Source organism: Coffea arabica, chromosome 4e (genome assembly GCF_036785885.1).
Source record: "Coffea arabica cultivar ET-39 chromosome 4e, Coffea Arabica ET-39 HiFi, whole genome shotgun sequence".
Taxonomy (NCBI): domain Eukaryota; kingdom Viridiplantae; phylum Streptophyta; class Magnoliopsida; order Gentianales; family Rubiaceae; genus Coffea; species Coffea arabica.
Window position 1 is genome coordinate 47987807 of NC_092317.1, and position 72089 is coordinate 48059895.

The window sequence follows — 72089 nt, forward strand, 5'->3', positions numbered from 1 at the left end:
ACCCCTCCTCCCCCTCCCACCATAATTATTGCCTCATTGTCATCACCTGTGTTTTGAAATTTGGACCGAACCAATCGGTTCAACCGGTTGAACTAAGAACTGGGTAGGCATCTGGTCCAAGTTGTTCTAAAAACCCGTCAAACAAAAATTCGATAATTGAGTTTGACTGAAAATCAGAAGAATAATTTCGAGTCAAGTTTTTTCTATCTTTTCTTTTTTGACCTTTTTTGATTCTTTCTTTTAATTACTCTCAAATCTCTTCACATAACCTATCATAAATCTCTCTTAGACAACTCCAATGGGAGATCTAAGTTCAAAAGGGATAAAATATATTTAAAAAAAAAGAAAGTAAAAAATTTACCCAGAAACATTTTATCAATTTTATGATTTGACCCCTAAGTACTAGAAAACTATTATTACACCTAGAAATATTTTAGAACTTATAGATACAGCCCTAAATTCTTGTAGTAATTTTCAAATAAGCCCTCCAATTTGGTTCTAAACTTGTTGAATACGCATAAAATTGTAAATTGCATAAATTGCTACTTAATTATACTACTTTATTTGTATTTTCTTGTATAGTATCTTAAAAATATCAAACATAACATACATTGAACCTAACCTTTTTAATATTACTATGTTTTTAAAAGTTTTATATAATATGTTAATTTTTAAAATTAAATATATTTATGACATCATGACAGGGAGAAGGTTTAGTTTGGTGGTCGCATGAAAAGTCAACTGTATTAGGATCGATTGTCTCAATATTTAATTAAAGTGATGACGTGAACCAATCGGTCTGTGGATAGGGTCACAGACCGGGACGCGGGGCTGGAGCGATTGTCAGAACAACCACTCCGGAAGGTGTAACACTATTTGTACATGGTGTAACATCATCTGTACAAGGTGTAACAATAGAACAACAGCGAGTAAAATAAAACAACATTTTTGTGGGTCCCACACGGCGTGAAAATTGAGTTATAAAACGTGATCTGAGCCGCACAAATTTTTGAGGTCTCATCCAGCCGTGAACTGCTTGGGACGGTGGCCCCTCGTCCCACAGACCGAGAGTACACAAAAATCACCAAAAAAAAAGGAAAAAAAAAAATTCTAACCATATTAATTCCAGTTCACGTTGTTTAGGAATCCCTTTTCCTTAAGGTTTCCCCTGCTTTGTACTTGTGCAATTGAAATAAACACCCCTTAATTTCCCATTGTTGTTGATTCTCTTCTACGGTCCAACTTCTTGTGCTCATGTTTTTTTCCTATCCTCTTTCTCTCCTAATTATGCTCAAAGCAGACTACTGTATTCAGTCAATTAATTAATTATTTTTTGGTTGTGTTGTACTCCAAAAATAAATTCGCAGAATAATCACAGGCCAGTGGGAGTATCATATTTATGCAGATGAATTTCTAGATGTTATGTGGAGGTATTTCTCGCTCGTGTTTCTCTTTTTTGTTTTTTTTTTTCTCTGCTCAAATAATCCCAAGAGGAGGGCAAATAATAACCGCAGCTGAAACTGTTGGACATTTGTTCTTATTTAAGATATTGAAGTTATTTCTTTTTCATAAATTGGGGGTTGGGGGTGGCTTATGTTACGTTTTTATGCCTGTTACCCCATAAAAATTGAATCTTGATTGGTTTTCAATGTTTGGATCCCAATTCGGAAGTTGTTAATGTGTGCTTGTGTTTGTGTTGGAATTTTTTTCCCCGATCTCATTGCGTTTTGCAGTTGAGGGTGGTTTATGTTTGTCAAACATGCCTATGAACTGATAAAAATCACATCTTTGGTTATTCTTCTTTTTAATTCCTGAATTACTTTTGGTAATATATATTTTGGAGGTAAAACAGTGTCTTTAGAAGTTCATAATGTCAACATGTGAGTATAGCAGAACTAAATGGTTCGTTTTGATAGTTAACTGGTGATGGTCCGGTGGTATTGCAATTAGATTATGCTTTCAACATAGAAAAATCCCATCTTTTCGTAATTTCTTTTTCTGGGTTGAGTGTGGAATGAGTGTTACTCTCAGGGTAGCTAATGAGTATTTAAAAATCTGATGGTGGATCCCCCACCCCCACCCCCCGGGCGGAAAGCCTCCCTCTACTTTCGGGTAATTTAACTGGCTCTGCAAATTCACATCCTTTGGCCTTTTTGGAAGTAAATTCGATGAACATACTTGATCATCGTGTGTTTTGGAGGTTCATTATGTCAGTAAGTTATATTATTCTTACTTTACAACTCTTTTGGTTTGGTTCTTGTTGTATTAGCAACTGCAATGGGGTGCTCTGGACAGAAAGCTTTTCTACCTTTACTGGTGCTGGCAGGGACCGGAGCAGCTGCTATTGGAGTGGCAATTATGTCTTCTTCGGGCATGTTGGAGAAAACAATAGCCTTCTTAAAAAACCATTATCAGCAAGATGTTCTCAAGGTACTTATATTGTACTCTTTGATACTTTAAAATTTTTGAGCAATTTCTGTTCCTTTTTTTCACTTGTATGGATTACTGTGTTTTCATACTCATTGCTAATTTTTTTTAAACGAAAATGTTTTCCGTACATAAAGCTATTGCTACAGTGTCACGTTTGGGTGGAAGTGTATTCCACCCCCCAGTAGGCATAGAGTTAATGGTGAGTTTGTTTGGTTGCTCTTGACACACAATTTTATCTTCTGATCATGTCTTAATTAGGTTGCTTATGGTGATGCACAAGAGGATAGAATCAGTCAACTGTCAGATGATCTTCTTTCTGAGATCCTTTCACGGTTGGACTTGATCGAAGCCATTAGGACTAGGATTTTAGCAAGAAGGTGGAACAATATTTGCCAAGTAAGGTCAAGGCTACTCCTTGATTGCCGCAAGATTTGTGGAGAGAGTCAGCGTATTCATACTGGCAGCCGTCGCCACAAGTATAGGTTCTTGAAAGCAGTAGATCAAACTTTACAGCTTTATTCTGGTCAAAAGATAGTTCATATTCATTTGATATGTTGTTTGGGAAATGAAGTTGCCCCTAGCTATAATTGATGGATGCAAACTATAGCCACTTTAGGCGTAGAATCACTCCTGCTCAAGTTTTGTACTCCTATTTGTCATGATGAAAATGGTCCCTATAGCTCTGTGGACCTTTATCCTTTGCCTCTTCAGCTGCTGTTTGAAGCAACTTCATTGAAAATATTGCATTTATTAAACTGTGTCCTTCAACCAAGTTTCAAAGGCAAATTTAATTCCCTCCAGTATCTAAATTTGATAAATGTTCCTTTAGACAATGGAGAATTGCCTCACATTCTGGCTTCCTGTGTGAACCTTCGGCAGTTGTCATTGTGCAATTGTAAACTTCCTCCAAAGTTACGCATCTCTGGTCAGTGTCTTAAATTGCAGAGACTGCACGTTGAATTGTGTATTGGGGTGAAAGAGATAGATATCCATGCTGTCAACCTGTCTTTTTTTTACCTATATAGCGATAAAATGGTGGAATTGTCGCTTCATTATGTTCCCAAACTGAAAGAGTTGTTAGTCAGTGGTAATGGCATTGGCGTAGTGACTTATTTGTTTGGTCAAGTTGTAAAGGACTGTCCAGCGTTAGACCTTTTTATGCTCCAGACTAAAACTAATGAGGTTCGTATGGACACCATCTATAATAGTTCTTCTTTGCTACATATTTGCATGTTTAAATGCTGACACTTCTTCCCTTTGTTTGATTCAGCTTGGACACATGCCTGCCACGATGAATATGTTCAGAAACCTGAGGATGTTATATTTGTTGATGATATTTGAGTTTGAAGCAGATCTACAAAGTGTTGCCACTATTCTGGACGCATGCCCACTTCTAGAGAAACTGTATCTCCTGGTGAGTTCTAGCCTTTTGACAACCCTGTAGTGGGAACTGCATCTCCCTTTGTTAGGGTTTGGTACTTCACTATATACTGCTTGTATAAAATTTTGAATCTGTAGAAGGAAAAGCACTGGTTGAAATTTGCAAAATTGAAGCGTGGTAGTTTCCTTGTGCTCAAAGAAAATATTATGAGTGTCGTGCTTCAGTTTTGGGATTTGCTTCTCTCTGTCTTGTGTACTTAGTAAGTAGACTTCAGAAACTAATGATAGGATTTTGTAACAACATTTCAAAAGGGTTACTGAACTTGATTCCACACTTTTTCATGATGAATTGTACCAACTTAGCACTCTGCATTGTGAAATGAGGCACTAGTTGTCGAGTAAAACTTCCTTGAGATATCTGTTTATCACTATTAAGTGCATTCCCAATGTTAGGTAAATGATGTCAGTGTAAATATGTAGCCTTCAATTAGTATTTAGTGTTGTCGAAAACTAATCATTCCTGTCTCAATTGGTTTGCAGTTAGACTGTTACTGTTCTGTTAACCTAGAGAACCGATTTTTTCCCCCTTTCTTGCCAACTCTTTCTTTGCTGAAGTTGTTCTTGTTGGGGTTGGAAACTTGGCTTTGTTCCTACCTTTTCTGCTAAGTGTAATCTGTCTTAGGTCAAATCTTTTTTTTGGATGTGCATGTTTTAGTAGTTGGAAACTAATTATGGTTCTCAGGCTTCAAAACATACCACACAGCCTGAACAAAGATTGGGACCTTTAATGTACTCTATGCTGGGGGATGGCAACCTAAGGATGTCTACTTAAAAGAGCATGCACATGCGTGCACATCCTTTGGTATTATGTATGCTAAACATAATGCTTGTTTGTAGTTGCTGTTTATTTATTATCTTAGTGCATTCTCTTTATAAACACCGATGACTAGTGTTGAGATAATTTACTATCTTGCAAGCAAGCTATGCATTTGAGCTGACATAAATGCAGAGAATTTATAAGAGCAACATCAGTTTTATAGGTTTTCAACGTTGACTTGGAGATTTAACTGACAACTGAAAGTGGTTGTCTTACCCATCTACCTTCTGTTTTCCACGCCCCCATCTGTTGGCAGGATGAGGTTCTTACTTGTACATGTCTCAGGTCTCAGCTTGTTCAAAATTGAAGTGATCATGAACTATTCTTGGAATTCTTTTCAAGGTTTTGTTTGAAACATTTATGTGCTGGAAAGTTGCTTAGCTTTACATGGAAACAATGTCTGTTTGATGCAGTGAATCTCTGAATGTCTGCTAGAACTAGGTAGATTGTGTTTGCAGAGTATTTGCTATGAAGCAAATCTTTTTGCTGCAGCAAATTAAATATGTGCACAACATTTTTGTTAGTTTGACACATAAATTGATGGGGTTATTTTCTTATGGCTCCAGGCTAGATGGCCTGGTGTTAGTGAACATTTAGGAGGGGCATGGCCTGCAAGGCATTATAGTCACTTGAAAGAACTGGAATACACAGGGTTTCATGGAACCGGTTGTGAGATTGAATTTGTTGTTTATTTGCTACAAAGTGCTCCGGCTTTGGATCGAGTGTTTATTGGCTCGGCGTACAGTACTTATTCTGCAGAATACAAATGGACACGGTACACAGATTATGTGATGGATGATGCGGAGCGCCAGCTGATCTATAAACAACTAGTGGAGCATGCCCTTTCTAGCAAAGTGCAGGTGATTTTTCGCAACTAGCGTGCACGGAACAATGTTAGAAGTATACCTCCTGGTGTATCACTATGCAACATAAAAAGGTCAAATCTCTTTCACTCAGGAGAGCTGCCTACCGAGTTATTTCTCCCCTACTGCTGTACTCTTGTTCCGGCTTTCCCTGGTGTTGGTGAAGGTGATTGATTATCTATGCCCATGTTTGTAATTTACATGTGGCCAGCTAAGTGCTTTACTAAGGAGTCTCAATCCTTTGTAGCATAAGTTATTTTGTGATAGCAGTAGAGGATTCAGTAGAACTGAACTTCATAATGACTTTGAAGAGTTCATCAACCTTGATATGATCTAATAAGTACATGTTTACGGTGCGATAATTACAAAAAGAAAAAAAAGAAGGGGGGGGGGGGGTGTGTTCATGGTGCTGACATCTTGCTGCTTATTACATTTTAGTTACTAAAGATTTGAAGTCCATACCTTTTGCAAATTGGATCTTGCATGGATTAAGTTCCATTTAAAAGTCTTCTTCTTCTTCTTCTGTTTCAATCCAACTTTTCCTCTTATCTTTGTCATTTTAACTGGTTTAACTTGTCTTTATTCGTTTTCATCTACGGCTTTAACTCGTAAGGAAAAGAGAGAAGAGGGCAAAATAAAATAGCAAAACAACCTAATATTGTGTTTGAGTTTGATTCGTTTATTATACAATTGAATCTTTTTTCGAACGCAAATGAGTCGAACATGAATTCGTTCGTGAACTATTTGATTAGGTTCATAATTACATATATAATCATATAAAAAAATAAGTAAATATAGATATAAATACGCTTGATATTATTAAATATATGCATATATACCTTCTATTTCCTTAAAAACAATTAATTATACATGAAATTAGTATTATTATCTCAAAAAAATAATCAAAGAATACAATTAAATGTATTGCGGTGAATGAAATTTCTTTAATTTACAATAATAATTCTCTAAAACAAAGTGAATAAATATGTATCCTGAAATGGGATTCTGTACGACAGCATGACTAAGTAATTAAGTGTACCTCCTTGCATATAATATTTATTTTATGCTCAAATTTTGTTTCTGTACATAAAGTTAATGTTTTGAGTACATCATATATTAAAATTTACACTAATTAATTGCTAAACGAAATATAGCAAAACGAACCTAATTGCTCTGATACTTACGCAATGCCACCTCTTCCAATTTCTCGAGAATGTATTCTGATAGACTCTTAAAAAAAAAGAAGAAGATTGTGGCCAACAAGTACGTTAAAATAACGCTTCGTGGTCTCATAAGTCATATTCTTACCTCATGATTTTGTTTTGGGGTTCAATTAAATTAACATGATTTGCATTTGAATTAAATGTGCATCAATATTTGGAGCATTTCACTAATTAATTGTTTTTGGGGTTCTCATGTAATTGCTTGCCTTTCTCATCTTTCGGCTGCATGATTAGACCATCCATTGTATATCTTTCTTAGGATTTTTCTCAGCCTTGCGCTTACCCCTCTCTTCTTGAAAATTGCTAAAGCTTTCCTCCGAAACTGCCAATTGAATCATAAATAGATCTATATATGTTTTCATGTTATAGCAAACTGATTTGCTCCTTTTTAACTTTTTTAAGTTTGGAATAGTCTTCTGTTTCTTAGATCATTCCGTCTAGCTTTTGTTCCAAAATATTTAGGCCAATGGTTTTGGCAATCTATTAAATCATTCAAATAGTACACAAAATCTTTCTGTAAAATGACTATGTTACTTGTTGATTAGGTCATAGCACTGAAAATGCATCAAAGTTTTATGCTATAATTGACACTTAAAACAAAAAATTTGGTCTTACGTAAATCATAAGAATCGAAGAATAAAATTTTTTAAGTCACTGGTATTCCGATCTTTCTGTACTACTCACAAGGTAGTACAACCAAATAGGAATCATATATTCCGGATAGCACCTGCGGACAAAATGGTGTATCAAACTGTCTTAATGATCTCAGCAATCTACTATTTTGATTGCTTAATAAAACTGCAAAAATATAACCTCAAAGATTTTGCAGCATATGTAAACAGTACATTAAGAAGTGAAACTTTGCAGTGTCCAATTAGCACCGCTTTTACCGCGTGTGGTCCACATTGACAAGTACTTTGTCAATGTGGACATCAGCAGGAGGCGCGGCTGCCCATTTTTTAGCCAAGGCAGTGAGACTCTTGAAGAGCTTATCAGCACTTTCAAGAGTCTCACTGCTCTTTTTAGCGAAAACAACAGCCCCATAGATGGTAGCCGCAGCAGCCACGCCAACTGCCACCGCCCCGAATATGACCCAGGGCAAGATGGCTTGGCTGCTTTCGCTTTCCTTCTTGGATGCTTGGCCTGAAACACCTGTTCTACCTTGACCTGCTTCCAAGACCCCATTGAATGTTTGGCTTGAACCGTTCATTCTGGTCTCACTTGTTTCTGTAGCATTGACAATTGCTGCAGTCACATCACCTTCAGGTACCACAGGCAGCGGCACAGGCACAGACACAGGCGCATCACCTTTGATCACTGCTTCAACCTTTACATAAAATGGAAAATGAATGATGTCAGTGACATGTATCTTAGAACCAGAAAGTTAGAACTAGAAAGTTGCATGGTTACCTCCGCCATCAGATGATCAGCTTTCTTTTTTGCAGCAGCAGCAGTACTAGAAACTAATAAAAAGAAAGAAAACCTGCAACCAATACACAACACCCATCAACAACTAGAGAAAAGGAAGAACATAATACTAAAGCAAATATAATTTCACAGCTGCTATGCTTTGCTTCATATAACATAAGCAAATATAATAACATATCCAAGGAAGATTCGTCTACAGAAAAGGGCACTAAAATACTGATCCCTGTCCTCATATCTTTCTCTGCTATGCCCTGCTTCGCATTTGCAAAGAGGCAAATCACATGGACAGAATCAACAATGCAGTAAAATTGCTTCCGAAAACATCATTGATAAGTGCATTTCCTACATTATAACAAATAGGAAAGAAACAATCTAATAGCCTCAGTGTAACTTCGACTTGAACAAAATAGATCCACAATGATGAGAACATCAATGATTCTAGGAATACTTCTATCTGCAGTAATTCCCTATGCAGTTGCAGGAAATTTTTCCCACTGCAGGACACCAGGGTCTCCCCGAGTCACAAACCACCTAGAAGGGAATAATGTCATGCAACCAAATTTCGTGCTCAATACTGATATATCCTCTCTTGACAGCAACCAGCAAAATATCAACAAGTATGTCATAAAAAATGAACAATATTTCTACTTGCCAAACCATCACAAAGCCACTAATATTGATCAGAGCACCGAGAAATGCACCTGTATCAACCACTTGTTAAATTTGCTCCATAAACAGTCTTCTACATCTAAAATTTGCTTCTTAATAAGTAATCAAACAACTCAAGCAAACATCACACACTTTGGCTCTATATTTTTACCATCATTATGCAGCAAAAACAATATTACTTGTTCGAAGAGAGGGAAAAACATGGCAGGAAAACCATCAATTTTCACAATTAAAAAATATATATGTAAAATTCCACTTATAGAAATGATTCAAATCACCATAGAACACAAAACAAAAACACCAAATTCATGAAAACTAACATAAATTGAAAATTGACAACACAAATGGCATTCATCAATTTCCATAAATGGGTACACATTTCCCTTCCCCACCACCCTGATCCCTACAAGTCCCCTCATTTCAGATCCCTCTAAAGAAACCCGATCACCATAACCGCTGCTTACACTAACTCATACTACAAGCTGGCAACACATCTGTATTGAACAATAAACTGAAGCTACAAGCTACCCTTTTGTGCAGAAGATTATGCATCTATAGAAAATTCAGCATGCTATATCTCACGCTAAATTCAACTGTCACAAATTTTCCATGTTTGTAGTCAGTTTGACAATATTTCCATTGATAATCATGAACTAGTCCCTAGAGGTCAGATTCCACAGAAATAAACAATTCAAATGCCAAGTTCAAGCTAATGGACCTTACAAAACATCAAAATTGACACCTTTAATCCTGCACAGCTAGCACTTGTTAGCAAATCGCAGAAACACGTCTTCATAAAAACTACAAATGAGTGCCAACCAAAATGTTTTGTGAAGACTAGACTAATAATAGAATTCAAGTTAACAGAAAGAAAGATGTAAACAAAGTATCCTAATGTCTAATTTCTGGGCTATTTTTGTACAAGTACTAAAGTAATCAAGGAGCATCCTTAAGTTTACCAGAAAATATTGAATTTCAATTTTTCGAATTATTAGATCAAACATATGAGAAGAATCAAAGTATTCATATGAACAAACATTCAATACAAAACAGAGCCACTGTCAATCTATGATACGAAAACCAACTGGCTATGAAAATATACCTCATAGTCCATAAGACCACACTTAAGTGCAGCACAACTGCAACAGTGGCAACTAAAGACTTCGGAAACTTAGAATATAGGCTGATGATCTAATAGCATAACCTAAATAAACAGAGTCACACTCAAACGTTGTCCATAAATACTAGACAACCCAAGGCTAATAATAGGAGAGCCAATGTGTTTTGAATTCATAAAGGAAAATATATATATAAGCAAATATGTACAAACCAAAAAAAAACAAGGTAAAAGGCTAATAATATATAGGACCAAACTTTAAAATATAATCCAACAAATCGACGAAAATTTGAGTTAAAATCTTAAAACAGTAGCATGAACAGTTAATCATTTTGAATATGTTTTGAGTCTTAAAATTATATTTTTCCAAATTCAAGCAATCAGTCAAATTCCATCTATAAAGAACAAATGGTACCTTAATTCTTATGTAACTGATATTACTACTCCAAATTATGAGTGCTAGTAATCACCGGTTCATATTTGTATTCTAAGATTTATTAGGAATGGAGATCACTGATTTAATTTTCAATTTTTTTTCATAAAAAATTTGTAAAAGCAAAGACATAGGTACACACCTAATCAACAAAAAATAACCACAGGAGTCTGAATTTGATAGCTCATGCACAACTACTTAATACATTGCTCAAACAAGCATAGAGACATGTGGTAGTAATCTATCATGAGTTTACCTATATGAACATAAGAGACTACTAATTCTGAAATTTAAAGTAAATTTGTGCCAAATTCCATTAATACAATGACAATATGATAAATTGCCTACTAAATACAAAAATAATAGAGTAGTATCAATTCTATTGACAATTTCTAACTTTAAGAAACAACTGATAGAACCGTAGTATCGCATTCAAATATTTGTACAATATATAGCAAGAAATAGAACTTTGGAACAATTTTGTACTAAACCTAATTTCATACACATGATCCAAGACCTAATTTCAACCATGGTTTTTCTACTAAACCTCAGCTCTTGTACTTGCATCGAAGACCTAATTTCACCGCATCAATTTTGTTGAAAATAAATCAAACTTCATCAACTTATTAGGAAAACAAACAAACAAGATCATCGAACTGAAAAATCCGAAAACAAAATCATGAATTATGAGGAAATAAGAAATTCCTACTTTACAAATTTACAGTGAGATACAATGTAAAGAAAAACAGTTCAAAATTCCAGAAAAAAAACAGCAAAACAAGTAAAAAAGGATTGATAAAAAAATGAGCTTAAAAACCTGAAGAATCTCGATCCTTATCCAGATTTTGGAAAATTCTCAGAGCAAACAAAATTCCCAAGTGTCCACTGCAATGGTTTCAGTTCGAAGTCAAAGCTAAATTGGTCAAAGGAAAATTGAAAAACTCTCAGAGCTTGATACGGAGGGAAAATTGGAAAATGCTAAGAGGAAAAAGAGAGAGATTGAAAAAGGTTGATACGGCCATTGATACGGACGGAGAGGAAAAGATAAAACCCAAAATGAGACATTGAAAGACGGTAGAAGAAATGCTTCCTATACGCTTTCAATTTTAACACCAGATGCGTTATTTCTATTTTTTGGTTTCTCCGGATTCTTTAATTTCTATTTCGCTATTCTATTGTTGGATATATATTTCTTTTTTGATTTACCAAAGAAAATAAATAATAAATATATCTGACTTGAACGGGTGCTAGTCACAAAAGGTTGCTAAATAACCTAGTTTTATCCCCTCTTATGTGACATGCTTAGTAGTGTCAATAAAAAGTTTTATATTTATGACCCTTGTAATATTACAAGTCACAAACCACCTAGAAGAAAATAAACTCATGCAACCAAATTTCATGCTCATAAAAAAAAAAACTCAAAACACAATACTGATATATCCTCTCTTGACAGTTAGGGGTGTGCAAAATCAAAAAATTCCGATTTAACGACCGAATTCGAAAATTTTGAAATTGGTAATTTGGAATTTGGCGCTGAAATCGGAATTTTCGATTTCGAATTATGCGAATTTGGTTCGAATTCGGTAATGGAGTTTTTGAAATCGGATATTTTCGATTTCGAAATTCGTTTTATAACATATATATATTAATATTTATATATTTATATATATAATAATAATAATTTTTATTTCAATTTCATTTTTTAATATGTATATTAATATATATTTATATATATAATAGTATTTTTATAATATATTTATATATAATATATGCAATATAAAATTTATATTATATAACAATACATCTAACAAAAAAGAAAAAAAGGGCAAAAAGGTTTCCATTTACCGAATTCCCAATTGAATTCGAAATCGATATCGAAATTGGAAGTGGTGAATTCGAAATCGAAATTGATCGGTAATTCCTATGCCAAAATTTCGAAAAATTCTGAATTCAAACTTTCGAATTACTGAATTTGAATTCGATGCACACCCCTATGACAGCAACCAGCAAAATAACAAGAAGTACGTCATAAAAAATGAACAATATATTTCTACTTGCCAAACCATCACAAAGCCACTAATATTGATCACAGCACTGAGAAATGCACCTATATCAATCATTAGTTAAATTTGCTGCATAAACAGTCTTCTACATCTAAAATTTGCTTCTTTACAGGTAGTCAAAAAATTCAAGCAAACATCACACACTTTGGCTCTATATTAACGACAAAGGAATTATGTTCGCATGGTTTCGAAAGTTATATATAACCCTTTATAGTTTGGACTAGAATGTCAAAACGACGAATTTTATATTTTATAACGGAATCAACTAAAATATCAAAAGTTCTCCGGTTCTTTTTCATACTTATATGCATGCGTAATCAAAGCCTTAAACGGAAAATAATTTTTTTTTCTTTATTTGAATCCCTATGTATATACCTAACGGATGACGACAGTCAACTGAGGAAGATTTATAATACCTTTGTAGTCAACTTCTTTTCGTGCTGTCCGGAACAGGAATTATAGCAATATTGGCTAATCTTATTATTTGCTTCTACCACAACCTGCTCAAATGCACCAATAATCCTATATATGATCAGCAAAGTTGATATGGAAGGGAATGAATTTCTGAAACTTTATACATTCCGTTCAATCTTTTGATATATTACCTTGTTTGTGCATTTCATTTTTTGGATGCCATCACTAGTAATCATATCTCCATTTTTTGTGATAAATTTGTGCTCTTCCTGCATTTCAATGGGTTTTCAGGGTATTATTAGACAATCCCGACTGTTCCACAAGGAATTAAGTAAGATTTGGAGTCTCTCCTTAAATAAAAGAAAAAATAAAATAAAATAAAGAATTAAGTAACGTGTGATAACAAGAATGTACCTGAAGCTTTTTCAAGACATTGGGGTATATTTGCCTATAAAATACACAGCCCACATAATCCATTAAATCGTTTCTTGGTTTTGCCTCATTCCATCCAGCCATCCTTACGCTTTTCCAACTCCTCCTTGAAAATCGCTATGGCTTTCTTCCGACACTATTGGAGCCAAGGGGGGCAGAGGGGGGCCATAGCCCCCCTCAGTTTTGAAAATTTTAATTCATAATATGTAAATATATGTGTAAAATAAAATTGACCCCCTCTAAATTTTTACAATTTTAGTTTATATTACGAGAGTTGATATATATATATATATATATATATGAATTAGTCATCGAGTTGATATATTTCTTGCAACAATTGATTATTAATTGCAAGAGTTACATAGCAGGTTTAATGATCATACCATGGAATTGCTTATTTTGAGCACTGCTTTAGATCCTAAAAATGGATTTATGCTGTTCAAGATTGATTATATTTGTAAACTTGCAGAGAAGTTCTATCCGAATGATTTTATGGAGCAAGAATTAGTACGTCTAAGAATAGAACTTCAACATTTTGAGCACGACATTCCAAATCATCCTGAATTGCATGAATTATCTGGTATTCATGAGTTATGTCAAGGTTTGGTGAAGATAAGAAAATCAGTGATATATCCTCTTATTGACAGATTGACTAGACTTGTTCTTACTCTTCCTATATCAATTGCAACTACAGAGCGGGCGTTTTCAATTATGAAAATAATCAAGACAAAACTCCGAAACAAGATGGAAGATAATTTTTTGAATGATTGTCTAACTGTGTATATAGAAAAGGAAGTTGCTGAAAAATTTAGCAGTGATTCAATCATAGATGAATTTAGTTCTATGAAAGTGCGTAGAACTCAATTTACTTCTAAGAAAAGATGTTGAAATTTCAAAGTATGTTATCATAACTTTTATCTTTTTTCAATTGAAAATATTTACATTTATATTACATGGTTATATATATATATATATATATATTTATTGCACAAGTGACATATTGGAGAGCATCTTCTCATAATGTGCAAATTGGATGGTTTGTGATGTTATAAGATATTTAATCAAAAGTTATTTTTTTGATAGTTTTTGTTATGACTGTAACGCATATTTATGAATAGACATACCTTTATAATTAAATTTAATATTTGATATTTTTAGATGTCATATATTTAAATAGAAGAAAATTATTTTGAACATAATATATTAAGATAATTTTATTAGGAAAAAATTTTGGACCCCCCAAAAAAAAATCCTGGCTCCGTTGCAACGCAAATGGCATCAAGAATTTACAATGATTAAACTGCAAATTGGACTAAACTGGGAAGACGAAAAAGAATTTAAATACTTAATTGTCAAGAATTAACAATATCCTCTCTTATGTGTAATACATAAAGCTGTTAGTGGTATTAGCCATCGGCCGTTCTAATGGGGGCGGGGAGGGAGTGCTGCCCCCCCCCCCCCCCCCAAGATTTCAAAAATCCATTGGTGGCCCTTAAAATTATAGTAATTTTCATTTATACCTAGTAGAAATTAGATTTTATTGCCCCAAATTTTTTAAATCCTTCAACATTTCCTTAAAATGTTTCATCTCAATATTAGAATTTGCCCCACAAATTTTCAAAAATATACAAGAGTATTTTCTTAAAAGAACAGCCTTCCTAATATTGCGTCTAAAACCTTATTCTTAACTTCTAGTTCCGCTAGTGGTTTTAACCCTCTTAAAAGAGCAGCATATACTGCATATTGGATTAACAATCATTGTTAGCACTATAAGAGCAAACATGAAAACTACACAAGCTGACCCTGGAAAATTGATTGGCTGAATTCTTAATCCTTTTACCATTTCCTGAGGTAGCTTATCAAGGGTTTCCAAATGGACACCTCACCTGGCCGAAAGCCCACAAAATATTTACCGATGTTCTCAAAGATGACCTGAAGGCGGAAAATGAAAGACAAAACACCAGAGGTCTAGACATTATATTCAATGTTGTATATGCGTGAATTCTTGGCAATCTTTGTATTTAACTTGCAACATTTTTAGCTTCATTATATGCTACAAGTCTGCCCTTTTGTGCCCATAATTGTAGGGCCGCGACTATACGAGTCTGAACCATTGCAGCAATCCTGAAATATTCGGTACAAGTTTTGTGAGTTATCTAAGTGTTTTTGTTTAAATTATGAAAATTCATAAGCCATGCGATTTCCTTCTGGTTAATAATACTACTAGTTTGACTGTAAAAAGTCAGAAGAATGCTCAAACCAATGAAAAAGGTAAAGTAACTGGACCATGCTTTATATAATGTTCGAGAGGAATTGATGATTTCCTTTTTTGAATTACCTCTATGGTTCTGCCTGTCATTGGGGTTTGGTTAGAGAATAGAGGGAATTTTATGGCATAAGGGGCACTTGAAGGCAAGGCCACCATTTATATGAATTAAGAGGACAAAGTACTGGTGGTTAATTCTTGGTTTTACTGCTGGAATGGAGGAAGAAAATAATTAAATAATTCAATACCTTAAGGTTATTCTGTTCCTAAGTTTTCAATACAAATAAAAGATTGGTCATGTCTTTTGTTTTCGTGGGGATGGTTTGTTAGTAACAAGACGAAGAAGAAGACTGCTGATTTGGTCCAGTTTTCGGAATTGTTGCAAATTGCAAATTAGCCCTTGAAGTCTGGGTCAATTAGAATAGGGTAGCTAAAGTATATAAAAAACTTGTATTGTGGTTCAAAAATTTTGGAGTTGGACTAATTTCAAATTAAATAGCCTTCCTGCTTAAATTGAAAATAAGTTATTTTAAGAATGACCCTATAATTATAATTTAATCAAACCTAATGTTTCTTCAAATAAAGCCAATCTTATTATAACAGAACCATTTTGACCTAAATAAATCCAGGGACTCTATTAATTAGAGGTGGCAATATGGATAAATGGTTCATAATTGGTTTTGACTTAATGGATGGTGGATGAAATTTATCCAATCCATTTAGATCCATTTAATAAATGGATCTAAATGGATGGATCTAAATGGATTAAATAAAAACCAATTATCCATTTATAATCCATTTATATATTTTGGTTATTTTTTTTGTATTACCATTTCTTGTAATATGAAGATACTTTTTTGTGTACTTGAAAATTTTAGTTGTATATGAATGAGAAAAAGGACAAAATACTTAGATTTTATATGTGTGTGTATGTATTCTTTATTACTCGTCAGATATTATATTTTTCATTCCATAAAGTAAGTATACATCAATATAATTCAGAATTGTTCAGTCTTTACTCTTCTCCAGCCACAGATTATAATCTTTTTAACATTTCTATAGACGCTTTTATCTCCAAATGATCCAAAATAAAATGTCTATGATAGACGTGAAGTTAATAACCAGAACAACCTTAATTTTCTTTCCTGAGTGCCTGATATATCAATTAAGCAATGCAATTTATTACTACTACTAAACTGGTCCAAGTCCAAGAAGAGGAGAAGGACAAGGTCTTTAATCTGATAATTACAAGTGTAAAAGTAGAAAAAGAGAAAAATTAATAATAATAATGATCCACCGCACGAAAGGATAAACAATGAAGATAAACCAAAGAGAAACTAATAAAGGTGGCTAAGATTACTGGTAGTGCAAAATATTTACTGGGACTTTCTTTTTTTTTTTTTTAATTGTTATTATTAGGTAAATACACATACATGTGTGGGTGCAGACTGTGCAGTTAATATATGGTTAAATTAGTTGGTCCCGTTTTGTTTGTGTGCGGGGCTAAGTCTGGTGACTCTCTCACTTTATGACTCGCTGCTCAATAACGTGAAGAAATATATGGTTTTAGTTATTTCCTTTTCATTTCTTTATTTGGTTTTTAAGTAAATGGATATATATGGTTTTTATGGATAATCCATATAAATCCATTTAATTTAATGGTTTTACTTTGATCAACCATTTAAAACCAATACTATAAATGGATAATCCAAATCCATTTAATTATGGATTATATGGATGGATAAATGGATTTCAATCCAAATTGCCACCTCTACTATTAATAACCCAAAAATTTTAAATCCAAATACAAAAAAATAAACAAGGCATCCTGCATTAATGGGCTTATACATTAAATTGTGGGTTAAGGTTGATTATTAATAAAGGTTGATTTAGGCCAAAAGAGAATTAGGCTTTAGTTAAACTAGTATCACTTTTTGTTAGGATAAAATCAATAATTGACCGGATAATTGGTTTAATGGATATTTTGTTGGACTTATTAAACTTTCCCCAACAAATATAATGAACATATCTTATAAAACTTAAAAACAAGAGTGTAGTATTTTCTATACATGCCTCACTTTTGATCATGGAATCTTAGGGTTGAACTCGTTGCACACATTAATTCTTAAGGAAGTTTTGAAAACCCAAATTTAATTATAATAATTTAAGTTTTGACAAATAGACCCAATAACAATACTAAAGATTCAAGATTTTCTTTTAAGTTCTATTTGAACAAAAAGAAATATATTTTTATGGTTGGACACAGCTCTAGGTCCAAACATATATTTAAATTGACTTTAAATAATGCTGGCCATTTCTACAATAAATAAATAAATGAGTAAATTAAATAAATAAATGAATAAATAAATAAATAGCACTTATTTATGGATACCAAATTATGGCCTCTTCTAAAAAGGGAGAACCTTCTAAATTAGGAATCTTTCTACAAAGGAAAACTTTCTGTTTTAGGAAACTTATTAAATACTTTTTATAAAAGGTTCAGACATGCTTCCTTGGGTTATTTAATATAGGAATAAGCACCTTAAGAGTTGGACTTACTAAGTAATCAAGGTATACATATGTCACTGGTTATAGGTTTGAAAGGAGTTCGAGGACATGTTAAGAATCCTTTCAATTAAGTAGTTTGAGCTAGGTGGTACTTACTTTTCTGAGATTTCAAAAGTTCTAAGTGAAATTTTTATTGATAATCCTATTTTGATGTGTCAATTTGAAATTTACTTGATTAAATAATTTATTTGAATATTTATGCAAGTTCTATTTTTGGTATATAAAGATGGCCATGTGAATTATTTGAAGCATTTTGGAATGTTATTATATACAAAATAAGTGGCATCTTTTGTGGAATAAAAAAACTATACATTTGACGTGTGAAATGAATTTATGTCAAGTAAAGTTCAAAATAGTCATGGAACAGACGATAGGGGCTATAGTCCTATCTAATGATCATGGTAGTCTGGTATAGAATCCGGCCAATTGACAAAGCCATGGGAGTTCGGTATAGAGCCCGATCGATTGACAATCATGATAGTTCGGTATAGAATCCTACCGATTGAATGTCATAGTAATTTGGTATAAAGTCCGGCCGATTGACCAATTTATGTAATGAGACCAATCGGTAGTCATGTAACCCATTGGTCACCCACCTAGAAGGGATTTAATTTTTAGACTGAGTACTCAGAAGTTGGACATTGCATGTACTTGTTATGAGCTGCTATGAAATGATTTATGACTATATGGCTTTCATGTACGATTATGTATAGGATGTCTACAAGTTGCTGTATCACTCATTATTATTGACTGTCTTACGAATAATGAATTTTCAATAATTATGCATGTGAATTGTGTGCAAATAATTTGATATATATATATATATATATTTTATGTACATGTAACCTATGGTTGCATGATCCAACAAAAGGGTAGACGCTACCTATTATGCGATTTATTGCTCAACCCATTTTTACCACTTTTGCAGATTTTGAAGAGTATGAATTGGTTTATGTTGAAAACCGTGAGGATGATTTTTATTAGCGCTAAGTAGATAGAAATTAGCAGTCTAGCTGCTTTTGGTTATTAGTCTTATTTAATGTTTTTTACGTTGTTTCGTCTAAAAAATAAATGTACGAATTTATTGAATACTCGTAGACTACCTCCTATTCGAGATTTGTACCGCACCATAATTAATTATTCTATTTAGTACTTTCTAAGTTTTATTCTAGTTCAATGTGGCCTTGTATTCTTGAGCGGGACTTGAGGATATGGCGGATGTCACGTAACTGACACGTACGAGTTAGGGGCGTGACAATTTTTCTTGCAACTAAACTAACAAGTTCTACAAAATTATGGTGCACAAAATTATATCAATAGGCAATGCAGGATACAATTTTATGTTTGTTCGTAGAAAGATTCACAGTACAAAATGAGGCTCTGGAAACACAACTACTTTTTTGGCCGAGTGAAATTTTGGGTAGCAAAATGGGATAATTTCATAAACATCCCTTAAAATTTTTAACTATTTACTGACTTCTCTTCAGATTTTAAAAATTACACTAACGTCTCTTAAGGTTAATTATCATGTAACAATTATGTCAAATTAATAATTAAAAAGTGATATTAAGAAAGAAAAAATAATATAATTTCATCATTGTGAGAGCCCGTAATTTTTCCGTTTTAGGGTTTTATTATATTCAATGGCTTGTTTTCTGCACTTTCTGTATCCGGAAAATTTTCTAGATAATTTTTATGAGCAGATATAGTTTTTAGATGATTTTTCTAGTATCAAATAGTTTTTGAGACATTAAGCGCGTATACCTGACGTGGGACCCACTAGTGCGAAAAGTTCGAAAAAATTCGGCCAACTAGGTTAAATTTTGGATACTGAAATTAATTTATCGGGTGTTAAGAGATAAGTAGAGGTTGCAATTTGGATTGGTGTGAGAGGAAACAAAGTGATAGATTTGCATTAAATAAGTGACAAGTGTCATCATATGGTTGGATGACTTGTATGACCACTATTCCATGTCTTACCAATTGACCAAATAAATCAAAAAAATAACAAAAATTCACCATTTTTTCCTTCATCTTGGCCGAGCTCTTCAAGCAACAAAAGAAAGAAAACTTTTCAAGTTTTTGGCTTCAATCTTGCTTCAATCAACTCACTCAACCATCCAATCTTGTTTTTGCTCCATAAAATCACTTAAGGGAGTGATAGTGGGGTGTTGTGTGGAGTTATTTGGAAAGTTAAGAGGACTAGTTGCTCTCTCTCTCTTGTTTCTAAGGTGAGTTGTGAAGAACCCCTCTCCTCCCTCTGTAAGGTCCGAAAACAACCCTTTTCTAGGCGACCACACAATGGAGCAGTTGATAAGAAAGCACAAGTGCTTGTGAGTAGAAGAGATAAACAATTTAAAGATCATAAATGTAACAATAAGTAAAAGGAAAGAATTGCAAACCAATTAACTACCCAACTCCTCTTGAGCTTCAAACAAGCTATTTCAAATTGATGAATTACAATCACTCTTGTGTACAAAGGAAGGTTCACCTCCTCCTTACCCCGAACTCCCTCGGTCAAGCCAGGACGTTTTACTATCCCTCAGGACAACCCTCACAGAGTTACACTCATGAAATATTTACTCACAAATGAAAAACTTACAATGAACCTCACACCATTAAGACTACAAATCTTCTTTGAAGAGTATTTTCTCACTAAAATCTCTCTAGATCTTTTGTATCTTCAGTGTGCCAAAGTTGTTTGAAATATCTGACCAATCACTATTTATATAGGACCAAGAAAGAGCCTCATTAAAGCTTCCAACGGATAGAAAGTAGCTGAAGAGTCAACTAGCCGTTGGAGTGTCGGACGTCCGATAGCCCTGTTTTATGCGTCCGACAGCAGGCAATGAGTTTCAGAGATTTTCTTCAATTCTTTCGGACGTCCGGTGCAAGCTCTTTGTGCGTCCGACAGCAAACAAACAGATTTGAGAAATTATCTTGTTTCTATCGGACGTCCGGTAGAGACATATTCAGCGTCCGATAGTTTCGTCGACTTCGAAGGATCCTATCGGACGTCCGAAACATGCGTCCGAAGTTATGTAATGATTATCGGACATCCGATTCTGACTTCTTGAGCGTCCGACAGCTTCAGCATACTTTGTCATCTTTTAATTGTACTTGATCTTTGGAACTAATTTGCTTCATAACTGAATAGATCTTTTAAGAGACATTAGTAACATCCATTTGTTTTGTAAACATCAAAAGATAGGGATCAAGATCAACAATCTCCCCCTTTTTGATGATGACAAAACAATGGATGGAAAGAAACAAAAATAAGTATAAGCTCCCCCCTCAATCATTGCAACCAAAACTTTTAAAAGCCAAACTCATAATCTCAGAATAACTCTCCCTTACACATTGCATCCATTTCTCCCCCTTTTTGTCATCATAAGAGTAAAAATTAACTACTATAGTCCAGCAACAATAACAGAGAATTCAATATTCCAAGAAAAAATAGAGAAATGACAGCAATCACAGCAAATCATCATGAGATCAGCATTATTCTTTTATCTCTCTTTTTGGCATCATATAGATTCAGTAGTATTCAAAGATATCAGCGAAAACTCAGATCAAAGTATCAAAAGAACAAATATTATGAACAAGAATCACTGCAATGATTAGACAAAACCTCCTACTTGTTAAAATTAGCATCATGTCTAACTATCCAAATGCATTTCATGCCTCTTCTCATGTTTTTCCTCACATAACAATCACTTTTCATGTGACCTTTTTGACAACAAAAATTACACATAACCAAAGAGTTATTCACATGAACGGGTTTAATAAATCCGACTTGCCTTTTCCTATGGATAGCAAACTCATTTGCATATTGATTCAGTCTTATTTGATGAGTGCCAAAATGAGGTTTTGATTTATTACTTTGAAAACAGTCTTATTTTTTATATTGGAGCAACTCATTTAAATCATCCATTCTTCTTTTCAAATCACCTTGTTCCTTTTTGAACAATTCACAAAGTTTTATTTTTCTATCAAGCTCAAAGTGTAAAGCAGTCTCACTCTTTTTGAATAAATCATTTTCAGCATTCAACTTTTTATTTTGTTGAAAAAGATTTGCATTATCTCGAAGCAAAAAACTAATTTTTTGTTTTAACTCCTTGTTTCTAGCATAAGATTCTTTCAAATTATCATGCAATTTTATAATGAAAAATTCAAGATCATCATCACTTTCATCATCACTTTCAAATTGAGAGTTACAAGTTGTTACTTCATCGTCTCCAATGGCCATGAAAGCCAATTGGGCAGATTCTTCTTCCTCTTCAATTTCATCATCGGAGTTGCATTCATTCCATGTGAACTGGAAATTATTGAATCTGGGTTTTCTTTCACCTTTTCTCTTCTTCATTGGACACTCATTTGCATAATGTCCAAGTTGACCGTATTCAAAGCACTTGTCATCTTGCTTTTTGTTGGTCTCATATCTTCCTTTATTTCTTGCATTGTTGAATTGATTAGAATCTGAATTGCTAGATCTTCCTCTTCTAAATCTCTTTTTGTTGAGAATTCTCTTGAAACTTCTTGTGATGAGAGCAAGATCACTGTCATCAACTTCCACATCTTCTTCATCTAGGGAGGCAGAATCATCTTCATCTTGAGATGCCTTTAAAGCAATGCTCCTTCTTACTTTCGCATCCTCTTCCTCTTGCACCTTAGACTTAAGTTTCAACTCATAAGAGGTAAGAGAATTAATAAGAGATTCAATAGGCATAGTATTCAAATCTCTAGCCTCCTCAATAGCAGTCACTTTATTTTTCCAATCATTGGACAAGGCATTCAGGATTTTTCTATTTTTCTCACCTAGAGAATATTCTTTTTCCAGCACCTCTAAGTCCTTAATGAGGTCGTTGAATCTACAGTACATCTCATCTATGTTTTCATGAGGTTCCATCTTGAACGATTCATACTTGGTAACCAGAATAGACTTCTTTTGTTCTCTAACATTCTCACTACCCTCATGAAATTCTCTCAATTTATCCCAAATTTCCTTGGCTGACTTGCAGCCTTTGACTCTAGCAGATTCATTTGAATCTAAGGCACAATATAACACATTCATGACTTTTGCATTTAAGGTGAGATGAATTCTATCCGCAGCAGTCAGTTCACTTCTCATTTTTTGTCTAGATCTGTGAGTATTTTCATCTATAAGAGAGGTATCATATGGACCTTCACTAATAATAAACCACAATTCAATATCAATAGACTGCAAAAAGATAATCATTCTTTCTTTCCAACTCACATAATTTGACCCATTAAACATAGGTGGTCTAATGACAGAATATCCTTCAAAAAACATAACATTGTTGGTTGTCATCTTTACTCCAAAGCCGATTGAGCTTAATCTCTAGGAGTCCAACCTCTGATACCAATTGTAAGGTCCGAAAACAACCCTTTTCTAGGCGACCACACAATGGAGCAGTTGATAAAAAAAGCACAAGTGCTTGTGAGTAGAAGAGATAAACAATTTAAAGATCATAAATGTAACAATAAGTAAAAGGAAAGAATTGCAAACCAATTAACTACCCAACTCCTCTTGAGTTTCAAACAAACTACTTTAAATTGATGAATTACAATCACCCTTGTGTACAAAGGAAGGTTCACCTCCTCCTTGCCCCGAACTCCCTCGGTCAAGTTAGGACGTTTTACTATCCCTTAGGACAACCCTCACAGAGTTACACTCATGAAGTATTCACTCACAAATGAAAAGCTTACAATGAATCTCACACCACTAAGACTACAAATCTTCTTTGAAGAGTATTTTCTCACTAAAATCTCTCTAGATCTTTTGTATCTTCAGTATGCCAAAGTTGTTTGAAATATCTGACCAATCACTATTTATATAGGACCAAAAAAGAGCCTCATTAAAGTTTCCAACGGATAGAAAGTAGCTGAAAAGTCAACTAGCCGTTGGAGTGTCGGACGTCCGATAGCCCTGTTTTATGCGTCCGACAGCAGGCAGTGAGTTTCAGAGATTTTCTTCAATTCTTTCGGATGTCCGGTGCAAGCTCTTTGTGCGTCCGACAGCAAACAAACAGATTTGAGAAATTATCTTGTTTCTATCGGACGTCCGGTAGAGACATATTCAGCGTCCGATAGTTTCGTCGACTTCGAAGGATCCTATCGGACGTCCAAAGCATGCGTCCGAAGTTGTGCAATGATTATCGGACGTCCGATCCTGACTTCTTGAGCGTCCGACAGCTTCAGCATACTTTGTCATCTTTCAATTGTACTTGATCTTTGGAACTAATTTGCTTCATAACTGAATAGATCTTTTAAGAGACATTAGTAACATCCATTTGTTTTGTAAACATCAAAAGATAGGGATCAAGATCAACACCCTCTAATGATGCTTAATTTATGCTTAGTGGTGGAATAAGATGCAACTTTATGGATTATATTGTGATTTTGGTTTAATTGATGAAGTTTTGTAATTATTGAGGATTTTTCTGTTTTAATATGAATATGATTGTGTGGTTATGTATGATGATTGGAAGTGGTATGTAAGGGATCTAGGAGGTGAAAAAAGTGGATAATTGCAAGCAATTTCTGTTTTGGAAGAAATTTTGGAAAGTTAGGGTTTATGAAATTACATTCTGCCCGGTTTTGTAGCTCATAATTAGAGGCTGAATTGGCCTTGGTTTAAAACATAAAAGCTGTAGGGAATGATATTTTAGAGGTGCCTACAAAATTTCAGGCCAATCGGAGTAGCGTAACTTGAGAAAAGTCGAAATTACCCTTACTGTCTTGGTTTTACCCGAATTTGAGAATTGCTTCTGTAATTGATTATTTTGGTTAGGAATGCTTCCGAATTGGTTGTTGAGGTCTTCTGATGAAATATAGCCCTATTTCTTAGTTTTCAGCTGATTTTGGAATTTCTGGATTTGGACTTAGGTAGGCTAATTTATGATATTTACACCAGAATGCGATTTGTGAATCTGTTTTTCCGGTTCTGGTGTAGTTTCTTGCATTTTTGACTTGGTTACACTCGAAACTGGATTGAGTGACCTTCTGCAATATTGTAACCCTATCTCTTAGTTTCGAAACGGTGGGTCTTGCACCTTCATCCGATAATCGTAGTGCTTTTGGTGCCATTACCGCAAAATGAGGTTAAAAACTGTTTTTTTTTCAGGGCTAAAGCTAATTCCAATTCCGGATTTTCTGGTTTCCCCTAATGCTTGTTTATGCTTATGGAACCCTATTGGGGTCGTATTTGGCATTGGTTTATAACTCGTTATCGAGTCTCATTGTACTTGTTTGCGTGTTTTAGGGCGTGACGGTGGTTCATGAAGTTCCTTTGACGGAAGTGCATGAAATATCACTTTCGAACTTGGTGAGTGTACTACTCACTTGTGTGTTACTATATAGCTTTGATACTTGAACTTGATGAGTTGAATGTTAATTGATTGAAATGAGAGCGTACTTTATCACTCTCACTTATTGTTTATCATGTTATTGGAATGTTACATGAATTGAAAGTACTTGACTTGGTGTCGATTGGACGAGTATCCAACGACTACAATTGTTATCATTGAACTCAACCCCATTGGTAGTTGATTGAATCGAGCCGGCGAGAGCTTGGTCGTGCCAATTAATGAACCTTGGGGACTGTTATATGGAATCTTGTAGTATGAGAGACTCTCGATTCCGGTATACTCGAGTAATACCAAAGTGCAAGTGTTTGGAGTTCGGGCCCGGTAGGGGGATGTTAGGTGGAAGGAATGGAAGTAAAGTAAAATCTACGGTTGGTTACTTGTAAACATTGACGGAGAGTCAATGAGATCCGATCAAGAATGCAAACGAGGAAAAGGGCTCTTGAGAGTCGCCTGTATCCTTTTATCATCATTATTGATGTGTGTCTTTATTTACTTTTGATGAATTGGATTGAAAAACTTGACGCTTATATGAACTTGGTTGTTTGAGTGGTACTATCTCACTGGGCAATTAGCTCACTCTGTTCCTTTTGTTTTCCTTACAGGAAAATAAATCCTTTTGGACTGCAATTGATAATTGGTTGCCGAAATGAGTTAGTTGGACATATCTTTTGTATAGCTCATTTATTAAAACCCTAAATGTACTTTTGGGACCGTTTCTCTTTTGATTTTGCAAACCAGACATGTATCCACTTTTGAATACTTTTGTATGCCATTTTGGCTTGTAAATGCTAAGTTTCAAGATGTGAATGTTTGCTTGATATTTAGTTGGGTTCTGATGGGTCGGTTACTATTCATGGCCGACTCCAGATTTCATTTTTTTTATTTCTTTTATTTTGACATTTTGACTTGTTTACGCGCGTTTGTAAGTTCCGGAAAGCGATAGACCGACCTGAACTGCACCGTTAGTCCTGGCGAGAGTTGGGCAGGCAGTCCGCTAACCCCTTTGGTTCGCCTTAGGGAAAGGTGGAGCTGTCACAATCATTACCCCTCATTTACTACATTATTTAATACCAACGCACACATTAAAGAAAAATAATAAAATTTGATGTTTATCATTGGAGATCAAATCACATATAACATCAAAAACCAGTATATCATTTTATATTTTTCAATTAATACAAGTTCCAAATTACTCTTTTCAATTATATATCCATTATCAACTATGATCAGTAACAAATAATCAAAAATTTGTAATCACAATATTACAGAAAGTTTAACATCATAAATATTTTTGTTAATATATTAAGGTTAGTTGTTCAGATTTTTATGGTATGAAAGTTTGCTCTTTATAATATATTGCTTACAGATTTTTTGATTATTTGTTGTTGATCATGTTTGATAATAATTTTGTAACTAAAAATAGCAATTTGAATTTTACATCAAGTGAAATATATAAAACAATATACTATTTTTGATACTATATATGATTTAATCCCTGATGATAAATAACAAATTCTAGTATTTTCTTTAACGTTTGGGCAAGTATTAAAGTAACTAAACAATTTAGTAGCTGAGAGACAATTGTGGAATCATTTTATCTTCTTTCTTCTAATATCGCTTTTTAATTAGTGGTTGGATCTAAATGTTACAATATAATAAATCTCAATGTTGATTGGTGTAATTTCCAAAACCTGGAGGAATGCTAGTGAAATAGTCAGAAACCTCAAGGGAGATTTCTGAAATTATCCCTAGAAAAATTGTATCTCATGTTTGAAGTTATAGAACTTTAAAATCCTAGAATTGCTTTAAACCATATTTTGAAATCTCACTTGTGCTCCCAGAAAAGGACAATATATTAATCAACCAAATTTCTGTACCCCTAATTATGATATTTACAAGTATATAAATTCTTATTAGAATTTGAGAAAAGAAGAAAGGCAAATAAAACTTACAATGAACACTGTAGTAAAAAGAAAATGACAACTTCTATGGTGAATAATTTGATTATGTCTCACCTTCTAGAAAAAGACATTGTTTAAACCATTTCATCCACTTAATTAGTCAAATACTTGTCACTTCCTAAATAGTGCAGTCTTCGTGCACCAATGAAACAGCAAAACTTTCAACATGCTTAGGTCCTTAAAATATAATACAAGCTAAAACTCAGAGACCTATGCATGTAGCACACCAAACATCTTACTCATGCAAACAAAACACCATTGTAGGCATAAATCAAAACTTACTAAATAACATACAAGTTACATTGAATTTGGCTTTATGGATGTAAATCTCAATCCTGTCCCGAGGAAATAAGACACAATAAAAGTTACGTTGATTCAAAAGCACATTAGTAATGTAAATTTCAATCATGTCTGGAGGAAATAAGACATACAATAAAAGGCACATTGATCCAAAAGTACTCTAGTAGCTATTTCGAACGGCTAACTGTACTCTTGTTTGTAGTGCTTTATTGACACCCCAAATTCTCAAATAACTTCTTCTGCCAGAAGTGAACACAAAATACTCCCATATCAATAATGCAATCAACAATACTCCTTCAATGAAAGATTAAACCTCCCTTGTAATTTTTAGTTCTGATCAAGTCACATACAAGAAGAAAATAAACTTTCAGAGAACATTGTGCAAGTTTCTCTAATCTGGGGAATTGAAAGGTTAAAAATTAGGAAACATAAATGTAGAAAGAAATTATGGAGAACCATAAACAAAATCCCAGGGAAGAAAAGGAGCAGTTAAAATTTATTAACACTATATAATTTAATAACCTCATATTCTTCTAAAAATTCATAAAGAATCTAGCTAACAAAACCAGAAGAAAGGGGAAGGGAAATGAATTCAGATTTTAATCAAAAGAAAATTATTAAAATCTACTGATGGCAGTCAAACATATCCTCATCAATGATAATCCCATCAAATGAGAATTTATTAACACAAACCACTATGACTAGATACTCTATCCAAACAAATTGTCATGTAATTATTTAGAAAGCAGCAAATTGTTAATTGTCAATATAGTTGCATTAACACAAAAAACAAGATATTGAGTGGTCATAATTCTAACTCGTGTCATCTACATTAAATAGTTTACTAAAATAGACCAACACACACAGTTGTAATGAAAAGTAAACTTATGCATGCATTACGTAGCGAACAGCAATGAACTTGATGAACTTCAGATTAACTCAACATCATCCGCACAAAGAGCATGTCCTTGAGAGAGGCCAATTTGGTGCTCTAAGATGAAGCTACCTCTACTATAAACAAGATAACATGTTTAAGATGATAATTACCATTTAGCCATTGTATCTGTCTCCAGCAAATTGTATGCATCATTGTATGCCTTGAATATCAAGAAAATGATTGGCAAGTGTGAGACAGGGAATTCAGGAAATGTGAAAAAAAAGAAATGAACTACACAATGAAGATTTTTCGCATTTAGCTAAATGTGAGAGAACAAAAAAAAAATCTGAAAGGAAGGAAAAATCTGCTTTCACTGTGTATTTTGACAAAATTATATATCTCAGATTAAATAATCAAATCAATTTTAATCTAAAAATGTTACCTCTTGCTATTCAATTTGAACGCATTTTGAGTGGATTAAACGAATCTTAAAGCTTCTAACAGAATTACCATCACTAATTCTTCAAGCTTTATCATGATCCACTTCAATTAACCCAGAAAGGAATCATACCAAACAGGTTAGTTGAGTAAAAACATGACTTGAAAATACAAACAAAACCATTTCTTGTACGAATACAGAAACATAAAAGGTTATTTAAAGTTTTTAAGCAAAATGATAATTCATTTCCCAATTCTAGCCTGAGCTCAGAATCTAGTAGCTAAGACTTCTCACTCCTGGGCAAACATCTTTTCACCTAGAAATATTGAAACCATTTAAATTAAGAGTAAATCTTTCCTACACTGACGGTGTATATACTATCATCGTTGGATTCATAACATGTGTGCAAAAGTTGAATTTCAAATTCAAATTTTGCATAGCTGTCAATCATCCAACGCTGATAGTGTATACACTGTCAGGTTGCTTGGTAATGTTCATATTTTTCCATTTGTGTTCTTTAACATAAATATAATGAAACACTTGATCTAATTTTTTTTTTATTGTTATGAATGAAACAAAAATATGTTTGATGCATGATATTGTTTTAAGAATAATTAAACATAAACATTTTTTATTGCATAAAACATTTTGCTCTTGTTTAAAATTTTTTTCTTCTATTCCTCCCAAATTAACATTCTTCGCTTTTTCTTACCTTCCTCAAGGAAAATCTCTCTTAACTGAATACTTATCACTAAATTACCACAATAAACATAACACATCAGTACTACTATCGCTCATTATATCCACCTTTTATTAATATCACCAATTTATTGAAAATTTCTCCAAACTAAGCATTAATATTAATGCAATTCACCGAATAATTAACAAGATCTCCAAATAATACATGAACAATGGAATGGATTTCACCAGAATTAGCCCTAAACCATAAAAAGAAAAGGTCCCAGAATTGATAAAATTCACTAAAAAAATTAACCAAAACTCACCGAAGAATTAATCAAAACCAATCCCCAAATATCCTAATCACCAAATTTCAACAATATAGGTCCAAAATCACAAGAATCAGCCCCAAAAGCATTGGATCCTCCAAATTAAGGAGGCGAACGGAACTTTCCACCCATATACACTGAAAGAAGGAGATTTAGAAGCTGTGGGGTGAGGGAAATTCAACCTGTAAGATTCCTGAGTTGATATATCCACAAGGGAAAATCGTTCAAAACGTCCCTCACATTTTACAAGACGACTTTTTCCATCCCTCACTTTTAAAAGTATAATTTTACATCCATTACAAATTCATATTGACCAAATTTGATCCCTACCTAGATTTTCGACTAGTTTTTTGCCGGAATCCACCACGTGACTTGCATGTGATCATTTTTTAAGGGCAAAATTGTTAAATCAAATTTTTAGATAATCTGATTCATAGTCGCTCACATTTCACAAAATAAATTTTTTTGTTCCTAACATTTTACAAAATGAATTATTTCGTTCCTCACATTTCAAAAAATAAATTTTTCCATCCCTCACATTTTTCAAAATGAATTTTTTCATCCCTCATTGATCATGTGTACGAATAGCTTTTTTTCTATAAACCCACGTATATGTCCATTTGATTTTACCTGAACAGTATGAATAACATGTAATTTATCTCTATTGGATTTCATCTAAACATGCTAATCGTAGTTATACACATGTTATTCAATAGATATATATAGGGGTTTAAAACTAATAATTTTGTTTGGAACCCATGTATATATTTATATGATTTCATCATTTGAACCTATTCAATATTTGTGACCTTTCTCATTTGGTAATAATTTATTTATTGAATTGTATAATAAGGTAATCTAATTAATGGGTCCTAATTCGAATGCTATAATTGTGCTGACAAATTTTAGTTTAAATCTGAAATTTCTATTCGACACTTTTAAGACCAACAGTTGAATTATTTGCTTTGTGATTGTCTTAAAATTTGAAAGTGCCAATCACTTATTTCTTTTTGTCATACTTTTCTTTTGTTTACTTTTTCTATCCAAATTTAATTCGATATAAACACTCGATAATATTTAGGATTAAATGTGCTCTTTATTTTCAAATTTCGAGTAAAAGAAAATGAATATAAGTGAAAAACTAACAATTTTTTTAAACCCATGTATATATCTATTTGATTTCACTTGAGCACTACGAATAGTATGTAATATATCTCTATTTGATTTCACATGTTATTCGTACTGTTAAAGTGAAATCAAATAGATATATACATGGATTTAAAAAAAAATTATTCACACACATGATCAATAAAAGATGAAAAAAATCGTTTTGAATAATGTGAAGGTTGAAAAAATTCATTTTGTGAAATGTAAGGGACGACAAAATTTATTTTATGAAATGTGAGGGATTATGAATTGAATTATATAAAATTTGATTTGACAATTTTGCCCTTAAAATATAATCACATGCAAGGCACGTGGTGAATTTCGACCAAAAACTAGTCGAAAACCTAAGTGGGAACCAAATTTGACAAATGTGAATTTGTAAGGGATATAAAATTACATTTTTAAAAGTGAAGGACAAAAAAAATTATTTTGTAAAATGTGAGGAACGTTTTGTATGATTTTCCCTATCCAAAATGGCCAAGAACATGCTGAAAGGAAGTTCATTGATATTATATCCAACTTGTTTAGACATAATTCATAATCAAAATACGAGGCTTAGTAGTAAAACTACAATAGAGCAGTAAAAATAAGATCTAATATTTAGAGAAAATAAAAAATAACTTCAAAACACATGAAATCCAACTTCAGTTTCTTAATATTCTTTTTGCAGGTGAACTTTTTCCCTAGCACCGAGTCTGAAAAATGAAGAAAAGAAACTATTTGACTGGATCGTAGATTCAACTAAGAAAGTAATCAATAAAATTAGTTGTAATTAACCCTAACAAAAGAAAAAAGATAGCTTGAACTACTAAGCGAATCTATATCTATATGTATTGCAGGGAAAGGTTTTAGGATGATTAAATCGGAATTCTTATAACTCCTCATTCCTTTTTTTTTTTATAGAATTTTGAATTTTTTAAATTGTTACATATCCTTTCGTGTCTTTTGAATTTAAAAAATAAGGAGTGGCCCACGTATATAGGAATATATATATATATATATATATGAAAGTAGTTAATTAGAGTGTTTCTCACTCTTATGTGATATGCTTAATTGATGAGAATTAACGGGTTATAGGTAATTTGGCTTTTACCCATATTGAATATTATAATATATGTTTAAAAATTATCCCTAATTTTAAAATAATTTTAAAAAATGACTAATCTTATCTTAATGATATCTAAAATAATTTTTAAAAAATAACTAATCTTATGTTAATGATATCTGCTTTCTATCAAATTATTACATATAACTATAGTAAAGCCTTTTTTAAATTACAATTATTAAAATCTTACATATTCCATAAATTACTTCCTTTCATCACTATATCATTAATTAGTATTTAAATTGCTCATCATCTCTTCCCTTAATTTTGAAGTAATTTAGTGTAAAAAAAGAATTAATTATTACACTGACAGAATTACCAATATTATTGGAAGCTAAATATTTATTGATGAAAAAAAATAGATTGCTAGATCTTTTCTACTTAATTAAATGTGAATATATAGTTTTAGGTTTATGATCATTATAAAAATTTAAATTATCTAAAAGAATATTTATAAAAAAAGAATATCTAGCTTTGAATCCCTCGAATGGAACCTTTTGTTATGAAATTTTGTTGAGAAAATGGGTTGAGGCCTCTGTGTTGATTTAGTTGACAAATTGTTGGCTGTTGTTTGAGTTTCCTTCGCATAAATGTGTCTGGGTTGAGAAAGCAGAGTTGCAGAAGAATTCGCAGGAAGAAGTAAGCTTATTCGTACAGGCTGCATGTTCTTTTCCAAAAATTACATTTTTGCCCTCCAAGTTTTAATTAATTTCACTATGGCCCAAACGCATTTTCAGTTGAACCAATGTCGCCTTTTTAAATTTTAATCATCCTTTTATATTTTTAAGTAGTCTTTAGGTAGATTAATTCTGGATTTTAGGTTATAATTGTGGCTTAATAATTTTAGTTGATTTATTTTTCTTGTTGGGTTTTGGTAGTATGGTTTAGGTTTTGGGTAATAATATTCGGTTGGGTTTTTTTGAGTGGGTTTGGTTTTTTTTTTGTTGAGGTTTTTGGGTTTGGATGGAGGTTAAAGCCCATCTGTTTGTTGGATTATTTTAGGGTCAGAATGGTTGACTGACCCACCCCTTTGGAGTTGGGTTTGGGTTGGCTGGGAGGCTTTTCAGCCCAAATAAAAAGAGAAATGGCCCAGAGGCCTGTTTGCTGAAGAAATCTGGTTACGAAATTTCATAATGGTCCCTGTACTTATCATTAATTATATTACGGCTCTAAAGCCTTTGATTTCTTTTAATTAGGTCCCTAATTTAATTGCAAATAGGTCCCTAAGGTCGAGATAAGAGGTCCCATCGGTACAGAGGATTGATGTGTCATGTTCCTAACCATAGGATTGCTCCGCCCTAGAGAATCCGGCTAAGGAAGATAGATTCTTTCAAAGAAAGTCCTTTATCTGGAAAAAGCTGAAAAAACTCACAACTGGCTGGGTAGATATATGTACCTCCTGCATCCACCGGTAATGGTGTGGAAGAGGGTAAGCTTTCTATGTAGATAGGCAACACCTTTTGCATCTTTTAAAGGAAATCTCTGAGAAGAATATTGCAGCGCTTACTGTAACAAGAACACCGGTTACGAGAAGAGATATACATATGTATCTATGCAAAGAAATATTACAAAAGAATAACATATTAACTTTTTTGAGTATAATTAAAAATAGACTTAAAAAAATTCACCTTGAGGGAAGAATGCAACAAATTCTTCAAATTCCACAGATCTTCGAAGATCTTAATCTCTTATCCTGCAACAAGAAAAAAAATGAATTTCATGAGAAAGTTTTCTTAAAATAAAAAGAAAAGGTAGTAAAAAGCTAGTGATTTATGATCTCTGAAGAATATGATTTTACCAGACTCACAAAGCTGGAGAACACCATTTTGCCAAGGAGAACATAAGGAGAGATGAGAAATGAGGGATAGGAGATGATGGAAAAGACCTCCACCCTTTCAGTAAAACATCTGGAACAACAGAAAAATGTAAAACCTCCATTAAAATCATCATCACTTCCTCTTCAATCTCCACCATCTTCTTTCACCTGGAAAAAAAATGCAGCCATCTCTCCAAGTCCAAATTAATCTAAAAAAAAATATTGAAAGTGGTCAGATAAATCCTTCAAAGCAAGAAAAAAAAAGAAGTATAGAATAAATAGTTTTCTAATATTGAGGAATGAGTATACCAACGCTCAAAATTTTTTTTTTTGAAGTTTTCCTGCTAATTTTTGAAGTTTTCGTCGCACAATTTTATTGTCAATAACTCGTCATTTTGTGATTTTCATAATCATAGTTCAATAGACAATTTGATTGTCAATAACTCATCATTTTGTGATTTTCATAATCATAGTTCAACAGATAGGATTCTTTTATGATTTCTGTCCTCACAACCACAATCAATTTGGCAATTCTCAGACCAATCTTATGGTCCAATTTTTAGCAACTGCATACTCCCTGACTAGCCTTGTGGGTTAACTCGATCAACTAATTTCTTCACAGTAATTCTTATACTTTAACTTTGACAATGGAAAGCACTCAGAACTAATCTCATAGTCGGGACAATTTTCAATGTTCACAGGCACCCCAAGATCAATTTCTTGTAGAAGCCAAAACATTTTAACAAAAAAATAGATGAGATAAATTTCATAGAACTAATGTAGACGGGAGGCAATTTAGAAAAGAAGAATAAATATAAACAATAATATATTAATCGCATGCCATAATAACAAGTCTCTTAAAGTTTCACTCTACTCTTCTCTCGACTCACGCATTAATATGAGTAACTATTTATAGATTAGATGACTTGATAAATAAATTTTACACCTCAAGAAATTTCCTAAAAACAAACTATTTCCTGAATAATAAAACTACCATAACTTGAATTGAATCTAATACAATTCCTAAAACCCTAACATCACTAAAACACTACTAAATAATAATATCTTGAGTTTTGATTTAATATGCCAACAACCCCAAACCACCCCTCCTCCCCCTCCCACCATAATTATTGCCTCATTGTCATCACCTGTGTTTTGAAATTTGGACCGAACCAATCGGTTCAACCGGTTGAACTAAGAAATGGGTAGGCATCTGGTCCAAGTTGTTCTAAAAACCCGTCAAACAAAAATTCGATAATCGAGTTTGACTGAAAATCGGAAGAATCATTTCGAATCAAGTTTTTTCCATCTTTTCTTTTTTGACCTTTTTTGTTTTCCTTTTTTGATTCTTTCTTTTAATTACTCTCAAATCTCTTCACATAACCTATCATAAATCTCTCTTAGACAACTCCAATGGGAGATCTAAGTTCAAAAGCGATAAAATATATTTAAAAAAAAAAAGAAAGTATAAAATTTACCCAGAAACATTTTATCAATTTTATGATTTGACCCTTAAGTACTAGAAAACTATTATTACACCTAGAAACATTTTAGAACTTATAGATACAGCCCTAAATTCTTGTAGTAATTTTCAAATAAGCCCTCCAATTTGGTTCTAAACTTGTTGAATACGCATAAAATTGTAAATTGCATAAATTGCTACTTAATTATACTACTTTATTTGTATTTTCTTGTATAGTATCTTAAAAATATCAAACATAACATACATTGAACCTAACCTTTTTAATATTACTATGTCTTTAAAAGTTTTATATAATATGTTAAATTTGAAAATTAAATATATTTATGACATCATGACAGGGAGAAGGTTTAGTTTGGTAGTTGCATGAAAAGTCAACTGTATTAGGATCGATTGTCTCAATATTTAATTAAAGTGATGACGTGAACCAATCGGTCTGTGGATAGGGTCACAGACCGAGAGTACACAAAAATCACCAAAAAAAAGGAAAAAAAAAAATTCTAACCATATTAATTCCAGTTCACGTTGTTTAGGAATCCCCTGCTTTGTACTTGTGCAATTGAAATAAACACCCCTTAATTTCCCATTGTTGTTGATTCTCTTCTACGGTCCAACTTCTTGTGCTCATGTTTTTTTCCTATCCTCTTTCTCTCCTAATTATGCTCAAAGCAGACTACTGTATTCAGTCAATTAATTAATTATTTTTTGGTTGTGTTGTACTCCAAAAATAAATTCGCAGAATAATTACAGGCCAGTGGGAGTATCATATTTATGCAGATGAATTTCTAGATGTTATGTGGAGGTATTTCTCTCTCGTGTTTCTCTTTTTTTTTTTTTTTTCTCTGCTCAAATAATCCCAAGAGGAGGGCAAATAATAACAGCACCTGAAACTGTTGGACATTTGTTCTTATTTAAGATGTTGAAGTTATTTCTTTTTCATAAATTGGGGGTTGGGGGTGGCTTATGTTACGTTTTTATGCCTGTTACCCCATAAAAATTGAATCTTGATTGGTTTTCAATGTTTGGATCCCAATTCGGAAGTTGTTAATGTGTGCTTGTGTTTGTATTGGAATTTTTTTCCCCGATCTCATTGCGTTTTGCAGTTGAGGGTGGTTTATGTTTGTCAAACATGCCTATGAACTGATAAAAATCACATCTTTGGTTATTCTTCTTTTTAATTCCTGAATTACTTTTGGTAATATATATTTTGGAGGTAAAACAGTGTCTTTAGAAGTTCATAATGTCAACATGTGAGTGTATCAGAACTAAATGGTTCGTTTTGATAGTTAACTGGTGATGGTCCGGTGGTATTGCAATTAGATTATGCTTTCAACATAGAAAAATCCCATCTTTTCGTAATTTCTTTTTCTCGGTTGAGTGTGGAATGAGTGTTACTCTCAGGGTAGCTAATGAGTATTAAAAAATCTGATGGTGGATCCCCCACCCCCCACCCCCGGGCGGAAAGCCTCCCTCTACTTTCGGGGAATTTAACTGGCTCTGCAAATTCACATCCTTTGGCCTTTTTGGAAGTAAATTCGATGAACATACTTGATCATCGTGTGTTTTGGAGGTTGATTATGTCAGTAAGTTATATTATTCTTACTTTATAACTCTTTTGGTTTGGTTCTTGTTGTATTAGCAACTGCAATGGGGTGCTCTGGACAGAAAGCTTTTCTACCTTTACTGGTGCTGGCAGGGACCGGAGCAGCTGCTATTGGAGTGGCAATTATGTCTTCTTCGGGCATGTTGGAGAAAACAATAGCTTTCTTAAAAAACCATCATCAGCAAGAAGTTCTCAAGGTACTTATATTGTGCTCTTTGATACTTTAAAATTTTTGAGCAATTTCTGTTCCTTTTTTTCACTTGTATGGATTACTGTGTTTTCATACTCATTGCTAATTTTGTTTAAACGAAAATGTTTTCCTTATATAAAGCTATTGCTACAGTGTCACGTTTGGTTGTAAGTGTATTACGTCAGGGGGAGAAAAAAGCTGTGATATGTAAACTTTTTCATCTAGTAGGCATAGAGTTAATGGTGAGTTTGTTTGGTTGCTCTTGACACACAATTTTATCTTCTGATCATGTCTTAATTAGGTTGCTTATGGTGATGCACAAGAGGATAGAATCAGTCAACTGTCAGATGATCTTCTTTCTGAGATCCTTTCACGGCTGGACTTGATAGAAGCCATTAGGACTAGGATTTTAGCAAGAAGGTGGAACAATATTTGCCAAGTAAGGTCCAGGCTACTCCTTGATTGCCGCAAGATTTGTGGAGAGAGTCAGCGTATTCATACTGGCAGCCGTCGCCACAAGTATAGGTTCTTGAAAGCAGTAGATCAAACTTTTCAGCTTTATTCTGGTCAAAAGATAGTTCATATTCATTTGATATGTTGTTTGGGAAACGAAGTTGCCCCTAGCTATGATAGATGGATGCAAACTATAGCCACTTTAGGCGTACAATCACTCCTCCTCAAGTTTTGTACTCCTATTTGTCATGATGAAAATGGTCCCTATAGCTCTGTGGACCTTTATCCTTTGCCTCTTCAGCTGCTGTTTGAAGCAACTTCATTGAAAATATTGAATTTATTAAACTGTGTCCTTCAACCAAGTTTCAAAGGCAAATTTAATTCCCTCCAGTATCTAAATATGATAAGTGTTCCTTTAGACAATGGAGAATTGCCTCACATTCTGGCTTCCTGTGTGAACCTTCGGCAGTTGTCATTGTGCAATTGTAAACTTCCTCCAAAGTTACGCATCTCTGGTCAGTGTCTTCAATTGCAGAGACTGCATGTTGAATTGTGCATTGGGGTGAAAGAGATAGATATCCATGCTGTCAACCTGTCTTTCTTTTACCTATATAGTGATAAAATGGTGGAATTGTCGCTTCATTATGTTCCCAAACTGAAAGACTTGTTAGTCAGTGGTAATGGCATTGGCGTTGTGCCTTATTTGTTTGGTCAAGTTGTAAAGGACTGTCCAGCGTTAGAACTTTTTATGCTCCAGACTAAAGCTAATGAGGTTCGTATGGACACCATCTATAATTGTTCTTCTTTGCTACATATTTGCATGTTTAAATGCTGACACTTCTTCCCTTTGTTTGATTCAGCTAGGACACATGCCTGCCACGATATATATGTTCAGAAACCTGAGGATGTTATATTTGTTGATGATATTTGAGTTTGAAGCGGATCTACAAAGTGTTGCCACTATTCTGGACGCATGCCCACTTCTAGAGAAACTGTATCTCCTGGTGAGTTCTAGCCTTTTGACAACCCTGTAGTGGGAACTGCATCTCCCTTTGTTAGGGTTTGGTACTTCACTATATACTGCTTGTATAAAATTTTTAATCTGTAGAAGGAAAAGCACTGGTTGAAATTTGCAAAATTGAAGCATGGTAGTTTCCTTGTGTTCAAAGAAAATATTATGAGTGTCGTGCTTCAGTTTTGGGATTTGCTTCTCTCTGTCTTGTGTTCTTAGTATTATTAAGTAGACTTCAGAAACTAATGATAAGATTTTGTTACAACATTTCAAATGGGTTACTGTACTTGATTCCACACTTTTTCATGATGAATTGTACCAACTTAGCACTCTGCATTGTGAAATGAGGCACTAGTTGTCGAGTAAAACTTCCTTGAGATATCTGTATATCACTATTAAGTGCATTCCCAATGTTAGGTAAATGATGTCAGTGTAAATATGTAGCCTTCAATTAGTATTTAGTGTTGTCGAAAACTAATCATTCCTGTCTCAATTGGTTTGCAGTTAGACTGTTACTGTTCTGTTAACCTAGAGAACCGATTTTTTCCCCCTTTCTTGCCAACTCTTTCTTTGCTGAAATTGTTCTTGTTGGGGTTGGAAACTTGGCTTTGTTCCGACCTTTTCTGCCAAGTGTAATCTGTCTTAGGTCAAATCTTTTTTTTGGATGTGCATGTTTTAGTAGTTGGAAACTAATTATGGTTCTCAGGCTTCAAAACATACCACACAGCCTGAACAAAGATTGGGACCTTTAATGTACTCTATGTTGGGGGATGGCAACCTAAGGATGTCTACTTAAAAGAGCATGCACATGCGTGCACATCCTTTGGTATTATATATGCTAAACATAATGCTTGTTTGTAGTTGCTGTTTATTTATTATCTTAGTGCATTCTCTTTATAAACACCGATGACTAGTGTTGAGATAATTTACTATCTTGCAAGCAAGCTATGCATTTGAGCTGACAAAAATGCAGAGAATTTATAAGAGCAACATCAGTTTTATAGGTTTTCAACGTTGACTTGGAGATTTAACTGACAACTGAAAGTGGTTGTCTTACCCATCTACCTTCTGTTTTCCACGCCCCCATCTGTTGGCAGGATAAGGTTCTTACTTGTACATGTCTCAGGTCTCAGCTTGTTCAAGATTGAAGTGATCATGAACTATTCTTGGAATTCTTTTCAAGGTTTTGTTTGAAACATTTATGTGCTGGAAAGTTGCTTAGCTTTACATGGAAACAATGTCTGTTTGATGCAGTGAATCTCTGAATGTCTGCTAGAACTAGGCAGATTGTGTTTGCAGAGTATTTGCTATGAAGCTAATCTTTTTGCTGCAGCAAATTAAATATGTGCACAACATTTTTGTTAGTTTGACACATAAATTAATGGGGTTATTTTCTTGTGGCTCCAGGCTAGATGGCCTGGTTTTAGTGAACATTTAGGAGGGGCATGGCCGGCAAGGCATTATGGTCACTTGAAAGAACTGGAATACAAAGGGTTTCATGGAACCGGTTGTGAGATTGAATTTGTTGTTTATTTGCTACAAAGTGCTCCGGCTTTGGATCGAGTGTTTATTGGCTCGGCGTACAGTACTTATTCTGCAGAATACAAATGGACACGGTACATAGATTATGTGATGGATGATGCGGAGCGCCAGCTGATCTATAAACAACTAGTGGAGCATGCCCTTTCTAGCAAAGTGCAGGTGATTTTTCGCAACTAGTGTGCACGGAACAATGTTACAAGTATGCCTCCTGGTGTATCACTATGCAACATAAAAAGGTCAAATCTCTTCCATTCAGGAGAGCTGCCTACCGAGTTATTTCTCCTCTACTGTTGTATTGTTGTTCCGGCATTCCCTGGTGTTGGTGAAGGTGATTGATTATCAATGCCCATGTTTGTAATTTACATGTGGCCAGCTAAGTGCTTTACTAAGGAGTCTCAATCCTTTGTAGCATAAGTTATTTTGTGATAGCAGCAGAGGATTCAGTAGAACTGAACTTCATAATGACTTTGGAGAGTTCATCAACCTTGATATGATCTAATAAGTACATGTTTGCAGTGTGATATTTACAAAAAAAAAAAAAAAAAAGTGTTCATGGTGCTGACATCTTGCTGCTTATTACATTTTAGTTACTAAAGATTTAAAGTCCATACCTTTTGCAAATTGGATCTTGCATGGATTAAGTTCCATTTAAAAGTCTTCTTCTTCTTCTACTGTTTCAATCCAACTTTTCCTCTTATCTTTGTCATTTTAACTGGTTTAACTTGTCTTTATTCGTTTTCATCTGTGGCTTTAACTCGTAAGGAAAAGAGAGAAGAGGGCAAAATAAAATAGCAAAACGACCTAATATTGTGTTTGAGTTTGATTCGTTTATTATACAATTGAATCTTTTTTTGAACGCAAATGAGTTGAACATGAATTCGTTCGTGAACTATTTGATTAGGTTCATGAGCACATATATAATTATATAAAAAAATAAGTAAATATAGATATAAATACGCTTGATAGTATTAAATATATGCATATATACCTTCTATTTTCCTTAAAAGGTATATACATGCATATATACCTTCTATTAAACAATGCCACCTCTTCCAATTCCTTAAAAATGTATCCTGATAGACTCAAAAAAAAAAAAAAAAAAAAAAGGATTGTGGCCAACAAGTACGCTAAAATACCACTTCCTGGTCTCACAAGTCATATTCTTAGCTCATGATTTTGTTTTGGGGTTCAATTAAATTAACATGATTTGCATTTGAATTAAATGTGCATTAATATTTGGAGCATTTCACTAGTTAATTGTTTCTGGGGTTCTCGTGTAATTGCTAGCCTTTCTCATCTTTCGGCTGCATGATTAGACCATCCATTACATATCTTTCTTAGCATTTTTCTCAGCCTTGCGCTTATCCCTCTCTTCTTGAAAATTGCTAAAGCTTTCCTCCGAAACTGCCAATTGAATCATAAATAGTTCTATATTTTTTTTCATGTTATAGCAAACTGATTTGCTCCTTTTTTTAACTTTTTTAAGTTTGGAATAGTCTTCTGTTTCTTAGATCATTCCGTCTAGCTTTTGTTCCAAAATATTTAGGCCAATGGTTTTGGCAATCTATTAAATCATTCAAATAGTACACATATAATCTTATATTACTTGTTGATTAAGTCATAGCACTGAAAATATGCCTCAAAGTTTTATGCTATAATTGAAACTTAAAACAAAAAATTTGGTCTTACGTAAATCATAAGAATTGAAGGACAATTTTTTTAAGTCACCGGCATTCCGATGTTTATCTACTACTCACAAAGTAGTACAACCAAACAGGAATCATATATTCCAGATAGCACCTTCGAATTGAAGACCAAATGGTATATCAAACTTTCTCAATGATCTCAGCAATCCACTATTTTCACTGCTTAATAAAACTACAAAAATATAACCTCAAAGGTTTTGCAGCATAGGTAAACAGTACATTAAGAAATGGAACTATGTAGTGTCCAATTAGCCCCGCTTATACCACGTGTAGTCCACATTGACAAATACTTTGTCAAATACTTTGTCAATGTGGACATCAGCAGGAGGTGCCGCTGCCCACTTTTTAGCCAAGGCAGTGAGACTCTTGAAGAGCTTATCAGCACTTTCAAGAGTCTCACCACTCTTTTTAGTGAAAATTACAGCACCACAGATGGTAGCTGCAGCAGCCACGCCAAGTGCCATTGCCCCAAATATGACCCAGGGTAAGATGGCTTGGCCGTTTTCATTTTCCTTCTTGGATGCTTGGCCCGAACCCTTTGTTCTACCATGGCCTGAACTGTTCATTCTGGTCTCACCTGCTTCCGCATCATCGACAACACCTTCAAGTTCCAAAGGCACAGGCACAGACACATCATCTATGATCGCTGGTTCATGTGGTACAGGCACAGACACATCATCTATGAACGCCGGTTCATACTTTGAATAAAATAGACAATTAATGATGTCAATGACATGTATCTTAGAACCAGAAAGAACGAACTAGAAAGTTGCATGGTTACCTCTGCCATCAGATAATCAGCTTACTTTTTTGCAGCTACAGAAGTCCTAGAAACTGATAAAAAGAAAGAAAACCTGCAACCAATACACAACACCCATCAACAACTAGAGAAAAGGAAGAACATAGTACTAAAGCAAATATAATTTCACAGCCGCTATGCTTTGCTTCATATAACATAAGCAAATATAATAACATATTCGTCTACAGAAAAGGGCACTAAAATACTGATCCCCGTCCTCATATCTTTCTCTGCTATGCTCTGCTTCGCATTTGCAAAGAGGCAAATCACATGGACAGAATCAACAATGCAGTAAAATTGCTTCCGAAAACATCATTGATAAGTGCATTTCCTACATTATAACAAATAGGAAAGAAACAATCTAATAGCCTCAGTGTAACTTCGACTTGAACAAAATAGATCCACAATGATGAGAACATCAATGATTCTAGGAATACTTCTATCTGCAGTAATTCCCTATGCAGTTGCAGGAAATTTTTCCCACTGCAGGACACCAGGGTCTCCCCGAGTCACAAACCACCTAGAAGGGAATAATGTCATGCAACCAAATTTCGTGGTCAATACCTCAAAGCTCAATACTGATATATCCTCTCTTGACAGCAACCAGCAAAATATCAACAAGTATGTCATAAAAAATGAACAATATTTCTACTTGCCAAACCATCACAAATTTGCTGCATATTGATCATAATATTGATCACAAATTTGCCAAACCATCACTAATATTGATCATAGCACTGAGAAATGCACCTGTATCAACCACTAGTTAAATTTGCTGCATAAACAGTCTTCTACATCTAAAATTTGCTTCTTAATAAGTAATCAAACAACTCAAGCAAACATCACACACTTTGGCTCCATATTTTTACCATCATTATGCAGCAAAAACAATATTACTTGTTCGAAGAGAGCGAAAAACATGGCAGGAAAACCATAAATTTTCACAATTAAAAAAATATATATGTAAAATTCCACTTATAGAAATGATTCAAATCACCATAGAACACAAAACAAAAACACCAAATTCATGAAAACTAACATAAATTGAAAATTGACAACACAAATGGCATTCATCAATTTCCATAAATGGGTACACATTTCCCTTCCCCACCACCCTGATCCCTACAAGTCCCCTCATTTTAGATCCCTCTAAAGAAACCCGATCACCATAACCGCTGCTTACACTAACTCATACTACAAGCTGGCAACACATCTGTATTGAACAATAAATTGAAGCTACAAGCTACCCTTTTGTGCAGAAGATTATGCATCTATAGAAAATTCAGCATGCTATATCTCACGCTAAATTCAACTGTCACAAATTTTCCATGTTTGTAGTCAGTTTGACAATATTTCCATTGATAATCATGAACTAGTCCCTAGAGGTCAGATTCCACAGAAATAAACAATTCAAATGCCAAGTTCAAGCTAATGGACCTAACAAAACATCAAAATTGACACCTTTAATCCTGCACAGCTAGCACTTGTTAGCAAATTGCAGAAACACGTCTTCATAAAAACTACAAATGAGTGCCAACCAAAATGTTTTGTGAAGACTAGACTAATAATAGAATTCAAGTTAACAGAAAGAAAGATGTAAACAAAGTATCCTAATGTCTAATTTCTGGGCTATTTTTGTATAAGTACTAAAGTAATCAAGGAGCATCCTTAAGTTTACCAGAAAATATTGATTTCAATTTTTCGAATTATTAGATCAAACATATGAGAAGAATCAAAGTATTCATATGAACAAACATTCAATACAAAACAGAGCCACTGTCAATCTATGATACGAAAACCAACTGGCTATGAAAATATACCTCATAGTCCATAAGACCACACTTAAGTGCAGTACAACTGCAACAGTGGCAACTAAAGACTTCGGAAACTTAGAATATAGGCTGATGATCTAATAGCATAACCTAAATAAACAGAGTCACACTCAAACGTTGTCCATAAATACTAGACAACCCAAGGCTAATAATAGGAGAGCCAATCTGTTTTGAATTCATAAAGGAAAATATATATAAGCAAATATGTACAAACCAAAAAAAAACAAGGTAAAAGGCTAATAATATATAGGACCAAACTTTAAAATATAATCCAACAAATCGACGAAAATTTAAGTTAAAATCTTAAAACAGTAGCATGAACAGTTAATCATTTTGAATATGTTTTGAGTCTTAAAATTATATTTTTCCAAATTCAAGCAATCAGTCAAATTCCATTTATAAAGAACAAATGGTATCTTAATTCTTATGTAACTGATATTACTACTCCAACTTATGAGTGCTAGTAATCACCGGTTCATATTTGTATTCTAAGATTTATTAGGAATGGAGATCACTGATTTAATTTTCAATTTTTTTCATAAAAAATTTGTAAAAGCAAAGACATAGGTACACACCTAATCAACAAAAAATAACCACAGGAGTCTGAATTTGATAGCTCATGCACAACTACTTAATACATTGCTCAAACAAGCATAGAGACATATGGTAGTAATCTATCATGAGTTTACCTATATGAACATAAGAGACTACTAATTCTGAAATTTAAAGTAAATTTGTGCCAAATTCCATTAATACAATGACAATATGATAAATTGCCTACTAAATACAAAAATAATAGAGTAGTATCAATTCTATTGACAATTTCTAACTTTAAGAAACTACTGATAGAATCGTTGTATCGCATTCAAATATTTGTACAGTACATAGCAAGAAATAGAACTTTGGAACAATTTTGTACTAAACCTAATTTCATACACATGATCCAAGACCTAATTTCAACCATGGTTTTTCTACTAAACCTAAGCTCTTGTACTTGCATCGAAGGCCTAATTTCACCGCATCAATTTTGTTGAAAATAAATCAAACTTCATCAACTTATTAGGAAAACAAACAAACAAGATCATCGAAATGAAAAATCCGAAAACAAAATCATGAATTATGAGGAAATAACAAATTCCTACTTTACAAATTTACAGTGAGATACAATGTAAAGAAAAACAGTTCAAAATTCCAGAAAAAAAAACAGCAAAACAAGTAAAAAAGGATTGATAAAAAAATGAGCTTAAAAACCTGAAGAATCTCGATCCTTATCCAGATTTTGGAAAATTCTCAGAGCAAACAAAATTCCCAAGTGTCCACTGCAATGGTTTCAGTTCGAAGTCAAAGCTAAATTGGTCAAAGGAAAATTGAAAAACTCTCAGAGCTTGATACGGAGGGAAAATTGGAAAATGCTAAGAGGAAAAAGAGAGAGATTGAAAAAGGTTGATACGGCCATTGACACGGACGGAGAGGAAAAGATAAAACCGAAAATGAGACATTGAAAGAGGGAAGAAGAAATGCTTCCTATACGCTTTCTATTTTATCACCAGAGTTTCATGCGTTATTTCTATTTTTTGGTTTCCCCGGATTCTTAATTTCTATTTCGCTATTCTATTGTTGGATATATATTTCTTTTTTGATTTACCAAAGAAAATAAATATATCTGAATTTTTATGACTTGAATGGGGGTGGTAGTCACAAAAGGTTGCTAAATGACCTAGTTTTATCCCCTCTTACGTGACATGTTTAGTAGTGTCAATAAAAAGTTTTATATTTTTTACCCTTGTAATATTACAAGTCACAAACCACCTAGAAGAAAATAAAGGCATGCAACCAAATTTCATGCTCATAAAAAAAAAAAACTCAAAACACAATACTGATATATCCTCTCTTGACAGTTAGGGGGGTGCAAAATCAAAAAATTCCGATTTAACGATCGAATTCGAATTAAATTCGAAATTTTTGAAATCGGTAATTCGGAATTTGGCACTGAAATCAAAATTTTCGATTTCGAATTATGTGAATTTGGTTCGAATTCGGCAATGGAGTTTTTGAAATCGGATATTTTTGATTTCGAATTTCGTTTTATAACATATATATATTAATATTTATTTATTTATATATAATAATAATAATTTTTATTTCAATTTCATTTTATAATATGTATATTAATATATATTTATATATAATAATAATATTTTTTATAATATATGCAATATAAATTTTATATTATATAACAATACATCTAACAAAAAAGAAAAAAAAGGGAAAAAAGGTTTCCGAATTCCCAATTGAATTCGGAATCGAAATCGAAATCGGAATTGGTGAATTCGAAATTGAAATCGATCGGTAATTCTTATGCCAAAATTTCGAAAAATTCTGAATTCAAACTTTCGAATTACCAAATTCGAATTCGATGCACACCCCTATTGACAGCAATCAGCAAAATAACAAGAAGTACGTCATAAAAAATGAACAATATATTTCTACTTGCCAAACCATCACAAAGCCACTAATATTGATCACAGCACTGAGAAATGCACTTATATCAATCATTAGTTAAATTTGCTGCATAAACAGTCTTCTACATCTAAAATTTGCTTCTTTATAAGTAGTCAAAAAATTCAAGCAAACATCACACACTTTGGCTCCATATTAACGACAAAGGAATTATGTTCGCATGGTTTGGAAAGTTATACATATCCCTTTATAGTTTGGACTAGAATGTCAAAACGATGAATTTTATATTTTATAACGGAGTCAACTAAAATATCAAAAGTTCTCCGGCTCTTTTTCATACTTATATGCATGCGTAATGAAAGCCTTAAACGGAAAATAATTTTTTTTCTTTATTTGAATCCCTATGTATATACCTAACGGATCACGACAGTCAACTGAGGAAGATTTATAGTACCTTTGTAATCAACTTCTTTTCGTGCTGTCCGGAACAGAATTATAGCAATATTGGCTAATCTTATTATTTGCTTCTACCACAACCTGCTCAAATGCACCAATAATCCTATATATATGATCAGCAAAGTTGATATGGAAGGGAATGAATTTCTGAAACTTTATACATTCCGTTCAATCTTTTGATATATTACCTTGGTTGTACATTTCATTTTTTGGATGCCATCACTAGTGATCATATCTCCATTTTTGGTGATAAATTTGTGCTTTTCCTGCATTTCAATGGGTTTTCAGGGTACTATCAGACAATTCCGACTGTTCCACAAGGAATTAAGTAAGATTTGGATATGAATATACCTCAAGCTTTTTCAAAACATTGGGGTATATTTGGCTATAAAATACACAGCCCACATAATCCATTAAATCGTTTCTTGGTTTTGCCTCATTCCATCCATCCTTGCGCTTTTTCATCTCCTCCTTGAAAATCGCTACGGCTTTCTTCCGACACTATTACAACGCAAATGGTATCAAGAATTTACAATGATTAAACTGCAAATTGGACTAATTAAACTGGCAAGACGAAAAGGAATTTAAATACTGAATTGTCAAGAGTTAACAATATCCTCTTTTATGTGTAATACATAAAGCTGTTAGTGGTATTAACCATCGGCTGTTCTAATGGGGGCGGGGAGGGGCTGCTGCCCCCCAAGATTTCAAAAATCCATTTGTGGCCCTTAAAAATTATAGTAATTTTCATTTATACCCTAGTAGAAATTAGATTTTATTGCCGCAAATTTTATAAATCCTTCAACATTTCCTTAAAATGTTTCATCTCAATATTAGAATTTGCCCCACAAATTTTCTAAAATATACAAGAGTATTTTCTTAAAAGCACATCCTTCCTAATCTTGCGCCTAAAACCTTATTCTTAACCTCTAGTTCCGCCAGTGGTATTAACTCTCTTAAAAGAGCAGCGCATACTGCATATTGGATTAACAGTCATTGTTAGCATGTATAAGAACAAACAAGAAAACTACACAAGCTGACCCTGGAAAATTGATAATCTGACTGCTTAATCCTTTTACCACACTGGCGGAGATAGAAAAAATTCTCAATAGGGGCAAAAGTAATTCTAAGATTTTTTACCTACTCTTTTTCTAGTTTTTTAAACAAAAAAATATTCACGAACAAGTACAAATGATGCATATATTCCATGAAATATATAAAAAGACAAACTCAAAATTATTAATGTAATAATAATTTTATTTCAAAAAACAAACTAAACCATTTACAATTGCTCATGGCGAGTTTTCATATTTTGATAACGGTTTTTTTTTTATTTTGAATTTCACGAAATATATTTTTTTCAATGTAAATAACTAAACATTCATTCAAGTATCTCCCATTTTATTTCGTAACCGATTCTTCACTATATTCATAACTGAAAAAGCCCTTTCTACGGTAGTTATAGCAACAGACAAAATCAAAGCCAACTTTAGAAACATATAAACTAATGGATGCACAAAACTCCAGGGACACACTTAAAATTATATTAAAATTCTATGGGTACTCTAGAAATTTAAAGGCACAGTGGAGGCCCGTGCCCACACCATAGATCCGCCCCTGTTTTACCATCCCCTCAAATGGCTTATCAAGGGTTTCCAAATGGGCACCTCACCTGGCTGAAAGCCCACAAAATATTTACCGATGTTCTCAAAGGTGACCTGCAGGCAAAAAATGAAAGACAAAACACCAGAGGTCTAGATAATATATTCAGTGTTTTATATACGTGAATTCTTGGCAATCTTTGCATTAAACTTTTAGGCAACCTTTTTAGCTTCATTATATGCCACAATTCTGCCCTTTTGTGCCCATAATTATAGGGCAGCGACTACACGAGTCTGAACCATTGCAGCAATCCTGCGAAGAGCATCAGGTTGATTGATGACCTTAATTACAAGGCTTCTGACTCTAGCGTGTGATGGTCCTTCTACTGCTACGAGGGCATTGGCGCCCACAATTTCAACAGCAGGCCAGATCAAGCCAAAGTTTTCATCTGATTGGACTGCAAATTAGCTAGCTGCAGGAGAACAAGCAATGATGGATGGTTTACCGGAAAGATGTGTTCTGTACTTTCCTATTTGGTCACCGTACCTGACAGATTATCCATTGCAAAACAATATGTACCTTTTAGTTGTCCGATGATTTTCTAGTCAAAGATGTAACAAATTAAAAATTCCAATAGCTTAATCTTTTTTGTCAATTATGACAGTTTGACTTTTGTAAATCCTAAACTTAAACCCACAGGAAACCACCAATAGCTTAATCGATGTTGTGTAGTTTAAAAATCTAATTTCTACTAGTTTGCATGCCAAAACAAAATTAAATTGATCAACTTATTTTTTTTTTTAAAAAAAAAATTTCCAGTAGAGAAGTGGTGGAACTTAAGAAGTGGAGAGGAGATAAGGGGATTTGAATCCAAAACCTCTAATCCTAAGGCCTCAACCTAATTAACTTCACTTATCACCACACTTTATTATTATTATTTTTTTGTTGGTTTGCCATCTTCAAAACATGTTGGATTTGTAGTAATCACTCGTCTGGTGAAGTCTCATGTTCATAAGCGAAATCCTGGAATCAGATTTTAGCTTAGTAAGTTAATGAATATATTTACTTACCCAACAAAAAAAGAAAAGAAAAAAGTTAGTATAGATATATCATAGTGAAATTCCAGTGGCTTTAATTTGCTGGATGACTTAGCAACTGAAAAAACATGTAATTCATAAGGGCATGTCTAGTTATGCACTTTGGTATAACCCCCTCACTTGCATTTCTCATTCAGGATTCCCTGAAACATTTTCAGGAAGTAGTTTAGCTTCCTTCGAGTTCTCAATAATTTAGTTGGCTCCATCCCCGTCTTTCTCCTCCTCCCCCTAATATAGGATCAGTTGCAAAAATGTCGTACTAAAAACAAACGGAATGAATGGAAAAAAAAAGATATATCTTACTTCTTTCGTTTCGCATTAATATAGTCATCAAGGCGGAGAAGAACTTTGAAATAATAGAGAAAATGAAGCATTTCTCCAAGGAAAGGAAGCCCCATGGATCCAGGAGGAAGCTTGGTGCCACTACCGGAACACCGGAAACTTGTTGGTAGGGCATAGAAAATATCATTCCACCACCACAAAAGTGACACTATACCAATATCTATAGTTATTTCCATGTTCCACTAAAGTTTTGTTTTCTTCCTTTGTTAACCTTAATTGATGTGTAAGTAATGGGGCTTTGGATGTTCTCCTTATATATGAAAACCTCAAATGAAAGGACAAGTACTAGCAAAGATGCTTGTCAGATTATTCGACCAAGTAAATCAGCAAGAAGACAGATCATACTAGCTTCGGAGTGTATACAGATAAAATGTATCTATATAGAAGAGTATAGGTCGATCCAGTTGTGAAGAGCTCCCAAATCTAGATCTTCCAATAGGTTGAGAAATTGATTCTGTTTGTTACAGTCAATACTTGCATAAAATAGGTTGAGAAATTGGTTGTCTTTGATTCAAAAATTGTAACAAGAATTGTACAACATCCGTCAATATCAAGTCTAAAAAATTAATTAACGAAACACAGCATCAATATCTATCCGTACATGTCGGTAAGCTTTTGCATGTAGCAAGAAGAATGTTGTTTAAGGTACAAATGGATAAATAAATCTCTATGTACTAGTCAAGATACATGCTCAATCAAGCTAGACACACTAGCTGAATGGAGCACTGATTAGTCTACGTACAAAACTACGAAGGGCAATACTGAACTGATTGGCCAAATTTTGTTTGGTACGTAATTAATTCAACTTTTAATCAACTTCAACATGTAAGCAAACGAGTCCAAAAGATAACAACAATTAATAAACGGCTAAATCTTCGTAGTTTTCTCTCCACAAGAGACTGAATAGTAGAAAAGTACTATCAAATGAAAAAGGGGGAAACGGGAATCCCCCTAGGACCATTAGTAACACTTGGCATATGACCATTTTGTCTGGACTTCTTCCAAAATGCTTATCGGAAACAAATTTGCAGTTTATTCGCATCCCTCAACAATGTGAATGAATATGTGCTAATATAACAACTGATCATAAAAGTGAAAACCACAAAAGGTACTTATATATGCGGGGGCTAAAATAACGCTTTTATGTGTTTACATCACATGTTTAAATGTGTGTATAATTAGATTTTAGTGGTGCCGAACTACAAGGGCTACCAGTGCTTTACAAGAAAAAATATATGAACTACAACGGCTTCTAGGGCTACTGAATCCTGATATTAAGCCCTTTTGGACCAAAGCAGTTGGAAATAGTAGAATATTCGGTATCATCTTGATACATCAGAGTTGAGAACTATAAAGCTTAGAAACAAATTTCCTAAAAATTTCAGATCCTTTGTTTAGCTGTCATTTTACTAATTCGGGTCATTCAGTCTTGAGTAGCTTTGTCTTTCTCACCAGAACTGACACAATTTTCGGAGGTTCATGTTTTAACAAGTCATGCAGTGAAAAAAAAAAATGGGGTTTATTGTCTTTCACCAGCTCATTTAGAAAGAAACAAGAAAGACATTCACATAGCAAGAGAGGAGGGGAATCAAATGGCTTTGAATTCTACTAGCCATTCTCCTTCAACCCATCATGAAGATTCTGTTCCTCCTTCCACTTCGAGAAAAGCAGGAGGCTGGAGAGCCATTGCGTACATTCTTGGTAATGAATGCCAATTTGGCAAATCATAGTCATATCCGCGTTTTGAAGGATACATAATGCATGCAAATATATATTCAACAAGACATTCTTTAATGCCTTCGGGATGCCTCTCTCTCTGTTTTTTAGTCTATCTTATATTCAAAAAATCAAGAATAGTTGGAGTTGAGTTGGGTTGTTATTTGTGTTTAGTGGTAGAGCTAGGACTTGAGAGCATGAGGCAAGATGCACAGGCAGTATTTGCATGTTGAGAAATTACTAGCATTGTAGTTGTTCCTTTTTTTTTTTTTGGAGAGGAGGGCGAAAGGAGGGAGTTTCTGAGTATTGCAAGAATATAGCTAGACAGGTGACTGCCCCTCTCGCTTCCCTAATAGATTAATAATCAATTTATTCATTCTAACAAAAGGCCTCTATTACATATATATTTGATTATTGAGATTGAATAAATGTGATGGATTGATTTGCTCATTCTTGGCTCTCTTTTGTTCTTTTGCAAGGTAATGAATCATTTGAGAAGTTGGCATCCATGAGCTTGATAGCCAATTTAACAGTGTACTTGCGAACAAAGTACAATTTGGGTGGCATATTTCTTGTTAATGTGGTTACTATTTGGACGGGCTCTTCCAATGTCTTGTCAATAGCCGGGGCTATTGTCTCAGATGCCTATTTGGGCAGATTCCTTACTCTTCTCTTTGGCTCCATATCCTCTCTTGTGGTATAATTGATCTCCTTCAATCCCATTTTGATTTTTCCCAAAAGAAGTACCCACATTTTCTGCACTTGTGGTATAATTAGGACTAGACTGGTACCTAATCTTCATTTCTTTGTTCACTTTGAGCAAATGTAGTTCAAGATATTTCTTGAATTTGTGTGAAATTGTACATGATATTTTTGAAAAATCTTGTATCCAAAAAATATGACCACTCAATTTTCTTGAAACAGGGCATGGGCACAACAGCTTTGACTGCAGCCATACCTGAACTGAGGCCACCAGCCTGCCATGAGCCATCTGCATGCGAAAAGCCTCAGGGATGGCAGATTCTGGTGCTTCTTTTAGGCCTTGGTCTGTTGGCTATAGGTGCAGGGGGCATTAGGCCCTGTAACATTGCCTTTGGGGCTGATCAATTTGACACAAGGACAGAAAAGGGAAAAGCACGTCTGGAAAGCTTTTTCAATTGGTGGTACTTCTCATTTACCATTGCACTCATGATAGCACTCACTGGAGTTGTCTATGTTCAGACTAACATTAGCTGGGCAATAGGATTTGCTATTCCAACAGTTTGCCTAGCTTGTTCGATAATCATTTTTTTGATTGGTCGCAAAACCTACATAATCAGGAAGCCTCAGGGGAGTATTTTTATAGACATGGCTAAGGTGATCAGTGCATCGATCAAGAAAAGAAAGGTAAACCTGAGACAAAGTAGTGATCATACCTTCTATAGTCCTGCAACAGATGAAGAGCTGGAGCCAACTAAACTGATGCTGACTGACAGATTCAACTGCCTAAATAAGGCTGCTGTAATCCTTGACTCAAGTGAACTGGATTGTCAAGGTCAGCCCACAGATAGTTGGAGATTATGTAGCGTGCAACAAGTGGAACAGTTAAAATGCTTGGTTGGTATCGTGCCAGTATGGTGCTCCGCTATTGGTTGTTTTGTAGTCATGGACCAGCAGAATACGTTTGGGAACCTTCAGGGAATTCAGATGAATCAATTTCTTGGACCTCATTTCAAAGTTCCACCGGCTTGGATGGGAAACACGTCAATGATAGCTCTATCCTTTTGGATATTCATATACCAACGCCTCTATCTCCCGACGTCAAGGAAAATCATGAAAAGGGACGCAAGAATAACACTGAAAGAAAAAATTAGAACTGGCATTGTGATGTCAATTTTGTGCATGGTTGTGGCTGGTATCATTGAAAAAAAGAGGCGAGAATCGGCTTTAAAACACGGATCTCATGTTTCTCCTCTTAGTATCGGATTTCTCCTGCCTCAGTTTGTTCTATCAGGCTTGACAGAAGCTTTTGCAGCTGTTGCTATAATGGAATTTTTTACTGTCCAGATGCCTGAGAGCATGAGAAGTATTGCAGGTGCTGTGTTTTTCTTAAGTTTGTCAATTGGCAGCTACTTAAGTTCTCTTATTGTCAATATTATTCACGTTGCAACTGGAAAAAATGGGAGACAGCCATGGTTGGGAGATCATGATCTTAACAAGAACAGGCTGGACTACTACTATTTCATCATTGCATCTCTAGGAGTAATCAATTTTGTATACTTCACCTTCTTTGCCGGCAATTATGTATCTAGCAAGAAAGCTATAACCACTGGGGGGGATCTGCAGCTGGACAACCACTCAATTTCCCAATCTAGAAAATTTTCTACTTGATGGGACACAAAGGATGAAGAAAAAGGATTGCAAACACATCGTCCTTAACCAGCAGACACAGTTTAGTTTGATTTCAATCAGAGCGAGCATCTGATATTGAGTATAGGATTAGACCTTGGAAATTTTGTTCGTCGTAGTGCTTTCTTCTTTTACACGCAGGAAAATGCTTTGCTCTTCATCGTTCCTTGGCACTATTAATACTAAGAAATGATTCTTTTTTGGATTGAGGTTGAAAGGAAGATCTTTGTTATCAGAAGGAATAAAGAGTTTGTGACTGTAGGAGCATGCCTAGAACATGTACAAAAAACCAAAGGCAAGATGACATCAAAAGGCAGCAGATGTGTCAAACTGATACCAAGATAGATGTAGACATGCGCATAGACTGGTAAAGATAATGAGCTAGATTGATAAGATCATCTTAACACCAATTAAATGTACACGAGTTTAATCAAACAGGATGGTGTTTTGAATTTATTTCATCCATGGGAGCAGCAACTGGGATGTCCTTGCCCTGTGTTCCTATGTACTTGTACCACTTTGCACAAACGAGAAAATATCCTAGGTTTATGATCCCCAAAGCAGCAACCAGGTAATAAAAATAATCCAATCTTCCCTTGTTGAGGTCTTGATCCAACCAACTACGTCCTGATGCGTCTCTGGTTACCCTATTGATGACCGAAATCAAGGAGCTGCCCATATAATCAGTCATTGCAGCACCACAAGACAAGAACGACCCTCCAAAACTTCTCATGCTCTCAGGGAACTCTTTGTAGAAAAATGCAACTTGACCAATAATGGCAAATGATTCTGAAACCCCAATTAATGCCAACTGAGGAATCAACCAACGAGCATTCATCGGAGAAATGCCACCTTCGCTTGGTGCTGTTCCTACGAATGGCATAGAAAGAGCCATTGTTCTCCTCTTGTATTCCACTACTCCAGATAGTATCAAAGCGATTGGAGCAATAACCATGCCAACACCAATCTTTTTCAGGACTGTGATGCCTTCTTCTCTGTTGGTGATCCTTCGAAGTAGCGGAACCATGACTGTATCATAGATAGCTGTGCATATTGAAAAGCCTAGCAAGGAAAAGATTATGAAAGATGCTGGCGGGATTTTAACGTTTCCAATTCCTATTCGTCTATCAGATTGGATGGCCTGGAAAACTACGTAGGTATGTATCTGCTTCAGAGCCACAAAGTACATAGCACCTGCAAACCATATAGGAATTATTCTAACCACACATTTCAATTCTTCCACCTGCTGGATGCTGCAAAGTCTCCATGGATTGGAAGCTGAGCCATCTAGGTTCATACGGTCTTCTGGAGTTATGATTGCTGCTTTAGTGAGGAACCTGAATCAATTCCTCTTGTCTTAGTAGTGGAAACTAAGAGTGACAAGAAATGACAATTAACAATTTTTCGTAAATAAATGAAACGTTTTGAGGGTTCTGTACAAGGAAGCTTTGAGTTGATTGATTCAAACTTCGATGTCTGGACATCAATTATTACCTGAACTGATCTGTGTAAGGAAGCTTCGAGTTAATTGAATTGGAGGAAATGTAAGCAAATAGAGAATCCCATGGATGATCTGGTAAATGCATATGCCTCTTTTTAATTGCAGCCACCATCACCTGAGCCATACTTGTCAAGGGACTGCCTTGTGGCGTTATCATCACATACATTCTTGTGCCCACGAAGAAGAAAAGGCATGATATAAACATGAGAAATGTAGGAATCGCAAACCCCAGAGCCCAGTTGACACTGTTTTGGACGTAGACCAAGACTGTGAATGATACCATCACAGCAAATGTGGTGGTGAAATAATACCAACTGAAAAAACTGTTGATTCCCTTTCTCCCTGATTCGGTATTGGGATTGAATTGATCTGCTCCAAAAGGAATGTTACATGGTCGCACGCCACCAGCTCCTATTATCAGCAATCCAAATCCACTTAATAAAATAGTAAGTTGGCCTGATGTTGCTTCGGCGCATTTGCTGCTTCCTTTTTGGCAGGAAGGCGGATGCAGATTAGGGATCAATGCTGTTAGTGTTAGCACCAGCATTCCCTGTAATTCATGCATACCAGAAGCTAAAGATCAAACAAATATGCTCGGAATTCGACTCCTATATTCTTCTTTCTATATAATTCAAGAGGACAAGGATTATATTACTTCAGTTTCTCATAAAGAGAAACATCAGCCTGGAAACATTAAATTGTTTATGCTACATTACCAAGAAATAGCATATAGAAGCGAAGGCGAGAGTCTTGTATCGACCAAAATAAGTATCGGACAAGAATGCTCCGACCAAGGTTCCCAAATTGCCGGTACCACTGAAGATATTGAGGAGATTGGTTGCAGTAATGCGCTTCATGTTGAAGACAGTGGTCAGATACACCAACAGATTTGCTCCGATTCCAAATCCTCCCAGCTTATCAAACATTTCATTCCCTGCCAGAATTTTACTTTTAATTTCTCCCAAAGATTATAAACTTCTACAGAAATGCATGTTTAAAATCATTACCTATAATAAAAGGCATGACTTTGACCCCTTTGTACTTGATTTCATGACTAACTTCGAGAGATGTTTCATCCAATTTCAAGTCGGTACTGTCATCTGTAGTAGAACTCAGTCCCATTGTTCCCTGCTCTTCTGCCTCTTTTTGCTATTTTTATTGTACTAATGGGATGACCTTACTTTTTGCTTGTGTTGCTATGGATTTATGATGTCTAATAGATTTTGAAGCAATATATATAGAGAGAGTTCTATATATTCTTTGAATCTCTCTAACAGTTTTGATACTTGTAAACATCTCTCCGTACCCTGCTTCAGGTTCAACAAGTTACAAAATGACAAATCTGGAGCCAGTGTAATTACCCTTACTCATTAAGAAGGTTTCATAGAGGGATAATTTCAGAAACCTCTCTTAAGGTTTCTAATAGTTTCGCGTAGCGCCCTTGAAGTTATAAAAATATCACTTGCTCATCCTATTCTCAAATTTTTGCAACATCCTCAACCCAATTCAAATTAGATGAATAAAATACTCATCTTGGGAAAGAGAACATAATTTCTTTCTAACAATGTCCTTCATTGCCTTGCTTTTTTTTTTTTTTTAAAATTGTACGCATAATAATCAAATGTTAAAAATAAGGAGAAAAAGTATGAAGATGTACTTTTTTTTAAAAGGGACAAAAATATAGTAGTCGTAACCGTAAGCAATCTACTTTTTTAAAGTACAAACAAATGATAAAAGTTTATTTAACATGTTTTCAGATTACAAAATAATATTTTCCTTTAGAGTTTGTCTACTTGGTACTCTAAGGTCACATAGTAAAAAATAAATCTGGTATTGTTTTTTTAAATAAAAAGGTAGATTTCATCCATAAAAGTGTTGCAATTTAGGGGTCAACTATGATTTTAAAACTTCAATATTGGGTCCACATTTATTTATCTATAAACTTGTCATGTGCCCTTAGATTACCAAGTCAGAAAGTATTTATTTTTATGTAAAATATTTTGATTGAATTTAATAAATTTTTTGAACCGTTTAGAATCTTTAACTTTTATTTATCTAGATTGATAGCTTAAAAATTTAGAAAAGGGAAATTTTTTTTAATTACATTTTAAAACTAATTTGAGATGTTTAGAAGATGAAATTTTTTCATCTTTACAATATTTTAAATAGTTTTTATATTCTTTTGAAATTATTTATAATTCATCAATTTTAAATTTTGTCTTCAAATTATAGATAATATTTGCTAAAGTATCTCTCAACCCCAAACTTATACTTTTTTTAATTAAAAAAATACATCCATCAAGTTATCAAATGTCAAAGGATTTTAAATTGATTTGTTAGTACAACTAAGGGACCACAACAAAAGGGCAAATTTGGAATGAAATTAATTTTCTCCTTCTTAACCTAAACATAGTATTTTAATTATATAATTTGAATTGGGTCGAGAATGCTACAAAAATTTAAAAATAAGGGAGGCAAACGATATTTTTAAAACTTTAAGGGAGTTAAGTGAAACTATTAGAAACCTAATAGAGGTTTCTGAAATTATCCCTTTTATAAAACTCTTTAAGCCTTGGATTAGAGTACACAAAGCACACAAGCCAGTATGGGTAAGTAATTAATGCAATTACAACTTTCAATTTTGTACAGATCCAAGTCCGTATAATTCTTTGCAGACTGCTGTGACAACTGTTGAAGTGCCAAAAACAGAACGATGACAAGGAAGCATAAATTTGGAAGCGGCGTCCAGCGGCTTTGATGATTCTGTTGGAACTCTAGTAGTTGGTACTAAATGTTCCTTGTCCTCTGCATCGAGTGTTTTGGGTGGACACGGAAATTGCGTCACTTATATGTAGGGAATTTTTTTTTTTTTTTGAAGGATGGAAAAGGTTCAAGTTATATAAAAAGGAAGGGAACGTTCTTTGATCTAAAAATCTAGGCTGCTATGAACCTAAAGTGACTCAAAAACTAGACTTCACTTAAGTTGGATATCCTTTTGTTTTCTTCTTTCCTATTCCTTTTATATAAGACTTGCTGTAACCTACACCAATATGTAACTGCAGCTGATTTACTGGTTGAAACCGTCTCTTTTTCATAGGGATGTAATCGAGTCAAATAAAACTCGAATATGGCGAAAGATGCTCGAGCTCAAGCTCGAGCGAGTAGTATTATTGGAACTCGAGTTCGAATTCGATGCATTGCTCACAGAACTCGAGTTCAACTCGCATTGATTCGAGTCTATACGAGTTTTATCGAGCTCGAGTCAGAAAATTTCATTTTATTGACAATTTTTTACCGAAAAGACATTATTGACCTTTAACAATTTTCATACGACCTGAAACATTTCGTAAATTCAACCACTCTTTTAGACAAAAGGGTAATTTCATAATAATAATTTATTAAAAAATTTAAAATTAAAAAAGCTCAATAAGGCCCGATGAGCTTTCGAGCATTGCACCTGGTTACTTTAATTCGACTTGCTCGGCTTATCGATCTACTTGAACTCAACTCAAACTCGGTCAACCCGAATCCGAGTCAAGTTTTTGACTGAGCTCCTCACGAGCAACTCGTTGGATTACAACCCTACTTTTTCCTTCAATTTTTGACATCACATTGTTCTTTACTCTTGTTTCATGTTTCATAAAATGATGGTCACATCCACTTTCCACTAAAACCTATAGCAATGTTGTTAAACTCGAAGCGGATAGCGATTTGATTAAACTATTGGATTAGGGATCAATTAGTTGGATCGGTCAGACCATTCTAAAAAATCTGTTGACGTCAGCTTGATGTCATAATTATTTTATATTTTTATAAGTTTCAAAAATATTGAAATTAAGTTCTTGGTTATATTCAATCAACTATACAAAATGTTCCAAAAATATTAGACTTGCAATCAAATATACACTTAAAATTTATATATTAAAATGTAAATGCAAGACTAAAATATGTCCATTTTCCAAAACTAAATGAAGATAAATTAATGCAAGTTAGGATCACTGATGCTAAATTAATAAAATGATAGAGATAAAAACTTCTTGATTAGAGATCATTTAGGGAAGCGAGTGATTTTCATGTTAATACTAAGTGGGTGGCATTTTCTTATTTCTATTAATAAATGAAAATTTTACAATTTAGTTAATTTAAAATATGTTTAGGAAAAACAAGAAAAAAAAGTTTGAGAATCAGGTCAACTAGTCGAACCGGATCATTGCATCACGTATATGTAGGAAAAGGTTCAAGTTACATAAAATGGAAGGGAACGTTCTTTAATCTAAAATTTGGGACTGACATCAACCTAAAGTGACTCAAAAACTAGACTTCACTTCTTTTTTTCTTTTTTTTTTTTGCAACGGTAACATTTTAATTATAAGTTAGTCTATCCTAATTTAGGGGAAGGGGGAGAACTAATGGGAGTTGAACACTTCTTTTTTTTTTTTTTTGCAACGGTAACATTTTTATAAGTTAGTCTATCCTAATTTAGGAGAAGGGGGAGAGCTAATGGGAGTTGAATCACCATTAGAGAAGCCACTGAAGACAGCCACATATAGTGATAAATTGGTGGGAGGCAAGAATTGAACTCTTGACCTTCTACACCACCAGTCCTTTGGGCTTGTGGCATAAAAAAAAGAAAATCCTAGACTTCACTTGAGTCGGATATCCTTTTGTTTTCTTCTTTCCTATTCCTTTTATATATGACTTGCTGTAACCGTCACCAATATGTAACTGCTGCTGATTAATTACTGGTTGAAACCGTCTCTTTTTCCTTCAATTTTTGACATCACATTGTTCTTTACTCTTGTTTCATGTTTCCTAAGATGACGGTGACATCCACTTTCCACTAAAACCTATAGCAATGTTGTCAAATTCGGACCGGATAGTGACTTGATTAAACTATTGGATTAGAGATCAACTGGTCGGATCGATCGGACCGTTCTAAAAAATTTGCTAGCATCAGCTTGATATTATAATTATTTTATATTTTTATAAGTTTCAAAAATATTAAAATTAAGTTCTTGGTTATATTCAACCAACCATATAACATGTTCCAAAAATATTAGACTTGCAATCAAATATACACCTAAAATTTATATATAAAAATGTAAATGCATGGCTAAAATATGTCAATTTTCCAAAACTACTTGAAAAACTAAATGAAGACAAATTAATGCAAGTTAGGATCACTGATGCTAAATTAATAAAATGATAGAAATGAAAACTTCTTGATTAAAGATCATTTAGGGAAACAAGTGATTTTCGTATTAATACTAAATGGGTGGCAGTTTCTTATTTCTATTAATAAGTGAAAATTTTACAATTTAGGTTATTCAAATTATGTTCAGAAAAAACAAGAAAAAAAGGTTTGAGAACCAGGTCAACTAGTCGAACCAGGTCATTGGTTTAACTAGTTTTTGAAGGTTTTGACTACATTTGGACCAAATCGGTTTTATGCTACAAATCATCTCGACAAAGAGGGTAGTTCATGGTTGGATCGGTCGACCGACCAATCCAATTCAGGTTTAACAACACTGACCTATAGTGCATGAAATGCAACTACTCTTCTACTTTTAGTTTACCTTTAAGATGTCGTTGAAGTGTTAATTTTTTTTTTTAAAAATAAAGCCAATAAGTGAAAGTATATAAATACAATTTTACGAGAGATAATAATAATTGTTAGTATGTATATTTACATATTAGATTAGGTGTTATTTAAGTGTACTAAAAGTATCGATTAAATAACCGTCTTTAATTTTATAAAATTTATAGTCTTCTTGGACTCACGAATTGGAGTGCTTGTGAAGTAAAATGTGAAAAGCTTGGATAAGATTGACTGAACTATATAGTCAAATTATCAGGAGCTTGGTCTTCATAAATTCTAGCAAACAATTTTCTCATATCCTAACATTAACCTAATAAATATTCTTAAAAAGTCAATGGATAAATAAGTGAACTAATAATCATGCACATATTTTTCGCCGACTACAAAAAAAAGGCCCCTTTCCTACTACATAATTGAAGAGAGGTAATTACGGTATGTTCCTCCTCTTGCTGTCATGTGGCAGCCTTGGCGCTGGCATTTTTTTTTTTTTGAGGTTGACTTTGTGGGCCAATTTTATTCAAAGTTAAAGTAATTAATTATTTGGTTAGTGAACAAATCGAACCAATAAGTTTTACCTGCGTTCATCGTTGGATCAAATCTATCATCAAAATGCATCTAACTCAAAACTAGTGTTTAAAAACATAACAACAAAAGGTATCTCGTTGATTGATACAAAATTCATCTCTATTTTTTAACGAAAAAATAATTACTAAAATATATATCAAAAAAGCTGGAGACACTTTATCAATTAGAAATAGGGATCATTTTAGAAACCTCTCTTGAGATTTCTAACAATTTCATTGAGCTCTCTTAAGATTTTAAAAATTGCATCTACCTCCCTTGTCCACCTAAAATGATAATATTAGCTTTGCCATTTTAATAAAATTCCTTTATTGGGTATGCATATACAAAGAATGAAATTTATAATTATTTTTTTTCCTTTTTCTCTTCTTATTCTTCTTTTTTTATATTTAATGAGTAAAAATACAAAAATATAAACTATAAATATTGACCCTAGTCACTATTCTTACTAAATGTTGAATTGGTGACCTTTCTTTTTTGACAACTTTGAATCTGATCCAATCTTTTAGCTGATATTTTTTTTCGTCGTATTAAAAAGCAACAATAACTTAAAAAGAAATTGCCCAAAACTACTACTAAAGAAATTGCATGTTGTCAGCTATAAAAACTCTTATAATCTCATATTTTGGAGATCCTGTATAGTATATGCAACTTTTAATTTAAGAGCTTACAATTTTAATTTAGGAGAATTTCATACTGCTAGAAAAAGGCAATGAATTGCATAAAACATAGCAATACTAAATCTCTAAACTATTTCCCAATTAAAATTGTTGTTCTAGTAACACAAAAATATAAATATGAAGAAGAAAATTAATTAAATAAAAAAATATACAAGTATACATGGTTTAGACATGAGTATCTTGCTTTGTTTAGAGTTATTCAAACCTTTGTTTGTAAATCAAGTCCGATGTAACAAATATCTCATCCTCTCACACGACGGTGCTATGGCAGCAATCAAGTTTATGTAAAGCTCTTTTCTTTTCTTTTCTTTTTTTTAAAAAAAATTACTCATCCTCTCTTTGTTTCGTTTAAAACGCTTTAATTCGACTTCAAAGCTTGAAACTGGGGACGAGGGCAGTCTTCTGAGTTCTGGGTTTTTATGTCAAAGTTTTTCTTTTATTTGTCAAGTTTTTTTTTCTTAATCACTTACTGCGAGATGGGAGATTCACTCAGCATCATAATAAACATTTAGTACTACTGAAAAATGGTGGGTTTTCTCATTACGTTTTAAAATGGATTTAGAAGGATTATAAATATATATATATATATATATATATATATATATATATATATATATATATATATATATAAAGCAAGTTTCATTAATATATTGTAGAAAATTGTCCTGCATAATTTGATTTACATCTCCGTCATGCACTAAAAATAATAGATCTTCAAAATGTTCATAATTGTACCTTACAAGTACTCATCTTCTGAAAATGTTGCAAAATCAATACATTATTAATTTTGTTAAAACAACTTTTTCAGTGTAAGCAATTGAAACTTTTAAATAATCTGTGAACTACCATCAACTTGATTTTTACGAGTTTCTTTTAAGAAATTTATCTATAGCTTATTATGAATGAATCGTATTATAAATAAAAGTTTAGCGTCCATTTCAAAAATTCTTGTTTTTGGAAACTTTGAAGTTTGAAAAAAATTAGTTTTTCCACTCCACTCAAGAAAGATCTTCCCTTGTTTTTAAAAACTTTAGAAGAATTTATTCTTGAAATAACTTTCATAAATAACTTGAAACAAATTCAAAATTCTTGTGATGGCAAAATTTATGAATTTTCAATTATTTAGGTTCAATATATATAGAAAAGAAAATTTGTTAAAATTTAGTGGGTTCAAATAAGATCAATTTTAAAATTTTCTAAATTTCCTAAGCCTAAAAGCTAACTTTTTCGAAGTTAAGTGGGTCAATTGAACCCACTAACTTCCATGTGGCTCCACCGCTGGTTAATATCCATCTAAATTTGTTTAATAATCCAAAACATTTAAGTGAGGTGGATATGTATGGTTAAATGGATATGAATTGAAACTGCCACTTCTAAATCAAACTGGTTAATACTTGAAGGGAGTTCGATTTGGTAAAGGCTTATTCGAATTTGGTTCGCCAACTAATCAATCTAAATTTGAATAGTATTTTATGTTCGATAATGCTCAAATTTGATAAAAATCTCATTCAAATTCAGTTCGGCAACTAAACAAGCTAATTTGAAAAAATTTTAAATTCGTTAAAATAATCAAACAATTTTAAACACTAAGGTGTTTAGTTTGATTAGGCTCATTTACATTCCTAACCACAAAGAAAAAAAAAATATGATACCGGATAAAAAAGTCTACGCATGATGTTCCACGGAAAAGAACAAGGATTGTATACTCCCAAGTCATATAAATTTTGTCATCTTGTTGAATAAACCAGAAATATTTGACTGTAAACAGATTACTTACGTATAATAATTGTTTTGATCTGTAAACATCACCAACAGCGTATGGAGAAAATATGGACTATAGGGACCTGATTCGAGAATGATGATCGTGGGGATGCAATCGCTGAATATTCAAATGTCAAAGAAGCACTTACTGAAGTAATCCGGTCTTAGAAATTATACTAAAATATTATTCTACAGGAAATGGAAAATTTTGTGAAATTATTCAATTATGATCATGTTATATTCTCCACATTTAATTATTTGATATTAGTCTTCACATCATAAAATCGGAAAATGGCCCAGCCAAATCTCTCTGAAAAGGTCTATCAAGTAAAAAAATATATATATTAAGTCCTTTTCATAACACTAGCACAGTACAAATAGCCATAGACTTTCTCTCCATTTTTTTTTTTGTACGTAAACATAGCTTTTTTGTTGATATTCAAGAAATTTGTACACCTTGGTAAGAAACCAAAAACCATTTTCTAGCCAGGGAAAAAGCACAAAAAAAGGTTATACACAACACTCTCTACTCCTTATCTATACAGGATCAATGAATAAAAATACCTTGATCGAAATTCCAAGCTTTAGACACTTCCCAATTTTTAAGAGCCCTAGTCTACACTGGAATTTCACAATTCTCATGGCTTTATTTTTTTTTTCTTGTGATATCATGCCGTGCCGTGAGAACATTGTAAGAATATTCTTTTTCTTTGTTTTTAGTACAAAATATCATGTAGCGGAAATAACATTAAAAATCTTACAAATAAGAAAGGTACGGGAGGAAATAAAATATTTTGTTTCAATTTACTAATTTCCCTTAACTACAAACTTAGGATTCCAAGTCCTTAAATAGAGAAATATAACCACAAATCCTATTCTAATTATAATATCAAAATATAACTCAACTCTATTTCTTAAACCAACTGTGACACCTAATTTAATATAGTTATCAAATAACAAATCAATTTCGAAAACTATTAAGATTCTAAATATGCTTAGTTAAAATATTTCAACAGTGCTTCCTTTAAACCAAACTCTTGATTTTGTCACCTCCAATGCAGTATAACTCAAGTGGAACTCCAAATTGTAACTGATACCCATCTGCATATTTATGCGTGGAAGTGGACTATCTGCATACAATTTTGCTGCTAATTCTCCTCGATCAAAAAGTCATCCATATTGACCCATTCGCAATTAGAGCCACCATAGTTCTTGATTAACAATCCGCACAACTTTTAACTAATAAATCATACCTTTCGTAATCTTCTTTATGGTAATAATTTCCACGATTGACAAATTCTCTCTCCATGGCAATTCAAAACAATTTACGTACATTCACAAAATTTTTCTTCTCTGCTTGAATTTCTTGGTTTCCCTGGCTTCAGACTTGATCAAACAGCACTGTAATAATCAATGATCTAGCAGGACCTTTTTTCTTTGATCACTATATAACACCAACAAGTCCCTCTGGACTCTTTTTAGATCTCTGTTCAATTAGGGTCACTTTTTCCTAATTCCAATCAATGAATGACTATTCCAAGACCAACGCTTGTGGTCCAATTTTTCAATATGCGAGTACTTTATCACAATCTCTGTACCCTTGGCACAGATTTCTCTATCACAAATTCTGCACACCCTTCATGCACCATTGATACTTCAAGATCAAACTTTTGAACTTAAGGTTTTGATACCACTTGTTAGCATAAAGAATCACGCAGTGGAAATAACATTAAAATCTTACAAATAAGAAAGGCACAGGAGGAAAGAAAATATTTTGCTTCAATTCACTAATTTTTCTCAACTACAAACTTAGAACTCCAAATCCTTAAATAGAGAAATATAATCACAAATCCTATTCTAATTATAATATCAAAACATGACTCAACTCTATTTTCTAAATCAACTATGACACCAAATCTAATATAGTTACCAAATAATAAATCAATTTCTAAAACTCTTAAGATTCTAAATATGTCTGGTTTAAAATATGTCAACATTTGTGATATGAAATCCTCCTCCTCCTTCTTCTTCTTGCACATTTTTTAACAAAAATATGAAACAAAAAAAGAGAGGATGTGTTATCACTGGCTTGAATAAGTGTATTTAAAAGTTACATGAAATAGAATAAGAATTGTATTTTCTCAGTCATATAAATTTTGTCATCTTGTTGAAGAAATTTAAAATCATTGATTGTACACAGACTAGCTAGACAATTGGTTACATACAAATAATTGGGAGGCATAAAAATAATTGGGGGACAATGTGACTTAACAAAGGCCCTGATCACGGGCATTCTAAATCTGAATGCTCAAATGTCACACGCAGTAGCACTCCAGCATCTGCTGCAGTTATGCAGTACTACGTAATTATATTAATTGTTATTCCTTTTTTCTTAAAATTATTATGACTTCTTCTGGCTTTTTTTTGGGGGTGATATCATGTGGTGTTACCAGAGCATACTAAGAAAGAATTCCAAGAGAGAACTACATAATCACACTAGCTTTAAGGATTCCAAGATAGTGTCTCCTGATGGATGGACAAAGTCGCATTGGTTAATTCTATTAGCTTTAAGGTTGTCATTTGGCATTAGCATAAACGCAAGTATTAAGAACGTTTTTGAAATAATTGGGTGCAATCTGCTACTAGTATGAATTCATGAGTGGATAAGGATAAGTTCAGAATATTCTTTACACTCATAATTGGGTATCAGAAAAAGTCAAGGACAAAGAGTTAATAGAAACTTATCCTCATATTCTTCTTCGACTGCTCAACATGGTCCAAGAAAAAATCAAATTTAAGTAATATCCAGAACTGTTTGCAATTTTCTTAATAAGATCCAAACCCTATAAGAGAGTGATCAATCTGAATTTCTACTATCCATACCCAAATCCAAGTCTGAATCAGAATCTATCCAAACCCATGAGTGTGTGTGTTTCACTAAATTTGTAAATTAATCTAATATTCTATGGTCATTAGATCAAATAAAGTAAGACTTTATGACTATTAGATTAAAGGATACTCTCTTAACCTAACAAAACATCACTTAATCCTACCTTTATATTGCATTCAACTTCTTGAATGTTAATTTTATTATTTGAAAAAAAATTGGATAATATTCATATTATTTCTGAACTCTATATATTTTTAAAATATTTTCACTTAAATTCTTTGTTGTATGTTCAAAAAAATATCCACGGATACACATTAGATATCCAAATTCACGAGGGACCGGATCTAAGTTTGCTTTTTAGACCCATAAGGGTTTGGGTCTAATTAAAGTTAACGAGTTTGAATTTGGATAAAAAAGATCTAACATAGATTCTACCCATTGATATGTTTAGTTCCAACTATCTATTATAGCTTAAGCCTACAAAGAGAAGCAAGTGCCTCCTATAGAATATGGAATTTGTTAGACATGTTATGGCAAGGAATAAAGTATTTTTTGTTCGTGTAAGTAGGAGGGTTTGAATTCAAAACCTCTCATTTACACTATCTTCCTTGAACCACCCAACTCAACCCTTTCCCGATAAGGAATAAAGTATATTTCTTGTTCTCCCAAAGGAAAAAATGAAAAACGAACACAAAAAAAGCCTAAAGTTTATGGTTAATTTGATTTTATATCCTTCCATTATACCCGAATTCTCACATCTATCCATAAACTTAAAAGTGGGACAAATTAGTCCCTAAAGTAATCTAGCCCACTTAAATAAAATCTATCAAACTTTAATCTCTAAAATATGAAATTTGTCCCACTTTAATTTTTGTATCACATTTCCAACAACAATTTTATTTAAGCAAAACATATTTTATAAAGTTAAGGACTAAATTGTCTCACTCTGAAGTATAGAGACCAAAGTGGGAATCTGAATACGTTCACAGGGTGCAAAGTAATATTTAACCGTAACGTGAATTCTTTTGTTATCTTTTTGACCATACAGTCCTTATCGTCTACCACTTTGCTCATTTGCTGCGATGTATGAGTCCTACTGATTCACGAAATGCTGATCTGTGTGGATAGATATTTACACAGTATATGTGTGGGCAGATAATTCAAGAGAACATTATGGTCTAACCTCGTCACTGCTATTTTTCATATGTTCTTTGGCAATTTGTTGTGTCTGCATATGGTAGCAACCGAGATCGATGAGGAAGAAAAGAAGAAAAGTGTAGACTAAAGATGAAAATTTTGGAGGGAGGAAATTTATTCAATCGTAACCAAGAGATTGTGTGGACCAAAGTGGAAACTTTTGCCATGGAATTCAATTGTACCATGAGAACTGAGAAGCAAATATGAAGAAGGCAAGTAATTTAAAGAGACAGGCTATACCCGAAAACGTTTCAGGAAATAAGTGATTTTTTACTTAAAGATGCAAATTTTTTACTTTTAGTATTAGTAAGTTTAATTTAAACAAAAATAACTTTTGTCAAATTATAAGTTAATTACATTACTCAAAGTGTAAATTTTTATTTCTGACTGAAAATTACTATTTTAGACATATACTTACTAGTTTTAATTAAAAACTTACTAATGTTAATATTAATTATTTTAATACAATATTTAAAAGACGCTAAAAAACTTGATGTGTCGCTAAAGTTAATAGAAACCTACAATAGTAGGTCACCCTAATATTGTTACTATAACTATAGGCACTATAACATTGTCCATTACTATATTAGATAGTTTCCTGGTAGCTTTGTTTAGCCAAGACTGAAGTCAATATTTTTCTAATTACCACCATCTCTTTTCTCGTAATTATGCATTTTTCGGAACAAAAAAATAGGTGTTCATCATCCATCATGATATCTTTATCTAGGAAAATTTGATATGCTAATATTAGAAGCCTAATAAAACCTAGAAAAAGCTTATTTTTCTTAGACTACTAATTTGTACTGTTAGGTCCCGCCCCAAAAAGAAAATCCATATTACAGAAGTCCAAGCTTCGAGCGGATTAAACAAGAAATTTTCCTTTCTGTGATATTCTACAAAAATAAGATGTCTATGCACATGTTATCTGACGGTGTAATTACAACCATTGTAAAAAGGAAGATGATTGTGAGAAATTTCTAATTTTGTGATGAATTTTAAAAAAATTCTACAAAAGGGGTGATTTTAGTAATGGATTCCGTCCGGGGGTCTTCGCATTCGTGGAATGCGAGGTTAGAATAGAGCTCGCATTCGCGAAATGCGAGCTCTACTTATTGAGCTCGCATTCCGCAAATGCGAGCTCTAATTTAATTTTTTTTACTAGCTCCCCCAGAGCTCTCTAGCAGCCTCGATATTCGTAAAAAAAGAAAGGAGCTCGTGGGTCAGAGAATGAATTCCACTTCCCTGATTAGCACCAATCGTCATGAACTGGAAAGGCTAGCTCAGAAGATGGCTAGGCCCCTGTTAGCAGCAAAAGCGTTAGGGGGCCCGCACTGGAGGCATCAGAGACTTCAATGTTAGTTTTCTTGAACTGCAAATCTTCCAAAAAGAAAAAAAAATTACACTTGACTCTATTTCTTTCAGAAATAGCGGGCAGGCAAAGCAAAGAAACGAAGCTGACTATCATGAATGGATGTCCGAGCTAGAGAATTTTTTCCAGAAAATAGTAAGAGCTAAATGCGAGCTCCTAAATGTTTTTTTTTAAATTTTGCAAATATTTAAAATTTTGCAAATAGCTCGCATTTGATAAATTTGTCCTCCAAAAATTGTATTTAACTTTTTTGTTAGATTTCGCATTTATAAGAATGACTTTCAGAAAATTAAATTCAAACTTGTTAGGAAAAAAATTTAAAATGAAATTTACGAAATTTAAAATGAAATTCAAACTTAATATAATTTACTATACATGCATAATTCTTTTATAATAAAAAAAATTGGTAATTGTACGGTTGGAAATACGTTATTTTATTATAATACATTTAAATGGGGAAAAAAGTACACATGCATAGTTCTATTTGTTACTTTTCATTATTATTATTATTATTTTTTTGCTTGCATGTGCTTATTGTAGCAGGAACTAGTACCACATCAAGGGCGTTGAGCTGGGTTATCTCCCTGCTACTGAACCATAGGCACGTTTTGCAAAAAGCCCAGGAAGAGATTGACTCTTTTGTTGGTAAAGAGAGATGGGTAGAAGAATCTGATATCAAGAATTTAGTCTACCTACAGGCCATTGTCAAAGAGACAATGCGACTACATCCACCAGCACCTGTACCTATGCCACGCCAAGCCGACGAAGACTGTAACGTAGCCTTGTCTTGGCGCCAGCTCTCAGTGAGCTCGCATTTCCGGAATGCGAAAACCCCTATTTGCAGAACACACTCCAAGAACCGCCCTCGTTGTAGAATTCTTTTTTTTTTCCATCATAAACTAAGAATTCACCCAGATGATTGTTGGTTTTGAACAAAATAATTTGGTTTGGTGGACTAGGAAGATTCTGAATTATATTTTATATATATACTTGTGTTACCTATGTTTGAAGTAATTTACGAAAGTTTTATTTGTACTTTTTGACAGGGAGAAACACCTCGAGAGATTTCATCAAAGAGTCCAATATGTAAGTCAGGAACCCAACTATGACTCAAAAACTTAAACTATTAAGTCTTGGACCCTTACTTACATATTAACCGTTCTTTCTCTATCTCTCGAACCAATGTCGAATATAATCCTTTACTCATGAATATAACAAATCTCCCCTTTCATGAGTGACCCCTCACATTAAATCCAAATTTACAAGCTCTTCTTCAAATCCACTTTAATACTCAATGCAAGTCCATTTTATCACTTAAGGTCACATCTTTGCTCAAATATGGACCCACTCTTCTTCAATGTCCAAACTGTATTCTGGACTCCTAACAGCCTTTGGCTCCTTCATCTAACACCAACCGGATCCCCTACCAAACTCATGGCACACCTGATCCAACACCAACTAAACTCCTTGGCACTTCGGTCCACCATCAAGAAGAGAATTTTCACCGGTCCAATTCCGAGAAAAATCCACTTGCCAATGAGTAGTCTAGTCTCACAATCTGAAACTCTGATACCAATTTGATAGGTAGAAATATTTCGAGAGAGTC

The 72089-nt window shown here is 33.6% G+C and overlaps 6 protein-coding genes across 10 annotated transcripts; 3 read left to right on the forward strand and 3 right to left on the reverse strand.

Annotated features, from left to right (window-relative positions):
• The first annotated feature begins 1023 nt into the window (after positions 1-1023).
• On the forward strand, positions 1024-5912 carry LOC113742195 (uncharacterized). 4 transcript variants are annotated; one of them, XM_027269956.2, is made up of 6 exons: positions 1024-1161; positions 1368-1430; positions 2270-2430; positions 2689-3612; positions 3701-3844; positions 5254-5912. In XM_027269956.2, the coding sequence occupies exons 4-6, from the start codon at positions 3025-3027 to the stop codon at positions 5563-5565; spliced, it is 1044 nt and encodes a 347-aa protein (XP_027125757.2). In that variant the 5' UTR covers positions 1024-1161; positions 1368-1430; positions 2270-2430; positions 2689-3024; the 3' UTR covers positions 5566-5912. The 4 variants fall into 4 exon arrangements, with proteins under 4 accessions (XP_027125757.2, XP_071904125.1, XP_071904124.1 ...); XM_072048023.1 differs by having other exon boundaries at positions 1119-1256; positions 5254-5678; XM_072048024.1 differs by lacking the exon at positions 2689-3612 and having other exon boundaries at positions 5254-5678.
• Positions 5913-7402: 1490 nt separating this feature from the next.
• On the reverse strand, positions 7403-11578 carry LOC113742196 (uncharacterized). Of its 2 annotated transcripts, XM_072048026.1 has the most exons (4): positions 11238-11578; positions 8184-8256; positions 7807-8100; positions 7403-7752 (listed from the first exon to the last, which is right to left on the reverse strand). In XM_072048026.1, the coding sequence occupies exons 2-4, from the start codon at positions 8190-8192 to the stop codon at positions 7660-7662; spliced, it is 396 nt and encodes a 131-aa protein (XP_071904127.1). In that variant the 5' UTR covers positions 8193-8256; positions 11238-11578; the 3' UTR covers positions 7403-7659. The 2 variants fall into 2 exon arrangements, with proteins under 2 accessions (XP_071904127.1, XP_027125758.1); XM_027269957.2 differs by having other exon boundaries at positions 7403-8100; positions 11238-11577.
• A 24509-nt stretch (positions 11579-36087) lies between these two features.
• LOC140004353 (F-box/FBD/LRR-repeat protein At1g13570-like) lies at positions 36088-41068 on the forward strand. The gene is made up of 5 exons (XM_072048027.1): positions 36088-36508; positions 37346-37506; positions 37801-38724; positions 38813-38956; positions 40372-41068. Exons 1-5 carry the CDS (start codon positions 36496-36498, stop codon positions 40681-40683), a joined length of 1554 nt encoding a protein of 517 aa, XP_071904128.1. The 5' UTR covers positions 36088-36495; the 3' UTR covers positions 40684-41068.
• A 1202-nt stretch (positions 41069-42270) lies between these two features.
• LOC113741408 (uncharacterized) lies at positions 42271-46438 on the reverse strand. The gene is made up of 3 exons (XM_072048028.1): positions 46095-46438; positions 42994-43066; positions 42271-42910 (listed from the first exon to the last, which is right to left on the reverse strand). The coding sequence occupies exons 2-3, from the start codon at positions 43000-43002 to the stop codon at positions 42461-42463; spliced, it is 459 nt and encodes a 152-aa protein (XP_071904129.1). The 5' UTR covers positions 43003-43066; positions 46095-46438; the 3' UTR covers positions 42271-42460.
• A 5954-nt stretch (positions 46439-52392) lies between these two features.
• On the forward strand, positions 52393-55217 carry LOC113741128 (protein NRT1/ PTR FAMILY 2.8-like). The gene is made up of 3 exons (XM_027268608.2): positions 52393-52501; positions 52996-53213; positions 53441-55217. The coding sequence occupies exons 1-3, from the start codon at positions 52393-52395 to the stop codon at positions 54884-54886; spliced, it is 1773 nt and encodes a 590-aa protein (XP_027124409.1). The 3' UTR covers positions 54887-55217.
• A 49-nt stretch (positions 55218-55266) lies between these two features.
• LOC113742093 (protein NRT1/ PTR FAMILY 2.11) lies at positions 55267-57843 on the reverse strand. The gene is made up of 4 exons (XM_027269797.2): positions 57413-57843; positions 57122-57339; positions 56399-56955; positions 55267-56241 (listed from the first exon to the last, which is right to left on the reverse strand). Exons 1-4 carry the CDS (start codon positions 57525-57527, stop codon positions 55335-55337), a joined length of 1797 nt encoding a protein of 598 aa, XP_027125598.1. The 5' UTR covers positions 57528-57843; the 3' UTR covers positions 55267-55334.
• Between the last annotated feature and the right edge of the window lie 14246 nt (positions 57844-72089).

Bases quoted from the DNA above. Each gene is read 5' to 3' on its own strand.
- LOC113742195 (XM_027269956.2), top strand. From the start codon at position 3,025: ATGCAAACTATAGCCACTTTAGGCGTAGAATCACTCCTGCTCAAGTTT. The intron at 3,613-3,700 runs GTTCGTATGGAC...TGTTTGATTCAG, and splicing joins TCCAGACTAAAACTAATGAG to CTTGGACACATGCCTGCCAC. The intron at 3,845-5,253 runs GTGAGTTCTAGC...TTATGGCTCCAG, and splicing joins TAGAGAAACTGTATCTCCTG to GCTAGATGGCCTGGTGTTAG.
- LOC140004353 (XM_072048027.1), top strand. The intron at 37,507-37,800 runs GTACTTATATTG...TGTCTTAATTAG, and splicing joins ATCAGCAAGAAGTTCTCAAG to GTTGCTTATGGTGATGCACA. The intron at 38,957-40,371 runs GTGAGTTCTAGC...TTGTGGCTCCAG, and splicing joins TAGAGAAACTGTATCTCCTG to GCTAGATGGCCTGGTTTTAG.
- LOC113741128 (XM_027268608.2), top strand. From the start codon at position 52,393: ATGGCTTTGAATTCTACTAGCCATTCTCCTTCAACCCATCATGAAGAT. The intron at 52,502-52,995 runs GTAATGAATGCC...TTCTTTTGCAAG, and splicing joins AGCCATTGCGTACATTCTTG to GTAATGAATCATTTGAGAAG. The intron at 53,214-53,440 runs GTATAATTGATC...TTCTTGAAACAG, and splicing joins GCTCCATATCCTCTCTTGTG to GGCATGGGCACAACAGCTTT.
- LOC113742093 (XM_027269797.2), bottom strand. From the start codon at position 57,527: ATGGGACTGAGTTCTACTACAGATGACAGTACCGACTTGAAATTGGAT. The intron at 56,956-57,121 runs GTAATGTAGCAT...CATGAATTACAG, and splicing joins CTTCTATATGCTATTTCTTG to GGAATGCTGGTGCTAACACT. The intron at 56,242-56,398 runs GTAATAATTGAT...GAATTGATTCAG, and splicing joins CCTTACACAGATCAGTTCAG to GTTCCTCACTAAAGCAGCAA.